Here is a 71,870-nt window from a genome sequence, read left to right on the forward strand (position 1 = left end):
CAGGGGACATCCAGAATCGACAGCAGAGGTATTGGAGTCCAGTAGCCCAGTTCAGTATTCCAGTCTCTAGTCCAGTCCAGCAATGCCTACTGTCTATTCCCCATACGTTTGAACTCGGAAGTGAGTAATGAAGTAGAGGTCGCACCATCTGTGCTCATTAGAGCACTAGGAGCTGCTCCAGCTGAACCATGTTACACCAATTAACTTAAACGGTTCCAGTTGCTGATCCGTTGGTCTTAAAAGATAATTGGATAATAACCATTGCTCTTCCCGTTTGTCTTTGATATGCAAAAGTATTATCCTTCTGTTTTCTTTATAGAAAGGGCTTAGATAATTTTGTAAACAGATGCCATACTTAGCGGTTTCTAACGATACCGAGATCATCGCAAAAGTTATCGCGAAAGTCCAAAAATCAGTGGAGATATTGATGCTTTCAAAGCTCACACGTATGGGGAACAGACATGGATCATTGACTACTTATAGATTGTGAAAACTACTAGAGGAGGTATGTGGAAGTGAACGCTAGGGTAAACAAACACAAGTGGTCTAACTTACCTAATTCAACACCTTATAGCATTCTCATTGTACTGTAGCCTGTCACCTGCCAGATCACTTGCTGAGTTGTTCATGTCTAATAAACCTGGTGGCACCAAGTCAACGCAGAAGTGGCATGCTTTATGTACAGTACCATGAAGTGTGCTCTATTACAAAATGGCTCAGCTATGCATATTCTAAAGTGCACGAAAGGCACCATCCAGCACTGTGTTCCTGCTAGGATTTCAATCGGACAGGCTAGGCCAAAGACTGATTCTAACTAAGAGGGCACTTAGTTGAGAATTAGCCATGCAACCTTTCTTCATGCAGTCTTGAATCTAGTACAGTACGTCATTTCCTTACTGAGCTCATGTCAAAGGCAATTATGGTGTTTGCATTTGTAGTACTGGTGACTTAATTAATACTCAGGCTAGGAATAGTCGTATTACTATTCTCACTATTCTCGTGTGTCACACTGAATGCCTTGGACATCCCTATGCTAACATTAGCGTACAGCATAAAACAGCTATGGAAAGCGATTTGCCAACTCAATTCAGGGGCGTAAGAACTAGGGGAGCTGAATCAATGGTATTATTTCAAACTGCCTTTCAATGGTTAAATTATTTGAGACTACTAGCTGTTAGTGACCTCATGGACTGGCAAATAGTGGGGCTGTATAGAGCTCGTCATACTTTGCACCAGCGTAGGAACAGGGGGCGGGGGGCTGCAGTCCCCTCGCTCAATGTAGGAATTGAAATTTTTGTGCTACTGACTTTTGCAAATCTGTTGACGGACTGTCAAGTGAGACAGTTTAGCTTACTCGTGATGATTTTCACGTTGGATGCTCCCTCCCCCCTCGTGAACATCTTCGTACGCCACTGCTCTAGGATCCTATGCCTATGTCAATGACATATACGCTTGGTTCGTAAACAAAGATTCTTTATACTGCCTCATTGTAATAGCTTTCTGAGGTGCTTTATTGCAGGAAGACCTAAATGTGTGAGGGACAAGACTAGACAAGACTAATGCAACCAGTCCGTTTAAATCACACTAGCTGATGACGTACGAAACTCAAAGCACACATGTACGTTACGTTACTTTCATGGACATCTCCTCTCTTCAGCAAAGTCAGACATGGTCGTTCAGACGTTTAGCCCTTCTGACGAGCCGTCTGTGGAAAGCTGTATAAGTTGAATTTGATGCTTGTTGACGTTGCAGCGGATCGCTGTGGACGCTCACCCTAGCTTTGCTGTGGAAAGGCTTTTGGTCACGTGAAGTGTTGCTTCATCATTTAGGATTTGGTGACTTTGATCTGGTGATTCTTTGGCGTTTCCGCTGTCGTTGGATGAAGGAGTTTCACGCTCCGCTTTAGAACGTGCCCCTTTTGACTGACCAGACATAAACGTGGAGCTTAATGCTGGTTCACAACGAACGCAGCTCCCACTCTTGCCCAGTCTGTACTCTTACCACTTGACCTTGTTGCAGTAGCGGTTTTGGTCCGACTGTTGCTCATAGTACTGAGCCTCCTTCCGTCTTTTGAGCCTCCCCGCCACTCCGGATAGGAAACTTGGTTGAAGCAGCCCGGTTAACTAACGATTGCCATAGGCATCTTGGTCTTCAGCCCCATTAGCAGTTGGGCTACATGGGGACGATTTCAGCTCTGCGTGGCATGGGCGTGCTTTGATAGTTGAGAAGAGCGAGCTACGGATATGTAAAGTCATGTTGACATTTGCGCAATGTAGTTGTGTCATTGCTTGTACGTATCGCTCAGTAAGACCGTTAGACTGAGGGCACTCGGTATTTGATATATTGATGTGAAAGTAACACTCTTGGAGAAATCGGTCATTAGACGGCTAGAGAATGGCATATTGTCCCTAACTATATATGCCTCTTCTGGGACTCTGTATTCCATGCAAAGCACTGATGTAATTGCGACAGTGACTGATTTGGCTGTTTTATCTGGAAGTAGAGAGACCTCGACACACTTGGAGTAGTACTAGTAGTCCACGTCCTTAGTGTCATGATGTCTGTCGCTATCTTTCTTCTATAGTCTCTCTTGGATAGCTCATGTTGTGGGAGTGCATGGCTCCTTGACGTTGGGTCGCTGTATTGGAGGGAAATGGCACATTTGCTTATGTGTTTTCTATATTTCAGCTCATGCACGACCGATGCTTGCCTCTCGAGCTCTCACTTTTGACAATCTGTCCCCTGATGTCTCTCATGAATGATTCGGAGCATCTGGTTACACAAAGAAACCGCCGTATTGATCTTGTTTCCCTTGAACAGAATGCTGTCACACTGGACTATCTCATCTCTGATGGCATAGAACGGTCGTAACCATGCAGAGGCGTAGGAATGGCATCCAAGTTAGGGAGGCCAACCTGAATGCGATTATTGGAGCTCTTTGTTTTATCCCACTTCACGATGACCTATTTCTATTTACTGACAATCTATAGGCTGTTCATTTCAGGGACCATAGCCCCGTGTCCCCTGTGGTTCCTACACCTATGGTAACGCGTGTGGTAATTCCTTGATGCTTGGTCATCCCAATTGTATCATCTGTGGACAGCATTTGGAGCCGTGGCCGGTTGAACTTCGTCCTTGCAACATTCATCGGTAGAGGCGTTTCCAATGGATAAACCATTACGTCTACGTCTGCAGTAAGGCAGGGGCGTAGCATGACTTCTAGAAATGGGCAGCTAAACTTCACAATGCTACGAGACATGCCCACGTTTATGGACATGCCCACTTATATTGACTTCTAAGTGACTCATACCGTAGAATGAGACTGGGAAAGGGCCGCTTTGGTCCCCGCTCGTCTTTACAGTTAAACCTTTTATGACCACGCCTACAAATGATGGGCTATAGCCCAGTCTAGCTCATGCGACGCTACGCGAGCCCCTGAACTGTAAGGTTTTGTGGGTGTCTGCCCTACTGGAAAGTTGTGCTCTGGACAGACGCATTTTGATCTGCATTATTGTATGCGTATACCGGTTTCTAGGTCTAGTGACATGCGGAGGTACGTTTGAAGATGCTCGTTGCGTTTTCCCGTTCATATACAAAGGGAAGACATATATCTCTTGCACAAAAACGGGTTGGAATCAACCCTGGTGTGCCACTAAAGGAGTAAGACCTATTCAGTTTCTTATAAGGTGTTGGTTTACGGTACTTGGGTTTATGGAAAGTGTTTCACACACAAGAAGTGGGGAAACTGCAACTGCAACACAGGATTGTAATCGTTCTAGCTACGTGTTTAGACCACCTAGTGTCAGCATGTCTTAATGTCCGAAAGGTAGTGTCATCATTGCATTCCCATTGCCTCGAAAACTTATTTAGTTGAGGTAAACGGATAATGATTGAAGCAAGTAAGGAACTGTTGGGTGTTTCAATTATGGCTAGTCCCAAGTTCTCTATTTTGTTACGTAACAGGAGTATCTTTAGAACGCCACTAGTTCCGCTAGTCGAACCACGTGAGACCTGCACCAGCTTCTTTGCTTGCTTCGTTGCCATCTAACAATTGGTACTTCAACATGTGTTTTTGTCCTTGTTTAATGCCCACCTGATTTACCTGTATGTATGTGTGTTCGTCTGTCTGTCTGCTAGTCTGCGTAGTTGTATACGTCCTGTGTAGCTTGGTATTACATTACTGACTGCATGTGTCTCTTTTTGGCTAGAGTTGTTCATGCGTGTGCACTAGTATGTATATAATCATGCCACGTGTGGTTTCAGATATTTTGCGTGTTGTAGTTTGTAAGAGTTTTATTCAGCTAATTGTTATTGAATGTAAGAATACTTGACATCTTGTGATCTCACCATTTGTGCGTCTAGAACCTAATAATAAAGTTATCAACTTGGCTTTGAGGAAGCCTGCAAAACAAAGCAGTAATTTCAATTCTGCCGCTGTTGCTAAGAAGGCGGTGGATGGTAACAATGATGGACGTTGGAGATCTGGTTCTGTGACTCACACAAAAAGAGATTATCAAGCTTTCTGGGAAGTTGATTTGATTTTCGAATCGGAAATTTCGAGTATCATCATTTTCAACAGAATCGATTGCTGCAGGGATCGTCTGACACATTTTTACATCAAGTTTTATGACTATACACACAGTCTTGTCAAAACATTGTTTCATGGATCTACAGCACAAAATGTGTATAAATTTGGCTTAGTCCCTTCTATTGTGGCTCGCTATGTTCGAGTACAGATTAAGTCTCGAAACTACTTGTCTTTGGCTGAGGTTCAAGTCTATGGCAAAGCTGTTAAACGTAAGAAAGTTTTATGGTTGCCTATGTTACTTTTCAATTGATAAAATGGTTTTTGTCTTTATATTTTGTGTATTTGTTAATTTACTTTTGTTTATCTAACCAAATTGCGCTCGTTTCTCTGTGAAAGCAAATAGGAAGAATAAACTACAGTATGACAGCAATAACTAGTTTGCTTGCTATTCTATCAGACTATATCTGTCAGTCGATTTGTTTATCTGCTTGCTTGTCTGTTTATTACTGTATACAAGGGGTCGGTTTACAATATGACGCTCGACACCGGCGTGGCGTAGTGCAACGTAAATTAAGTAGCGTAAATGAGCGTTCAGCGTCAACTAGTAGACATGAAACGTTTTGTTCCTTGACGTTCCGTGAGGCTCCGCTCATCGAAGTTCAAATAGACTCGGGTTCTATTTCTAGCGTTGCCCATTCAGCGTCTCGAGTCAGCGTCGACCAATAGGAAGTACTCTGCTTCACCACATGTAAGGCGCGTTTGCAGTGTACCGAACGAAAGCCGGTTGAATTGAAAAGGTGATAGGCGCAGACCAGCAGTGTGGGCGTGTGTTCGAATAAACTGGAATGTGTAGCGTGTGCGTCATCGTGAAATTTTACGCCGGGAACGATCCCTCGAGAAGGGACGCTGTGCAATATTTGAATTTTTAACGCAAGCCTTCCCCTTTGTGTGCGTGCCGATTACGGTTGCGAACGGACAAAATACGTGACCGCGTATTGCAAAATATGGAAACGGATAAGTACAAACGCAAGTGAAAATCGCTGAGGGTCCGGTTTGGATGGAAGTTAGCCAGACTGTCAGAACGTCTGCTTCTGGGTACATCAGACCCATTATGATACGCTTGTCGACGCTCCATACTGGACGCTCAATTGGGAACACCCTAATAGCTAGGCACCGTTCAACTGCATGCGTCCAGTTGACGTTACGTTACTCTACGCTATACGCTTATGTTGACCGTTAGATTGTGAACAGGTCTTTATAATAATATGATACTGCAACAAGCTGTCTAAGGAGCGATACTTTCTTTATTTTTATGACAATGAACTTTGGTCGTGTGTAAACCTATTGATTCTCTAGGACACAGAAACGTCGCCATTGGAAAGCCTGCTAGTCAAAGTTCTACGTACCGTCATTCTGCAAACCCCATTGCCTCCAAAGCTGTCGATGGCAATACAAACGGCGTCTTTATCGCCAGGACTACAACACACACGAATAGAGACAACAAGGCTTGGTGGAAGGTGGATTTGCAACAGCAATATGCAATAACAGCGGTTATTTTGTATAATCGGATCGACTGCTGCAAAGACAGGCTGCAATACTTTGATGTCACATTGTTTGATGGAAAGGGGAACGTGGTCAAGAAAATTTCACACGAAAAAGGAGTGAAAGATGTGTTCCCTTTTAGAATTGTGCCTCCAATTAATGCTCAGTATGTTATGGTCCAACTCAGAAATAGAAACTTCTTGCAGCTTGCTGAAGTACAAGTCTTTTCTGGTAAGATTTTGTGGTGTCTAACAGATGAATCTATTTCAAATAACGTTATCTTAATTGAATAGAATGACTCGGGAATATGGCGCGTAGCTCTCGAGCGGTAGGGGTCTGCGGCAGCTCTTGCGTAGGTCAATTCAATTGTGATAACGCTATTTTATTGAATCCTAAAACATAACCAGTATAGGCAGTTTCCGGAGTTTTAATGAGTTTGAGGGTGGAGACAGGCTAAATCCAATCTGTTTTAAAGACCGCCGAGTGAGGTCATTTCCTTATCAACTTAAGGTTATGTAAAAACATAGAATGCGTTCTTCTTCAGAGCTACGTTCTGGTGGCATTCCACACTACAGACTATACCGCTCTTTACTTTATTGCTATTATGATTCGCAATTTCTGTGACTACACGTACGCAGGCTAGGAATGCAATCGGGTAAGGTGAAACCTAACTAAGTAGTTCTTTTATAAACATAACGTCCGGTCTATTTGCTAATCATTTCTTGGTAAGTCCCACCCCTCGCTTACGAGTCTACTGAAAATTTGTGAGATGACTTTCTAGTTATATGGTGTCTAAGTTTCAGATACTTTGCATGTTATTGTTTATAAGAGTCTAATTCAGCTGGTTGTTATTGAATGTAAGAATACTTGACATCATGTGATCTTACTGTTTTTGCCACTAGAATTTAATAACAAACTTATCAACTTGGCTTTAAGGAAGCCTGCAAAACAAAGCAGTAATTTCAATTCTGCCGCTGTTGCTAAATTGGCTGTGGATGGTAACAAGGATGGACGTTGGAAATCTGGTTCTGTGACTCACACAAGAAACGATTATCAGGCTTTCTGGGAAGTTGATTTGATTTCCGAATCGGAAATTTCGACTATCAACATTTTCAACAGAATCGATTGCTGCGGGAATCGGCTTACAAATTTTTACATCAACTTTTATGACTATACACACAGTCTTGTCAAAACATTGGTTCATGGATCTACAACACAACGTCTGTATTCATTTAGCTTAGTCCCTTCTGTTGTGGCTCAGTATGTTCGAGTACAGCTTAAGTCTCGAAACTACTTGTCTTTGGCTGAGGTTCAAGTCTATGGCAAAGTTGTAAAACGTAAGAAAGTTTAATGGTTGCCTATGTTACTTTCACTTAAGTAAATGGCTGCTTGTCTTTATATTTTGTGTATTTGCTTATTAATTTTTTGTCTAACGACATTGCGCTTGTTGCTCTGTGAAAGCAAACAGGAAGGAGAAACTACAGTATGACAGCAATAACTAGTTTGCTTGCTATTCTATCAGAATATCTGCCGGTCACTCTATTTATCTGCTTGCTTGTCTGTTTATTACTGTATATATGGGGTCGGTGTACAATATGACGCTCGACACCAGCGTGGCGTAGCGCAACGTAAATTAAGTAGCGTAAGTGAGCGTTCAGCGTCAACTAGTAGACATGAAACGTTTTGTTCCTTGACGTTCCGTGAGGCTCCGTTTCTTGAAGTTCAAATAGACTCGAGTTCTATTTCTAGCGTTGCCCATGCAGCGTCTCGAGTCAGCGTTTAACCAATAGGAAGTAAGCTGCTTCACCACATGTAAGGAGCGTTTCCAGTGTGCCGAACGGAAGCCGGTTGATATGGAAAAGAAGGTGGTAGGCGCGGATGAGCAGGTATCCTTTTTTGTGGCAAGTTAATTTCATACGTACATACATACATGCGTGCGTGCGTGCGTGCGTGTGTGTGTGTGTGTGTGTGTGTGTGTGGTGTGTGTGTGTGTGCCTTGTTCAATTGGTTAGAGAATGCATTTCGAGGAGCATAAATTTGTACGTGATCATTGACTTGGGTGCACATGACCACTGGCTTGGCATCATGCAAGTAACATCATGCAGCAGACTGGTACTTGTGGGCCTTGGTATCTACTTCCAGAGCTCCGCCATTGTCAGTGCCCCTGGATGACTTTTGCCAAGCTCAAGGTAGATTGTAGCGCTGGCCCTAAGCCTCCACGTAGCTCATGGAGACCTTGTCTCTAGAGGCAGGGGGCGCTATCTCCGCAACTGACCTTAAGGTTGACGTCATTCACGAATGGCGTGGAGGGCTTGACATTTGTCCATTTTTTGTCCATTTTGTCCGTATGCCTTACTTCTTACAACGCAAATACTAGATAAATACCCCATCCTTCGAACGGGCAAGATACAGTAGTGTTCTGACCGAAGAGACGCAGTCTGAGCGTACAGTACGTCGCGTGCAATGTCTGTTGCGAGTTTCCGGATGTGCTGAATGAATTCGAATCTTCGTTTTCTCTGTTAGAAATCGACGCATTCTCTGTGTAGCGCTTACTGCTGAAAACGTGTAGGTTGGATTCGGTGCAAATGCAATCTAAATTTGAAGAGAAACGAAAGCGCTACAAGTGTAGCTTCAGTCGGCAAGAAATATTCAATTACTCAAAGTTTTGCGAAGGACGACGACACGTACAGCCTACACAGTACTCGTGTAGGCGTGTGTTCGAATAAATTGGGTTGTGTAGCGTTTGCGTCATCGTGAAATTTTACGCGGGGCTCAATCCCTCGAGAGAGGACGCTGTGCAATATTTGAATTTTTTATGCAAGCCTTCCTATTTGTGTGTGTGTGCCGATTACGGTTGCGAACGGACAAAATGCGTAGCCGCATATCGCCAAATATGGGAAAACGGATAATTAAACATCCAAATAAAAGTCGCTGAGGGTCCGCTTTGGACGGAAGCTAGCCTGACTGTCAGAGCGTCTGCTTCTGGGGTACAACAGATCCATTAAGATACGCTTGTCGACGCTCCTTACTGGACGCTCAATTGGGAACACCTCAATAGCTAGACAACGTTCTACTGCATGCGTCCAGTTGACGTTCCGTTACTCTACGCTATACGCTTATGTTGACCGTTAGATTGTGAACAGGTCTTTATAATATATGATACTGCAACAAGCTGTCTAAGAAGCGATACTTTCTTTATTTTTATGACAATGAAGTTTGGTCGTGTGTAAACCAATTGATACTCTAGGACACAGAAACGTCGCCATTGGAAAGCCTGCTAGTCAAAGTTCTACGTACCGTCATTCTGCAAACCCCATTGCCTCCAAAGCTGTCGATGGCAATACAAACGGCGTCTTCACCGCTAGGACTACAACACACACGAATAGAGACAACAAGGCGTGGTGGAAGGTGGATTTGCGGCAGGAATATGCAATCACAGCGGTCGTTTTGTATAATCGGATCGACTGCTGCAAAGACAGGCTGCAATACTTTGATGTCATATTGTCTGATGGAAAGGGGAATGTAGCCAAGAAAATACCACACGAAAAAGGAGTGAAAGATACGTTTCCTTTTAAAATTGAGCCTCCAATTAATGCTCAGTATGTTATGGTCCAACTCAGGAATGCAAACTACTTGCAGCTGGCTGAAGTACAAGTCTTTTCTGGTAAGATTGTGTCGTCTCTAATCGATGAATCTTTTATGCACGTATTTTGGCAAAACGGTTGTGTTATTGTTATCACATTTGCAGTAGAATTTCCTTACTGCGGTGTAAGAATTGTCCTTTATGTGCATCACACAACAGCTGGTAGCAATAAACTTTGTACCGAAGATGGCAGACATCATATAAAGTCTTGTATTATCTGACTGTGACATTCCGTGTACGGGTAATACCTCGACGGCATGCCGTTATTGACGCAAGGCTTTACGACATGCCTTTATACCGATGGGAATTGCGGCGTGCTAGTAGTATAGTGGGAAAGATAGAGTTGTCTCATTTTCATGTCAACAGGACATTGTACTTACAAGACAACCAGTGATGCTTGATGATACTGCAGGGAAGTTACCCTACTGCATAACTGCCAGTATCATTGGAAATATTTAAGAACTAATGTCTCAACTACAAAGAAATCCCACTAACGTATTAACATAGGAAGAAATACTGACTGAACGTTTGTGTGTTGTGCTGTTTGGCAACCCGTATCTTTTCCTTTGGTTTTGTTGCTTTCTGTTTTGTTCGTTTGGTTGGTTGTTGTTTGTCTGTTGATTTGTATGCGATTAGAGCGGTTGTTGTTCGTTGTACGTTTTCCTATAGTACCGTGTATCTTTTTAACTCTTTTCATGTATATCTGTGTGAATACAGCTGCGTAGGCATGGTGTTCAGCCCATGGAAAGGCGAGATCTTGAATTTCAGGGGAAAGACTTAGTCGCTGGTTGACTTTGAGCTTCGCTTTACTGCTTTTTCTGTCTGTTGCTGCTTAGTCAATGATTTGTTTAGTTTGATGCGTTGGAAGTGACAGTTGCAATGAGTATAGTTGCTAGTGGCTGCTTTGAATGGATAAGAAACGTAGAGAAAGCTGAATTAGATTATTGATTTAGAATGTATTGAACATGCAAGTTGAAACGTGCAATTTGTTGTGTCTCTCAGATAGTAAAAGCGAATTCTTTCCCAAGAAACTGTTTACAGTAACATAGTATTGTCTATATGGTTTTTTAAATTGCGCATTTGCGTAGAAATTTTCCTTAATTAAGGCGGTATTTGTAGCTATCTTTCTCACTGACCTAATGCACAAAATGCTGTGTCTTTGTATCCTACTTCAAACGCAACTAACGGAGTTTTTGTATACATGTTTTCACTGCATTATCTTGTAACGCATGTTACAGTCGCAGGGGGTTCGTAGTTACTCAAGCTTCTGTGTGCTGCAGAATTTCAATATTTAAAATCACAATTTATGCATGTAGACTTTGCGGTCGAACGGTATGTTTTGTTTGTCGGTTTGTCTGTCTGTCTGTCTGTTCCTCTGTCTGCCTTCTATTTCTTACATCAAACTATGATACAATTCTGCAAAGAACTACAGTAATTCAACTAGGATGACTGATGTTCATTGAAAGCTAATATTACAGCAAACTAAAACACTTATATATAACTAAGACTAATGAGGAAAAGGTTGGGTGCTAAGAGAGCCAGACTTCCCAGACCCACTGCACAACATGCTAAGTTTCTTTGATTTAACTTGAACGCTACACTTCTGTAATTGTACAGAGAATCTTTTCCTATAAACGTCTAAGACTTCCTCAGCATTAGGTCTTCCTGATTCGTCTGATAAAACGGCTGCCAGTTTTTGCAAAAGAATCTCTCTTCTTCTCCCCATGATCCAAAATGTTCCATAAACAGATGAACGACTTCGACTACTGAGCCTCCAGGCAGTTTGTGTTGTTCGTACTTAGACATCTTTCTGGTTTCTCTTTAATTTGCTGCAACCCCTGTTGCCTCAGAAGAACGTGGGAAAACAACTGAGCTCCAAGGGTGTACCAACGAGATGTCAATATCAAGATTAGAACCCGACTCAGCAACAAACATTATAATGTCAGGTCTACATTCAGAGTTAGTATACCTGTTTCTTGGCTCACGTCAATGATGAATTCGTAGACTTCTAAGGCATTCCGACTACACTCCAGCAATAGACTCATGGGACCAAATAATGCCTTCCCCTGTCTTGCAGGTAAGTAAGGGGAATTCACTGTCGTCTAGTGGTGGGTTGCAATTACAAGACTCTACCCATTTTGAAATGGTGATAGGCAGACCCAATCTCACACGGGTGGCCAAGGGAAATTCGCAAGGGTTGAGTGCGAATCCGTATAAGGTTGGTAGTGCATGCAACCATGCGCCTGCGCTCTTTTCTTGAAGAGAACGAAACCTTACTTCATCTCTTGCAGTTGGAGCTGCATCAACCAAATGCTGGAAATCTTCTTCGTAATTAGAAATGGATAATTATTTATGTTGTAGCGTTTTAATTCCTTTGTAATCTGAGATCTTCTTGTTTGTTGGAAGGTATTATCGATACGCATGTCCAACAGGACTAGATACATTGCAAGTGAACTTGTCCATGATGACTTTCAGATGTGGGAAACGAGATGGAAGCTCAGATATGGTATGGGACCACGAAGCAAAAAAAGCAGAACCAGCGATGGAAGATAGTGGGTTAGTCCATCAGTCAGTCTGTCCGCCTGTCTATCTACAGAAAGTAACTGTTTGTAGTTGTACAGTCTTGTAACTCTCGTGTGATTTTTAAAATGTTGTATAAGTGCAATTTAGATGATTTACTGTATTATAAAGACGTTCAACATTTTGTTCATTGACTGCTATTGTTATGCATAACTAAAGTTAGATTGTTATTGGTAGAGTAAGAGTTCAAATACAACAATCTGTCTATCTGTCTTTTTGTCAGTCAGTCTGTCTGTCTGTCTGTCTGCCCGTCCGTCCGTCCGTCCGCCTGTCTGTCTGTTTGTCTGTCTGTCTGTTTGTCTGTCTGTCTGTGTCTCTGTCTGTCTGTCTGTATGTATGTATGTACGTATGATTGCCTGACTGTCTGTCTAATTGCATGTCCATCTTTTTGTCTCTCTGTCTGTTTGTCTGTCTTTCTATCTGTCTGTCTGTCTGTCTGTCTGTCTCTCTGTTTGTCTCTCTGTTTGTCTGTTTTCGTCTGTTTGTCTCTCAATACTTTTCTATCTGTCTGTTTGTCTCTCAATACTTTTCTATCTGTCTGTCTGTCTGTCCGTCTGTTTGTATGTCTGTCCGTTTGTATGTCTGTCCGTTTGTCTGTCTGTCAGTCAGTCAGTCTGTCCTTTGGTCTCTCATTCAGTCTGTCTGTCTGTCTGTCTGTCTGTCTGTCTGTCTGTCTGTCTGTCTGTCTGTCTGTCTGTCTGTCTGTCTCTTTGCCTGTTTGTCTGTCTGTCTGTCACATATATTATCAAACATGAACCAGGATACAATATCCATAACCCCTATTTACTTGTGTCTAAAAATGTTTTGAATTTGGTTTCCTTTTTAGATTACATGCAGACACCCATTTGCCAAGCCTGACTGCAGTTTGTGCATTAGGGTCACGTACGGAAGCTGCATGGGAAAGACAGGGCGAAGCTTGCATTCAAAAGCTGAATTCGTGTAGATTCATCTCCGCTATGGTTTCTTCTGTAACATGACACTTATTCGCATTTTTTGCAAAATTGGCTGACACATTTTTGCTAAATTACTATTAACGACTTAACTCAGATGGAGTCGTCTCATGTCTTTGTGCACAGTATTAGGGGTTTTGTGGGCTTCGAGTTTACTACCAAAGTCTCCTTTTTGTCGTAATATATCTGCACAAACGATTACAGAGCATTTTTATTGGTAGCTCTTGTGTGTTGTGTGTGTGTGTGTGTGTGTGTGTGTGTGTGTGTGTGTGTGTGTGTGTGTGTGTGTGTGTTACTTACATACTAGAATTGTCTTACAATATATCCTGCAATTCCACAAAGATGTATCCTTGGGTAATTGCATGCTTTATTGAGTTTTGCTAATGGCAGTGGCGCATCCAGAGAGGTTTCCGTGGTTTCCATGGAAACCCCTTTTTGCTGACCCTTCTTTTACACGCTAGTCTACATTGCAGTTATAATATTTTACTCTAAAAAATTCACTTTTATGCGGTCAAGAAACTTCAAAACTTTCCACTGAAATTACAGTACTTTGTGATCGTGTTCAGTATTGTTTACTTTGGTCTGGCATTTCGAGGCAATCTGTAGTATACACCACAGCTACTTGTCAGAGAGATTCAACCAAAGTTCATGAAGTTTAGTATCGGATTCAATGAGTTTTCAAAGAATCGGAAATAGAAAGAGACGGATTGTAGTGGCTTCTGGAAGTCACGAAATGACGTCTTTGTTTGCAAAAAAACAGCAAACATGAACTTGAGAGACCTAGTAAGTCAGATCACCAGTGTGACATTGTGCTAAAATGTACCGATGTACCACGATGGCATTCATCGTTTCCGAAGACTGCATGCAGTTTTTGTAAAGACGCCCGAGCCCGGGAGAAAATATCCGGGAACTGTGGACTGCAATAAGAACGAGCCATCGATCTTGTCTCCACTGACGCTACACCGCAACGAAACTGAAAGGCTCATGTCGAACGGTTTGGATTGAACGCATAGATTCGTATGCTGTATATTTTTTAACTGCATGCTTCCTGCCGTTCTCGCAAGACTCTACGATATGATTGTTTCGACTCAACAATTTCACACCGTCGCAACTGGCAATTGTAAGTGAGACGGAAAAACGCTTACACAAAGCAAGCAAGTTTCTCTACCAACTGCAGTCTTCCTCTTTCTTACTGTGCTTTAAAAAATATTTCTGTGCATCGAGGCTTGAGCACAAGACTACAAACGCGGGCTTCAAGTGATTTTTGTGCACAAGTTTGTGAAGTTATAGCCGATATAAATGTTTTACGTGATAATTCATATCAAGAGTATAAAATTTTTGAAAAGACCACAGAATTAAAAAACACCTCTATGGACAGAACTTTGAATTGTCAAAGCCAAGGATCAATCCTCGACAAGTTTATAGAATCAACATTGAAACGAATGATTCTGAAGGGTACTACCGGATTTATTTATATTATGAGTTTATGTCCCACGCATTGTCTCAATTGAAAGAAAGGCTCCTATATAGCCCGTTACGGTATTGGAATCCTACATAATTCGTACACCTTTTGGCCATTCCACTTTCCAATTATCCTAGAGTCATTGCGTACACGTGCAATATTGCAACATTGAACAAAGGATGTTGCATCTTATTTATGTCTCGTTTCTACTTACTCATATCTTGTTTCCACTTATTTATAGTTGCACTTTTCCAATTTTCCATATTTTAATGTTTCAAAAGGAACCCGCTGGCCCAATATCCATATTTCAATGCGACAAATTAAAATCGAAAATACTTTCTAGAAAAACAAAGGAAAATAACGCACCTTTCGGCTTTCCCACTTTTCAAGGCCACGAGGTCGCCTCGTGTGCGGATATTATTGCAAAGTCGAGCACCGGGTGTCGCATCTTCGCGTCTCAAAGCCAATCGATCTGCTGGCCAATCGTCCATTTTTCAATACGACAAGATCAAAAGGCAACAGCGTTTCTGGTTTCTTCATAATTCTGCCTCAAACGCCCATGCACTGTAGTAAAGACTCGCACTCTTTTCTACCTGCACCTATCATCGTTCCGCTCTCAGTTCCCAAGCCTTCATGCGATGCGGCTCGTGTGCATGCACAAAACAAGCCGTGATCACCGGGACCCCACACACGGTGTCTTGCTCGTGTTACACTCGTTGTCTCCATGCTGCATGTTGGTGCTAGAAATCGTTTCATAACGTGAGACGTTTGCCTTTCGCTACCGTCCAGCTCAGAGTGTCTGATTAGAATAGTTCTGTACACAAGAGGATGTTTACATGTGGACTTCACATGGTTACACAATGCTACTTAGGGTCTAGTTAGCGTAGAGAAACGAGCGCAAGAAGGCACCGCGCATACTTTGTCCTCTCTTGTCGTTGACTAGAAGACGACGCAATACCAATTAGGCTACTGCACGTGTACGCTTTTGTCTTAACTAAACTATCATCACGCTCCCGGAATCGATCGAAAGCCATTGCGACTACGAGTGAAATTTGTAGGTGGCTGATGTCAGCCTGAAGCTACTCCAGAAGCAACCGCTGCACACGACTAACAAAAACAATTTCGCTCGCTGTGAGGTAAGGAGAATATTGGAACTGTTTGCAACCTACAAAAGCGCCCAAACATGTTCTTTCGTCGGCGCAAAGCTGTTGTAGCACACTAAATGACACTTGTGACATGGGTTTACTGATCTCCCCATGTTTCAGAAGAAATAATCAGGAATTAACTTAAATGTGATTTGAAGTCGACCTATCATCATTTGCAAAATAGATCAGGCGGCAATCTAGTTTGTCACGTGACATGAAAACAATATCACGTGATACCGCAACGTTTCTACCCTCGCGTGGAAGGACCACCCAAAGCGAAGGAAGGCCTACTAGTGTCAGAGCTAAGTTGGTATAGTAAACTAGGAAAAGGAATACTTGGCAGTGCGAGAAAATGTTGAATCTCGCTACATATATAAAGCGCAATCAGCTAGTTTTAGCATCATTAAAAACCTAGTGATGACGAGAAGACAATTCTAAAGCTAAAGCTTGTTTCTGATCAGTGTATGCTGTACAACTACACAATAATCAATTGAATATTCCTGTATTGGGCGAAATGTGATTTGCCCTAATGGCCATGCAATTAGAACGACCACCTTTAACGCAACACAGCCTGTAAGTCAATGGTAGCATTCTCATCAATACAAGGATTATCGTCTGCTCCAGAAACAAGAGCTTGTGAAGATGTTTTTCCTTTACGCCATATTTCAATAAGCACACGGTCGACCTGAAAACACTTTTGCTGTGATGTGTAATGTAATATGTACGTGATGCCCCTCCTAAGCTTCTATATCTACATAAATGTCCCACACTGTTATGTCTTGCTTTTTCTACTTCTCTACTGCAATTACTGGATGTGCCACGTCGTTTGGAGTCAATAGACATAAAGAATAAACGTATGTGTTCAATTTTGCAAGGATTTTCTTGGCTAAACGAGGAGAGAATGTTCTGTAAAATTACAATCGTATAAATATTGATTAATTAAAGACATTATTGGCCAAACGTAGTGTATTTCACTACTTTAATTAATAATAAGTTAATTAGGAATTTGTTCGCCGAGAGTAATCACGTGTAACAGTTAGCGTAATTGCATGTTCAAGCCACATATTTACAGAGTTGCGACAACCCGTATCAAGGGCGCCATTTTGTTTCCATGAGTGCTACGTAAAAATCTGTTTAAAATCATACTAAGCTACTACTGTTTCTACATTAAAGTGAGTCTTACATTGCTACTCGTTGCAACTATTGGACTATGATTTACTTCTTCAGAAGCTCGATTTGTGTCGTTTCCTGATCATCGTGGTTTCGTCTGAGTGCGCTACCGAAATACAGAGATTCCAAAATAAACTGTCTGCAAGATTTCAGTTGTTTCTGTCAATTTTTCACTGCAGGAGACACGTTGCATCGTTCAAACAACCGATCTAAACAGTCCTGAGGCTCGTCGAGGAAACCCTCGCGCTTTGGCCTCGGAATTCCAACATTTATTACCGTGTTGTCTGTACTGTACACGTTTCTTTCTGCAATCAAAGGTATAAATAAAACAATGGCTCATCATCAGAAGATCAAGTTAAAAAAGGTATAAATGCGATGCTTAATCATATAATATAATAATAATATATTTTTATCACACCAAATCTGGTGTAGTTCTCTTATAGAGGCAACATAAAACGCACACACACGCGTTCGAATTAAGTAGAATTCATTTCCAATTAATTAGAATTCATTTTCTATTAGGTAGAATTTATATCCACTTAAGTAGAATTAATTTTTTACATAACAAATTCCACTTAAGGAGAATTCAATTTCACTTAAGTAGAATAATTTCTACTTAATTAAGTAGAAATAGCAAATTATGGCACAAGTGGCGCGCCCTAATATAAGACTCTGTCTCTCATCCAATTATAGAGCGACCAAGATGATCAAGAAGTTTAGCTTTCTAACTCCGTTGCTGCGCAACAGTCGCCCGGCGATAGACCTACGACGTCTTTGTCTGTTCTACGCATTCTCCATAAGAGTGTTGTAAAGTCATACAGAAAAAGCGCGAGCAGCTTGGCTTCTGTCCGTTGCAGACGTGGCTGAAGGTGACCGTGAGCTAACGCGTCAAACTCAAGTAATTAACGCACGTTAGAGACTCGAATTGCCTTCCTTCTACGGGCTGAAATACTGGACTGGCACGGGATGGCGCGGCTCGGCTGGCTCGACTCGCTATGCGTGTTCGTGTAAACGGGGTTTAAAACCATCAATCGTCTGTTGCGCAAGAAATCGTGGAGTTGAATCGGCGCTACAAGAGTCTGGGGGCCGAGGCAATACGGCTCTGCTTCTCTGGGTTCAGCATTATTCATTCTTAAAATTCTGTTTGATTTTTTCTGAAGACGTGGGAACTGCGGTTACTAGATAAGGAATTAAAGAGCAGAGATGGGCGTTATTAATTCCAGCTAGACAGATCTCTTGCAGAGCTGCATGCACTAGCAGGGTCAGAGGGTCAGAGTTGCTAGAAACGCGAATTTGTACGGAAACGGAAAGGAAAGTGTGTTTGTTTGCTTCAATTTTCTATTTTCTGCTAGAAAATAGAAATACGTCAACTTTCAGTGTGTGTTCATGTTTGTATTATGACGCATATACATGAATCACGGCATGAGACTGCAGCACAAACGTGATTGAATTTTTTAATAAGGATTAAAAAGTTTAGCTTGCGTTGCAAATTCAAAATAAAAAAGGGAAAATAAGAATAGAACTTAACATTAATACTAAACTATTTTAAGTCAAACGAAGTAGTTTATAGTCTAAAATAATTTTACGTATGTTATTGCCCATTAATTTTAAACTTTGATTCTGTCCATCCAGAAAAATCCGTGTTTGTTAGGTAGAGCAAGCTTGGTTCATGCCGTCACACAATGTTACCTCCTTCTAGGATTACAATGTGAACACACTTTTTCGAGCTTATATGGGATAACCGTATACAATTGAAATTAATGCATTACATCCGTTACAAAAAATACAGAATTTAGGAACCTCTAATACATTGTGAAGATACCAAAGTAAAACCGCATATCGTCACATACGGATACTGTAGCAAGAAACATACGGACAGTTGTTCCTGTTTGACTTTCTCTTCGCTTGCTTGGTCGACTCATCAGTTTGCTCTAAAGCTACTCTAGAGATACTAAGCGTACATATAGGTCCACAGCTAACAATTATCCTACTAGATCAATAAACAGAAAGTTTGACAAGTACATTTTATACATTTTTAAGTGTAAGATTTTGTGTGTTAGATGTGTCATTTCTCTACTTGTGCGTGTGTTTTATGTTGCCCCTATGAGGGAACTACATCAGATCTAGTGTGATAGAATAAATTATTATTATAAAAGCATTAAAATTTACTGTGTGGGCGTGTTTAGTAGCCGTAGGTGCCGTCGGAAGACCGATACCCCCGCGCTGTTCAAGGTAAGGATTGTGAAGACATGTTGACAAAGTTGTGGTTTATTGATGAAACCAAACTGGAACCCCAAACGTTTTACGCAAGTAGTGACTGGCAACAATGGAGCCTCGAAATGAGACCCTTATTGGATTATTTCATGTTTAGCTTTAGTTTGGGTGTGTTACAATCACTTGGCACGGACAAAACTAAAGTATATATTACTTACGAACGAGGACAACGCTTCCGTGGCACAACAGGCAATCGTTTGAACAACTCGCGGTCCTTTCTATGCTTTTGGTACGAGTTTGACCGTAAGCTTCCTGCAAGAAGATATTGGGCATTGTATCTTTCTTTCAGCTACTTTAGTATTTGGTTAGTGGCTATGCAAGGAGCACATGCGCTAGCAGACTCTCGGTTGGTAGCTGGTCAGCTAGTCCAATCCGGTAGTGTCCGTTGTATATAGAATTTCTACCCCCTAGAACGGTAAGGGCTCCAATTGGAACATTTGATACCATGTGCCGTTGTGCAGTACGTGTGGCTAGGAAATAGAAGCCAGGCAATTAACTGGAGGATTAGAGATTTGTCCTTTAGGTACAGCAAAGTGTGGATTGTCACACTTTCTTCGTTTCTAAAAATCTGTAGAGACAAGAGCGTATAGTGGGATCGTATTTTCGTAATAATACTCTCACATGGGGAAAGTCACACTCTTCAGGCTGTTAAGTGTTCTATCGCTAATCTATTAATTAGAAATTTTGGAAATATGTTTCTAAGTTCGGGGGCCAAGGAACATCAAATAATCGACGTTAGCTGTTTGTAATTCTAATCGTTGAAAGTTAGAATTTTTACTTGTGTCTGACTTAGCTAACATGTGGTGCATAAAATCATCTAGTAGCAACTTACTCTAAAGAATGGCTATAAAATACTTCTTAATCTATGGCAAACATACGCCTATGTGCAAAAATCCACATCAAACAAGCTAACAGAAGCGATTTCTAAAATAGTTAGAGCCAGAAACTAATGTTTTCAGTGAACAAGTAGTATACTCATTATGAGTCTTCAGACTCATCATCTGCAAAAGCTGACATTCCGTTGCCATGTTGATCGAATGATTGTGTGCTCACACGCGCTTCGGTGTTAGCCTCTTCGTCGATAATAAAATATATGAGCCACGGTAGCAGCTTGCAACTACCTTCGTTTTCACGAACTGTCTTCGTGGCTTTATAGCCACAAAATACCAAACGCCCTGACAGAGAGAGAAATTGCTCAAAAGGCAAATTGATTAATATAGAACATTTACCTATCAGAAATATAACAAAGAGACCGTTGACGAGCATGACGACAATAGAGAACACATTGCGATCATAAGAATCTTCTACAGCAAGAATGTTAGAGGTCGCATCTTGCAGAGCAATTAGAGTTCCAAGCATGAGACTGAGGGAAATGACCATAAGAGAGAGAAGCTGCAGCAGCTGCTCTGATTTTCGCTTAATTGGTTTGAAGTGTGCGTGTAGCACGAGAAAAATGTTGGCAATCATTGCTGCTATCGCAACGCCGGAAAGACTCTTGCCACCGAAGTACTCGATTCCACATGTAAGCAGGAATTTTCTAGCGATTTCTAATAATTCCCAAAACCAAAACTTTGCTTCGTAGTTCTCATCCAAAAACTGCAGTGAGCTGAGTATGTCGTCTCTAGCACTATTTCGTCTGTTGCGGAGAGGAATAAATTCGTTATCATCATCCGGAGTATCACTTGGAATTTTGTGCCTTTTGTAAAGACCAAACAACAGCAGCAGAGGCAAAAGAAGCACGTAGACAGACATAGACCAGCAAATTAGAAAGAGAACTCTGTGGTCTCCTTGTGATGAGTAATCGCATTGTATACTCATGTCGACCTTTAGGTACCAAGGACATTCCTGCTGACCACGGTAATGACAAATTTGATGGCACGTCCACATTTTGTATGGTAGAGTGGCCATAATCTGAGCCGTCGCAGATGGATAACAGAGAAACATAATCCACCAGCTGTTTCTCATGCACGATCTCCTGGCTAAAGAGCGACTCCGGTCTTCACTTCGCAAGCGTGGACAACAACGTGGTAAGGCACAATAACGAATCCAGTAGTATGCAAAGACCAATAGCAAAAGCAGACATTGACCCGTCAGATTGACGATTGTCTTTTGCAGAGCGTTAAGGCGCAAGCGCGAACTAAGACAAGATGGAGTGGCTATCTCTATAACGTTCATTTCGATGGATTTTAACCAAGCGCCGGCAGTGAGAAGAATCTTAGGCCAAGGTACATAGCGTAGAGCGGAAAGAACGCCAGCCATAACTTGAACAAATCCTACGATTATCTTGACTTTGGAGGCGATCTGATCGACAACGGTTGCCGCTTGTCGTTTACCTCTTATTGCCAGCTTGTCTACCTTGAAGAGAAGAAACAGGAAAAGCACGAAGAGCAACACAATAGACGCTAGTTGTAAACAACTGCGCCAAACGGGTGGACACGTGACGCACTCGCTCGACCAAAAGAAATATCCGTTGTCGCATAGAGAACATAGCGGACCGGAATATCCCTTCCTACACATTTCTTCATCTGTCACTCCACCATTACAACTCTTTGCCAGAGGACAGCGATAGACGATTGGTAAGTCTCCCTTAAAACCAACCGATTCATTGCTATACGAGTCATTTTCTATTCGAATTTCTCTGACAAATTTCACGAATTTTTCTTGATTACTTGATTGTTTCCAAGACCACCAGTATCCACTCATTACTCTAGGAAAGTCATTCTGACAGGCAAGTCCTTGAGATGTGGCATTACATGCAAAGCACGGACCGAATCTGTCAAGTCTGTAGTACCCGTCCAGACAAGGACAGGCTCTGAATCCTGCATGAACTGTGGTGTTTGTGCCAGTTGGACAAACCATGCAATCTAGTGGACTTCGACCTGGTATCTTAAACGGTTGGACATAGGTACCGTTTACACATTTTTTGCATTCTTTTTGTCCAGCTTCATCTTGATACCAGCCTCCTAAACCAAAAAAGTTTTCCTATGTTGTAAGTTTAGTTACTACGTGTACAGGTTGGCGTGTGTGAGTGCGTGAGTGTGTGTGTCTGTTTGTCTGTGTGTGTGTGTGTGTGTGTGTGTGTGTGTGTGTGTGTGTGTGTGTGTGTGTGCTGTGTGTGCGTGTGTGTTTGTGTGTGTGTGTGTGTGTGTGTGTGTGTGTGTATGTTTGTGTGTGTGTGTGTGTGTGTGTGTGTGTGTGTGTGTGTGTCTGTTTTCTGTGTGGCTTTCGTATCCAGGTTGTGACTGTGAATTCACTCTTCAACCTTGCAAATTGAAGTGGTAAACTACGATATTTTTCACAAAAGAGAGAAATGAAAAAGGGGGTTTGTAAGACATCCATTTGATTTTGTGATATATATCAATAGATCGCCATAGAAAATCAATTATTACCCTCTTGGTTATTTTGTCCATGAAAACCACTGTTATCATCTTTGAAGACTGACAGCTCAAGAAAGCAATCAAGCAAGTGTGTGTGTGTGTGTGTGTGTGTGTGTGTGTGTGTGCGTGAGTACATTTTGAATCAATTACCTGCTGGACAAAATTTGCAAATGCCGATTATATCACCTTCGTTATTAACAACGGTAGCATTTGTTCCTGATGGGCATTCGCTGCATGTGTAGGTATATTGTTGCATTCTAGAATAATGGCACGTAAAGCCAGATTGAGAATAAATATCTGCAGACTGTCTGCTAAGATATTCCATAACAACTCCATTTCCTTGCGTTACGCATTGTCTAGTAGGATATATTATCAGCACAAAACTTACTGCTAACTTCTCTTATTGATGTCTTTGTCTTACACATCTATTTTGTCATTAACTCTTGGTATTCGTTTCAACTTGCAGCAATTTAACCATCTATATATACACCAAACAATTGTCAATAAATAATTTTTTGCAACATCGCTTCTTGTCACTGACACTGTGCAGTTGCTCAAAGGCATCAACACGTTAATCGGCAAAGATGTCAAATTGTTGTCAATCAAGTATCTAAACATTAAGATAGCATAAAATGTCAATCAAGTATGTTAGTTCAAATCTTACAATTTTTTGAGTGATTTCAACTCGTGAAACGATCCTGCTTCGATGTGTGACATGTTGTTTCTCATAAGGTATCTGTGACAATGTATAGATTAATTGTGTACTTTAAGAATTACATAAATTTCTTTTAATATTTGGTACTGTACAGTTCGTGAAGAAGAAAGAGATTTTTGAACGAGTAGCTGGTAATCGTTTTCAGACTATTTCCGACCAGGTATCTACAAGAAATTATAAACACTTGTGTCATTTATGTATAGTTATTTATTAAGATTCCAAACTACAATTTATATAACGACAAAATAGGTTATTTAGCTTCTTAATTTTAACAAACGTAGTAAATATGTTGCCAATCAATCAAACAAGAGATACAAATCGTGTTTAATGAGTAATACATTATGTTTTATAACAATATATATATAATATATATATATATATGTAATTAATAATTAATTAACTACTTTTGTATTTAGCATAGTAGCTAGATATCAACTATTTATATTTGTATAAGTGTAACTAATAAAGCGTAATTAAGTTGCCTGTTATCTAATTTTATATAAATTAACATAATTTATTACCTATTTACTAAGCATGTACATGAATGAAAAATGGAAACACTAGATTGAAAGTATCGTGCTCTCTTGTGTCAGGCGCGTAGTCGGCACAGGGCACAAGGGGCAAGTTAACTCCCAAAAATTTGGACCTATGATTTGTCTATACGGCCCGATTCTGCACGTGTACGTGTACTGTTCCCTGAAGTTCCCTGAAGTTCGGAAGTAACCGAGACGTCTGTCTAAACGTCTCCTACAGACCCACCTACCGCCAATACGGGGAGTGTAGACATCTGCTAGCTGGTGCACCACTTGAACAAGGGTCCGGCTACGTTACTGAATATTAGGTATGTCTAACATGCCCTTAATACAAAAACAATCAGAAATGGAATTTATACAATGAAGCCAAATATGGTTGTTTCGATAAGCTTCGAGGAAGTGACGTCAAGTTGTTGAAAGACAAATCACTAGAGACATAAAATATAACAAATATTACAGTATTGTTTCAACAAGACATGATCTCACAGCTTAATAATCATGGTGACTGTTTCAAATAGAGACTCGTCAATTTGTTGCAAATGGTTGTGAAATAGACATCTAGAGACAGATATATTACTAATTTGGGTTAATTTTAAATAGAGTTGATGGTACAATTCTATCAGCTGTTGTTGTTTGTTAAATATTTCGCCGCTGAATGACGTAAGAAGGTTGAAAGAGAAGTCCCTAAAATGAATGTTTTATTTATAATTACGTAGATCTTTGTTGAATGTTCAGACAATTTAGTAAACGCTTTCTCCGAGTGATTGAAGAGTCCAGTTGGTAACTGAGCTATTTGATTATATGAGATTTCCCTTGCAAACCAACAGTTATATAATGCAAATTTTTGTCACATTTTTACTAATTATGTGACATACAAATATTGTAAATTTGGAAGACACCTGAAAGCTCCCGGATGAACCTTCTTTAAGCGACACTCGCGTATGATTCTTGTAATAAAAAAAAGCCATAAGACGTTTTTGCTGATTACCTCAAATGTATACATATATTCACAGTTCAGTGACAGCGGGTAAAATAAGAAAGTCTTCTTGTAGTTCATGTAGAATGATTCCGAAAACATTAACATTGCTAGAAATGATTAGATAATTGAAAGCATATTTGTTAATGACAATAGTACTTACAGCTCTTCACTACGAAATCCGAGTCTTCGTAACGTCTTTAAAGAGTTTGCATCTAGTTGGTTGCCTTGTAGTTCGCTAAGATTAAATTCTAATAGCTATTGATATACATGTATATATAGAACTACGCCAATTTGTACGCTCGCTTACAAAACAAACACACACACACACACACACACACACACACACACACACACACACACACACACACACACACACACACATACACATACACACACACATATACACACAGGCACTCAGCCGTACATGCACAAGAAGATGCAAGCATGTTCGCTAATTCAAACGACACTAACAGAAACGAAAGCATTGGCAAGTTAGTAATAGCTCCAACTTCAATGCGAAGATTTACATCAAACATATGATCCAGACTCCTGCACATAAAAATGTAATATCAAACAACCTACATTCCTATTTATAATTTAGTATGCAACTTACAAACGTCGCAAGTGTAGCAAATTTGACAAATCACCAGCCTTGATAGCATCAATTCGGTTTCGAGTCAGTTGTCTATAAAATTATCATTTAGTCATTTGCATATTAGAACAGAGTAATCTTACAATTCTTGTATGTAGTAATCAGACGAAGCAAATAAATTTCTTTGAAAGAAATTAGTCACTGACGTAATGCGGTTGTTGTTCAGATTGCTGCAAGGATATTGAACATAGAAATGCGTACAATGTTTAGCATAAAAAATCGTTACTGGAAAGTACAGTTTTACTTACACTGTTATGACACCTCGAGGTATAGGAAAAGAACTTGAAATCTGGTTGTGAGATCCTTTTCTGCAAAAACCAACAAACTGTAGACCACATTAGCAATAATCTTTTATATTGTAATCATAGTATATGTTACCAAGTTAAACCTTTATGGAGTCCATATTTTGGTACGCAAAAAATTATAAAAAAATTTGAATTAAAATTAAGAGAATTTCAAAACTTGAGTATTCTTGTACATGAAGCTTACATGATCTATTTAATTATATCCGTATGTAGCATCTCGAGTAAAGGCTAGTTCTAAATGGGTCATTCCATCAAACCACATCAAAGGCGCCGCTCAAGACGTACAACTGGTGGATTGCTTGACAGAGAGTTGACGGATGGATAGAATCGATTCTATTTTATCCGGTTTGTCTGAAGTCGACGGCACTACAACAGGAAATGATTAGGCACTGTACTGCATCATGTTTACCCAATCAGAGAAGCACAAAACCGAAGATGACGTAATCATGCAGTGCCCGGATAATAATTATCGGAACGCAACATACACGCATTGAGAACACTGCCGGACGTGACGGACAGCTAGTGATCCGTCACGGTCCGTCACGTCTCTCTCGCATATCGTGAACCAGCCTTAAATGTTGGTTGTAGCTTGCGCTGTCTCACCCTGTGTGGACTTGGCGCTGTGCAGTCCAACCAACAGCTTAGAGAGATTAGAGGAACTATCAATATCCTTTGCGTTGAGAACCTTTTGCAAAGCAGAAGTCAACTACTCACAGCTCGACGAGGAAACAGCAGCTATAATGTTGGACCTCAAGGGTTTTTATTATACAGTATATACGTGTAAGGGCGCACCTCCACATTGGTTACAAATTATATACAAGCCTCTGCTAGGGAATGGCATCAATAGAGATGAAACTCTGGCCAGTAACATTTTTGGGGTATTACATACGTACCAGTTTACAAACCTGGAGTACAGAACAGGAATACGGATGCTTACAGCAGATTACCATTCCAAGATCCACAGGAAACCATCCTAGACGTGACGTTTTCAGAGAAACTACACACTTTCTGTAGCACTTTTTGAGTTCGTCGGTTTCAACAAAGCAGATATTATTTTATTTTATTTTATTGTATTGTAATTAATGTTTAACATCAACTTGAATGTAACATTTGTCTCCTGATATAACTAAAGTACAGTGTTACATGTGAGCAGCCATTTTGAATCTTTGTTCCATCTGTGCTCGCAAACCGCCGCTTCTTTCTGCTCCTCGTCTAGCAAGTGACCTTCTCTACTTTCGAGGAGCGACTGCTATCCTTTGCGATGGCCGGTACCCTGTACTTCGCTTTGTTCTGGCGTTTGTCGGTATGACGTCACTAAAAAGTGTTTGTTCCCTGGGCACTCGCAAACCGCTGCACTTTTGCGCTCCTCTTTAGGCTAGCGCGATTTTTTTCTTACTGTGCAATAGCAACTGCTGCCGTCCTTACTGCTCTGTACCCTCTACTAGCTATGCGCCGCTTGCGTTCTCTGTAGTTCGTAAATTCAGGACTTCTCGCGTATCTGCACTTGACTAGTAATTTTATGCTGCCCGGATATAGAAGTCTGACTGCAAAGTCGCTGTTCTTAAATTTTCATAACGGGTCTTCAACGGGATACTAACAATCAATAATCTAATCAGCCCGGGCGACGAAATGTGGCTACTCAGCCTGTGCCTAGAGATATATATATATACTGGTCAATAAAATCATACACACACACACACACACACACACACACACACACACACACACACACACACACACACACACGCACACTCATATAAATATTTGTTAGAACACAGATAAAATAGAAACACCGCCCTCGAATAAACGCCGCAGCTGAGACTAAATTATTGGAAGAAATGCTGTATGAAGACTATGTGGACACTGGACAATCATCATGCACATGTGGATACTTCTGCATTCAAAGGTTTTGTTTTGATACATAAATTCTTCTCTCGAAGACGAAAAAGAATTTCTGCAATTCCAGTAATAAAGCTCGCAACTCAAATTACGTCAACATATTGTAAGGATCACGTTGTCAGATTGAAAAATCCAAATCTGTAGCCTCGCGTAGCCAGACCTTTCCCACTTACATACGCGAGATAACAAATCCAAGGAAATCGCAAATGCAAGTGGTTAATAATAGACAGTTGCAGTGTCTGCGTTAATTAATTAAATGTCGGACGTGCAGGATAGGTCCAAATTTCTGCTGAGCAAGTATGCATGTTTGCAGCAATTTTTAAAATTATATATACATACATTACTGTATCTTACATGACTTGGAGCCTAGGAAATGCCAAAAAGTAGTCGCTGTCGACGTGCGGCACACTGCAATGTTCGAATTTGCTGAAAGAATAGGAGACACAAAGGACACGCCTACTATAACCATGTTGCAAACAACCGGATAGTGCTAATTGAGTAAACAACGACTACCGTGTCTTACAATTCAAGGACATCCTGCACAGGAAACTCGTAGCTAGATGGCAGGCCGTTGCTGAAGTCTCTGTTACTGCAATCTACAGTTCTGGCGGGATAATTGCAGTTGCAAACATTGCATCCTCTCTCGGTCCAATTTCGTGGCCAATCTTGCTTTTGCTGCGAAGAGAGAGTGCGCAGTGAATAGTTGCTTGATTTTGTCGTACAGTGAGCTGTCGGTATGTAACAAAAGAGCCATAAGACTGTCAGCGTAATAGCAATAGTTGAAGAACGCATAGCAGACTGTTGAGTCAACCAAGCAGGAAAAGGAACTGGAACAGCTGCCCGTATGTTTCATCCTATATGGATGCACATTCGATGGTATGCGCGGTTTCGATTTGGTATAGTTTCACAATGTGCTGGAGGTTCCTAAATTCTTTATTCTCTATCATGGATGCAATGCATTTCGAGGGCATAATTATAGCGAAAAGGTGTCTTCGCATTGTAATTGTTGTAGCAGCATTGTGTGACGGCAAGAGACAAGCCTGCTCTCTAGAAAGGACCCGTGTTTTCTAATATATATATATATATATATTATTAATTTTTAATTTTTATTTTGAATTTTTATATTTTGAAGTTGCAATGTGAACTATCGGATTTGAAATCTTTAAAAAATTTATTCAAGATTTTGCTTCAGCCGTTTTACGTCGTCATTCATATATGCGTCATAATATAAACATGAACACACGTGCACACTCAAAGTTTATTTTTAGAAAGAAATAGAAAATTCAATGGAACGCACATGCAGTTTCATTTCTGTACAAACTTGCGTAAAAAATTTTCCAACAATTTTGCTCCTCAGCAACTTAAATTTGCACAAGACCTGTTTAGGCGATTTGAGTAGTGCCGCGTCATGATGGAACCGGTTCAAGTCAAGTTGCTTTCATATTTGCAAGTCTTTTATGGGCAATACTATAGGTTGGTCACGCCCTAGAGATTCGGAGGGATCAGATACTTTCTGGGTCTTCATTCGTTCAGCCAAAAATACTATTTATCACTTACTGCAACTGACGCATAAAGATTTCATGTACATTTGTTTCGCGTGCTACTATATCACTGGCGTATAAACGGGGGATGGGAGAGACTGCAGCCTTTCGCTCACAGTAGAAAATGAAATTTTCTGCGATACTCACTATTGCAAATCTGTTTACGGTCTGGCGAGCGAGGTAGGTTTTTGCTTACTCATAACGACATCCAACTGTACAGCTTCCTCCATCTTTCTACGTATACGCCACTGTATATTGTAGCTGAAGTAACAACTAGATCACCTAGGCAAACAAGGTTTCCTTCAAAAACATCAAGTCTAGCTCTACGTTTCGTATTACCCCGCCTAGAAGGACAGGAGCTCTTATTAAAACATTTAGTACTATGAGCCTTTGTACAGTGTAGTTAGGCAACAAAGTTGAAGCCATGGAAATCCCTGGAGGATTGCAGACACAATACGACATCACTAATAGATACATTTCTGATTCGGTTGCTTTTTCAGAAATAAATTTTCTCTGTCAACTGCTATATGCAACAGTTAGAAATGCTGGCAAAATTTTATCAGAACTGTAGATAGCATGTGGTGTTTTCCGTTGTCTGCAATCCTTCCGTGAATTCCATGGCTTCTACCCTCTCCCTAACCACACTGTACAAAAACACATGCTAGTAAATGTTTTAATAAGAGCCCCGGCCTTCCAGACAAGTTAATACAGTATCTACTACCTTCTAGTGAGTGTAGCTATTTTCGATTATTATATATTTCTAAATATTTGGCCTTGAAAAATAACTATACGTTAAAAAGTATTTCTGGCTTTCGAAAGAGCACGTTATCCAGGATCATGTTGATGAGAAAACGCAATTCCTTTACAGGCACAGTCTTCTAGCTAGGCTCGCAGGCCAATCCTTCCTCCGTCATCACTGTGCGACATCACGTGCTGTTGGCATGCTCGAAGTGAGAGGAGGTGTTTGAGCCGAAACTGTTCGTACAGTGGGACAGCATGGTTGCAAATCCGTATGTAAGGTCATGACGTGAGAGGCATGTTCACAACACGAAACTTGAACCTTGAAACTTGAAGCTGGTTGTACTTTCAGCAATCATCGAGTTAGTTTGCAAATTAGATATAGTTAATGGAATTAGAATTTGCGTTGACCTCGAGCTGGGAAGTCACTTTCGATCGAGACACCTGATGATTATTTACTGATAACTCTATAGAAAATCATTGCAAATGACCAATTGGACTCCCACTCGTCATTGATACCCTAATATGAGAAACTGCTAACTGTTTGATTGCAGTAAAGTATTAACGGCGTGTTTGGGCTGGAAGGAAATTTGTAGAGTTGAGTCAGACAACGGATGAGTAGCGAAAGTGGATATTCAACACGAACACCACAAAGTGTGACTGCAAAGAAACCGCAGATACCCAACTCACGAATATGATCGTCGTCAACTGCTTGAGAATAATAAGCAGTAGAACGCCAGATGTGCTGCTAGATAGACACATTGCCTAGCTGATTGAATACATACGCTAGTAGAGCCATCTTACGTAACCCATAGTCTTCGAGTGAGTTCGAATTAATAAATTATTGTAAATTTGCTTGATATGCAGAAACTGTATCTTGGATTCCTGTGGCGCCCTTACAAGGAATACAATAACTTCGACAATTTTGCAATTTCGACTAATAACAAAATCGCTGCCGTGAGAAAAACACTAGAAGTCCATCAATTGTCACTTTATGTAGCATTACTGTCGTTTAGATGCTTAATTAATTTATTGCCGGATAAAATTTCTAGGCAAACACACTTTCAAATGAACTAGTTGTGTGGTATCAGTAAGCGCCTCGCATTCGTGAGTAACACGTCCAACGAAGTTTCATACCGTCTATTGTGTGTGTGTGTGTGTGTGTGTGTGTGTGTGTGTGTGTGTGTGTGTGTGTGTGTGTGTGTGTGTGTGTGTGTGTGTGTGTTGTTTTGTAATTAAGCGTACAAACCGGCGTAGGTCTATATATACATGTATGTCAATAACTATTACAATTTAATCTTAGCGAACTACAAGGCAACCAACTAGATGCAAACTCTTTAAAGACGTTACGACGACTCGGATTTCGTAGTGAAGAGCTGTAAGTCTATTGTCATAAACAAATATGATTTGAATTATCTAATCATTTCTAGTAAGGTTAATGTTTTCAAAATCATTCTACACGAACTTCAAGAAAACTTTAGTTTTGCCAACTGTCACTGAACTGTGAATATTTGTATACATTTAAGGTAATCAGCAAAACACTCTTATGAATTTTTGTTTTATTGCTAGAATCATACGCGAGTGTCGCTTAAAGAAGGTTTATCCGGGAGCTTTCAGGTGTCTTCCAAATTTGCGAAATTTGTGAGTCACATATTTAGTAAAAATGTGACAAATATTTGCATTCTATAACTATTGGTTTGCAAGGGAAATCTCATATAATCAAATAGCTCATTTACCAACTAGACTCTTCAATCACTCGGAGAAAGCGTTTACTAAATTGTCTGAACATTCAACAAATATCTACGTAATAATATATAAAACAGTCATTTTAGGGACTTCTCTTTCAACCTTCTACGTCATTCAGCGGCGCAATATTTAACAAACAACAACAGCTGATGGAATTGTAACATCAAATTTATTTAGAATTAACCCAGATTCGTAATATATCTGTCTCTAGATGTGTATTTCACAATAATTTGTACCAAATTGAAGAATCTCTATTTAAAACTGTCACCATGATTATTAAGCTGTGAGATCATGTCTTGTTGAAACAATACTGTAATATTTGTTATGTTTTATGTCTCTAGTGATTTGTCATTCAACAACTTGACGTCACTTCCTCGGAGCTTATCAAAACAATCAATTTTGGCTTCCTTGTATAAATTCCAGTTTTAATTATTTTGTATTAAGGGCATGTTAGACATACCTAAATATTCAGTAATGTAGCCGGACCCTTGTTCAATGGGTGCACCAGCTAAGCAGATATCTATACTCCCCTTAAGTGCGGTAGGTAAGTCCGTACGTAAGAGGAGTTTAATATAGGTCTCGGTTACCTCCAACGTTCAAAGTTACGTAGCACACGAACACGTGCACAATCGGGCCGTATAGGCAAAAACCCGGTCCAAATTTTTGGGGATGAACTTGCCCCTTGTGCCTTATGCCGGCTACGCTCCTGACACAAGAATACATGCTTAGTAAATAGTAATAAATTATGATAATTTATATAAAATTAGATAACAGGCGCCTTAATTATGCTTTATTAGTTACACTTATACAAATATAAGTAGTTGATATCTAGCTATTATGCTAAATACAAAAGTGATCATATAAGGATCACTAAATACAAAAGAATATATAAAGAGTCTATTATTTATCATCTTGTAAAACATAATGTATTACTCATTAACGCTATTTAAATCTCTTGTTTTGATTGATTGGAAACATCTTCATTAAGCGTCTTTTGGAGCATGGGCCCACATACTAGAGTGATTATATATACAAGGCTCTTCTACATAGGTGGCTTCCTAAAAGATGTAGCCCCGCCCATTTCCCTGCCTTGTACAGTATGCATTACTATTTTTATATGCTCCACCCATTTTCCCGCCTTGTACACGAATTTTTATATCAATTTTTGAAACACTAACAATAAACGTGTAGACGGCATATATATATTTTATTTTCTTAAATATATAAATATATTTTTATATTTTATAGGTCCCACAAGGGACTAGCTGTATCATCTAAACTACATCTAGCTAATATCATTTTAGCATTACACACACACACACACACACACACACACACACACACACACACACACACACACACACACACACACACACACACACACACACACACACACACACACACACACACACACACACACACACACACACACACACACACACACACACACACACACACACACACACACACACACACACACACACACACACACACACACACACACACACACACACACACACACACACACACACACACACACACACACACACACACACACACACACACACACACACACACACACACACACACACACACACACACACACACACACACACACACACACACACACACACAGTTACTGAGTTGTTTCAAAGAGCCTTCATGCACTTATTGCACTCTCACACAGATAGACGGACTGCTTTGCTGTTACAGCTGCTCTATGCATTCAAACTATCTAACGCACAGATCGATTGGGGAGGTGGTTCTTGCTCTAGCGGCCGTGCCCGCGTTAAGATGGCTTGTGAAAGAGGATACATGCATGCAACGCCATTTCAGAAACAGGTTGGGGGCACGAGTCCTGTTTGGGAAAACTTTCTATCAGAGTGAGTCCTTGGTACGAACTTTAATTAAGCTAATAAAACTAGAAGGCTATACGACTTCAATCTGAGCCTGCAGGGTTCTACAACTAAACATCTTGATCTATTACCGTGCGTATAGAATAACTGCAAGTGTGCATGCCCACTTTACAATACACACCCACAAACTCGGTTTCGTGCACCCTCGTCTAGCAAATCCTGCATCCGCTACTGAAAGCGTGTCTGCTCATAACATTCACTTTGTCACCAAACTTTACATACATTTAAAATTGATATCAATACAGTAGAGAAAAACTCATCAACAAAGTTACAATAGATACTAACTATAGATATACAAACTCCATTACAAGTACTCTACAACACTATTAATATAAGAAGAAAAGTACAAGTTAATAATCAACCATCAAAACATCATTAAAGGTAAAACATTTTCTTAAATTTAAAAGTTAAAAAATTGTAAAATATCTATACATACACATGATGTACTGTTGATATGACACTTTTGTATCTAATTGCTCGGACAACTGTCAACACAGCAAACCGTCTTCAGCTCTCGACTCAAATAACGACAGGAATAGTGTCTGCTGACGTCATCGTGAAATGTGACAAACACCCTATAGAAATGGTACACTTCATTGTGAACGAGGTCGACGCTCTTTAGAATGACGTCGTTACTCAGAGCTTTAACAAAGTTTGACGACGCCTGACAAGCCGTTGCTATTTGAAGTTTCTTTGTGCGTATAGAACCGTCAATATAGAGAAGATAACTTTGTCTCTGATTTTCGGACCAAGCGCATAATAATATTGTGTAATCGTTTGGTAAACCTTCAACTCTGTGCTGTAAGATTGTAACCGATTCGCCAACCGATGCCTAAACATTTTTATAAATATTTTTAATTTTTCTAATTTTTTTTATAAAATCGTTGGTTTACCGTTGTTGTGAGATTTCCATTTGTATCGACTGTCAGGTAGTGGCTTGAGTATGTTTGATAGTGATATACATGTTTAGACTTGTGTGACGTATTGCTTTGCTGAAAAAGATTTTCTAAGGAAATTAGAGATTTGGACGCGTTTGCCGTCGCGACTGTCTTTCTCAGACCCGACGAAACGACTTGGACGACTCTAGTGTCGCCACTGCGAGTCGTATCCAGAACTCCAGCACCCGATATGAGCGCAAACTTGTGTCTACAGGGATCAGAGCTTGCACTCTAAAACATTGATTAAAACAAAAATCATTGACTATCTTTGTATATATTTGCGTATTATGGTTACCCTTTTTTCTCGCAGCTGTGCAGACGGTCCGACCGGTTTTCCCACAACGCAACACGTTGAAGTGCATGTGTACACTATCCATGTCAATGAGATCCAATCGAAGAAACTGACCGCTAGTAAATTCATCTCTCGAGCAGTAGATTTCTCTTCGATAGTCAACTCTATCTTTCACTGAATGATGAAAACCAAGCATGGGAGACGTCTTAAATATCCGACATGCAGTCTGCTATGCGACATTTCCATGCACGATGGGGGTTGCAACTGTGACTCATGTCTACCCCTGCTAATAAGCAGCTCTTCCGTTTGACATGCATATTAGCTTCCACGCAGTTGAGCTGTACCCTTGGAATCTGGTAACGTAAATAAATTTCTCAAACGTAATTCAGTACGATGTAGTTCCATTTCCAACGATTTAGTATTTCCAAACACTTCCTTTTTTAGATTTCTAAAGAATGAAGCCATTTTCTACATAAATCGTGGGAAGGCAACTGTGCCTCTACTAGTTTAGTATTACCAAATAATAAAATGAATACCCTAAATATACTTTGTGTGTCTATAGTATATACACAATACATCATAACTATCAACTGTGTGTATATTTTAAAAAAATAGTAAAATCTTAGTTTTATAAATATTTGAAATGTTAACTAGAATTTTATTGCGTGAATACAATAGACATGATGCATTGCAGTTCAAAGCTACTGACGTGTGACTATCAATTAACTATAGAGAAAATTTCGAATAGTGTTCCTACTAAAATGTGGACATCTCTTCTTCATTAAATTAACATTAATCCCGTTTGCATTTTAGTGCTTCTCTCTTTTCCCCGCCAGCTAGTATACAACTTCAAAAAGAATTCGAAGAATAGATTTTCTCTAGTCTCGCCTGAACTGACAAGTGTAAATTTTATAGGAAATGTTTAGTTTATAGTACAATGTTTTTGGCGACCTAGGCAGACGTCAATAGAAACCCTACGTGCATGAGTCAATAGAATATATTGACATCTGTCCGTTCTCATCTATACAGGTTTCTCAACATCTTCCTATTGCATCATAGAGTTAGTTCTGCATGCCGATACATTGGAACTGAGCCCGTTGTCAGTACACATCCACGCAGTTTTGTCTTTGGTTTAGATTTCGTATCCGCACGATAAAGTTTCTCCAGAATTATCGAACATTCCAAGGAGCTCATCGAATATGTACAAAATACTGTAAGTGAATAAAATACCTACTCGTGTCTGGGTTACTACCAGAATCCGGTTACAAGCGCTTAGCTGCGTTCAGTGACTGCAATAGTAGAGTAAACCACAAAGGTTGTCATAAAGAAATATTGTGAAAGAAAGTATCCGGTGGCAACCTATACTAGAAAGATACTGCATCGATCAGTACACGGTAGGTCCCTGAAAGAGTGATGGTTGCGACGCTTGACGACCGACATCAATGTAGTGATGTAAGTGAAACGTATATTGCATGTTGGGTGCATATTGTAGCTTCTAATTCAGCTGTAGCAGGTTAGTAAGGTACTGCAGGTGGGTCACTCACCTATGTGAAGCCATGCACATATATTTATGTGCATGGCTGTGGCATTGAGATGCATTCAGAGCTGATATACAGTCAACGTGAATGTATATGACTCCAGATATTGGCATTTGCAGAATACAACACTAACGCAGGGCGTCGCTATTTAGACGAGCAGGGGGGTTCGCTCTGGCTGAGACATGTTTGTTCGCAACTACAAGGCTCATGAGCTATCATGCCACTAGTATGATTTGCCGTAAACGACAGCAAAAGAACGACCGCGAGCTTACTGGCGGACTAGAAAATCTCAGATGTAGTAAATATATTCTACCAGAGAAATAAAAATCTCGGATGTAGTAAATAGTCGTTGACAACAGGAGGCTTGCATGTCTCATCTCCAGAATTCAATCCAGCACCTTTGTCTTGTCCTGTGTAGAAAGCAAGCAGCCCATTCACACAGGACACGTCCAAACAATAACCACTCACTGACTGTCATTCACGCGCGTCCTATAACCATTTGAGAGAGCAAAGCTGTGAGAGGAAGTTTGCTTGCAACCTCAAGCCTCACAAGGTACACGCCTGACGTCGCTACGGATGGACCTGGGAATACCATGCCCAAGGCCTCGAATATTAGTAGATACAGCCTCCTAGATGATAGGCAGAGTCTCAAAAACGTAAAGCTAGAGCAGCTGGCCTCCCCAATTTCGGAGTTTTCTATGTATAGTACGCCAGAGGTACACCGGCGTCGCTGCCGTTCCGAAGCTATATAGAGAGTGAGTACGTCCTCCGCTAGAGGACACAATGCATGCAGCCCTAGAGTCGGACACACTGCGAGAAGAAACCATGGAGTTGAGAGTGGATCTAACCTAATGGGACACGTTCAATATTTATGAAACTCTAGACGGCCAAATTTAGTCCTATGGTTGAAGCAAGAAATTTACGCTACGTGCCTTGCAACTTGGAAGCGTCGCTATACCAATCTCCTACCAAGATGGGACATCCTCTAGCGGACATTCCCATTATCTGACCAAGAGACAAAGTTTTGACTTATCACTAGATAAACAAGATACACTAACCTCTCTCCTACACAACCACAGCAGACCTATGGCACGCGAAACGTGACTTTATTATGAAAATATATATACACTGAAATTATATATTTATGGTCTGAAACGCGCGCACATATTTAGGCACTGGAAACGAGCGCATATTTAGACACTGGAAACGCGTTCATATTTAGACACTGGAAACTTTGCAGCTAAAGCGACATCCAAATAAATGTATTAGATGAATATATTAATATCAATTATTCAAACTTTACCAAAATCTTGACGTTGTCAGTAGAAGTTTGCATGTGCAGTTTTACTTCATAAACTGCACATCTGGAGAAGTTGTGATTAGATATTCTCATACCTAACGGTCAATTTCAATAATTGGAGCTCTGGTATCACCAGAAGGCATTCCATTCTTGTGAAACTTAATAGTTGTGTTGATCAACTCAGATTATCGACAGAAATACAATTAGAATAAGAAGTACTTCTAGCAAACGTCATCTGTACTAACCATTTGCAGACATTGCAATTCATCAGCACTTTACAGCTAGGTATTTGACATCGACTACTAGGTATGTGTATGTCAAATCACAACTTTTCCAAGTGCGCTATTTATAAAGTCAAACTGCACATGCAAACTTCTACTGACAATTTCAATGTTTTGATAAAGTTTGAATAATTGATATTTATATATTCATCTAATACATATATTTGGATGTCACTTTAGCTGTAATGTGCTGATGAATTGCAATGTCTACAATTATGACATCAATAGTGTGTTTTTGCAGGCAGCGCTGTATCATTATGTTACAACAAGACAGAAGTTCAACACTTTACAGCTCAAACTAGAGTCTTATGTCATTGAACAATTATTGTATTGCATTAGTTAATTATTAGTACAAGTACACTGTAGTATTGTCATAGACTTTTCTGTTAGCATATAGGATCTCAACTTTTTCATTGTGTTGTTATACATATATAACTCGTGAATAAAATTTATTAATTTATTCATATAACTAATATCTGTTACTTAGGAAATGCTGTATTCAAAGAGAATGTGTAGTAGCAGTTACTCTTAACACAATTCATATTCTGTGTATTTGTATGAGTCATGGCGCACAGTAATACATGTAGTACAATTACTGTCTGTCAATTTTGCATTTTTTGATCTATGTTGATTTACGAATACAGACAATATTGATGTGAATACAGACAGTGGTGATTAGTGAATACAGACAATATATATTAATCAATGAATACAGAAGATGTTCACTAATAATCAATAATTTAATTAATGATTCTTCCACAAAGCGTGAATGGAAAGGTCAAGATGTGTAATTCCTTGCGAAATATGTACGTATATTTGTACATATACTGTATGAATACCCATCCATGTATCTACTACATGCCTAATTAAACGTAATATATGCTGAGACTGAATCGAAGCCAGCTAGTGAATCCAAATGAATTCAATTGCGACCAAATATACAACAATTACTTATAATTATGTAGATTTGTAAAAAGAATAGTAATTACAGCATCAAAAACTTTCAGCTTATCCAATAAACGTATTCACTAGCCTTAATGCCTGACAGTACAAATTACATCCATGTTCTCTATCATCAACAGAGAGAGGATCTACCGCATTTGTTGTATATTGCACACAATTTTACTTATTTGACTGGTATAAGCTGTATGATTACAAAATTATATATATATATGTATGTATGTAGTTAGGTAGGTGGGTAGGCGGGTAGGCGGGTAGGTAGGTAGAGCCTCGCCCCAGACACAGTGTGGATTACAGCCCCGGATGCGCTGCCATCACGTATGGGTAGGTAGCTATGGGTACAGTAAGTAGATATAGGTATGGGTAGGTCTAGGTAGGTATTTAGGTATAGGTAGGTAGGTCTAGGTAGGTAGTTAGGTATAGGTAGATAGGTATAGGTAGGTAGGTATAGGTAGGTAGGTAGGTAGGTAGGTAGGTAGGTAGATATGTGTGCATCTATGTACGCAATTGCATGTATGTTTGTATGTATGTATGTATCTATGTATGTATGTATCTATGTATGTATGTATGTATGTATGTATGTATGTATGTATCTGTGTATGTATGTATCTGTGTATGTATGTATGTATGTATGTATGTATGTATGTATGTATCTGTGTATGTATGTATCTGTGTATGTATACATCATACATTGACTGTTGTGTTGAACTACTCAGCAAAAGAAATATTTAATATATTATTAATAATTTTGCATACCTTATAGCACTAAAACTACGGTGTATACTATAGTATACTTCAGCTAAAAGTTTTGGAAGTACCAGCTTGAACATTGTCACTGGATGAGCCTATAACAGTACTAAGAAAATTACATGCAGTAAGACAGGCAGCTAGACTGGCAACCATATATACACTAGCTTAATTGATAATTATGATAAACCAGGACTGACGTACCTAGTAGAATATTTCTAATGTCTCTATTACAGGTGAAGGCGTCTCCGCTTGCCAGCTATCTATTCATGCTATTTTGGTTTTTGTCACTGGTGCAGATTCTATTCCATCACTTGGTTTTGATAGACAACCAAGTATTGTTATCAATCACGATGACGTAGCTGGACTATATCCAACAGCATCTACATGTAAGATGCGTCTAAAAATTCCTGTTGGTCTTCAGGGTCCATATGAACGTTTTCGGGACAACATGGCTTTTGCCATTCTAAACTGCCATGGATTTGGACGAATCTGAGACGTTTGAATTTGGCACTTGTTAGATGCTTTAAGTTCTTGCTTTCTTGTTTTTGTATGCTTTCAAGTGTTCAATTTAGATAATTAAGTTGCTAGTTAAGCAGACATAGCACAATGAGTTTGCATTTTAAATTTTGCTCCAGTGTCTAAACATGCGCGCGTTTCCAGTGTCTAAACATGCACGCGTTTCCAGTGTCTAAATATGCACGCGTTTCCAGTGCCTAAATATGAACGCGTTTCCAGTGTTTAGATATGAACGCGTTTCCAGTGTCTCAATATGCGCTCGTTTCTAGTGCCTAAATATGTACGCGCGTTTCAGACCATAAATATATAATTTCAGTGTATATATATATTTTCATAATAAAGTCACGTTTCGCTTGCCATACAGACCGATCTCCATCCCGTATATACTAAGTGCAGTGTATGCTAATGTTTGGGCGGTCTCCACCCATTCTCACGGACTGCTCCTAACAAAGTTAGTTGGCAAAAGAAACCATTTTCCCTTCCAACCCCCTCGATTATCAAGTGTCCCGTATGTGTCGTGACCTCCGTCACCAGACTTCCGTTTTTCCGTTACACGCGCAAGTTTTGGTAACGGGTAAAGGAGAACCGTTAGAGTATACGCTAGCGATGCATTATGCCAAGTTTCGTCTTTCGAACGTCTGTCTAGAGCATGTTAGGAGCAAAATCAAAGTGCGCTAAGGGTGATGTCACTTGGCGAGTGTACTCGCCAAACCTAAAAATAGATTTAACCCTAGCAGAATCCGTTGTACGGGCTTCAGACTTGGCATTTACATTCAACCAATCATAGAAAAACGTAACCGTTCATTTGCATTTTTTGGTTGCAACGTGTTCGCCTTGGCGTCCCTGACGTCACGGCCATGTCAACCTTCGAAATCTCCATGTCGTTCCTCTTTGTCGATCCCAACGATATTCTCTATTGGAGAAAGATGAAGAAGAAGGCGTAGAGAGTCTGATTGTGCTTGATTGACGAGTTTCCGACCCGTAGTTTGACATTTTCACTTCCGCCGAAATCGGCCGTCCAGCATACCGAGAGGAGGATTGGGAGAAGGTTAGCGAAGCTTCTGAAGAGAAGAGGTATTGTTTCGTAATCCCTAGGTTCGTCTAAACGTGGTTGGGAGTGCTGTTTCGTTACTCAACAGATTATTTTTCTTTCTAGCGTCGTCATACTTCCGGTCGCTTTGTTGGTGGCAACGGAACCGGATATCTGCAAGAATGCACCGTCGCGCTAGTTAGTAGAACGGCTTGGGTGAATACAAGACGTCTCTACGTACAGAAGGTTTGCTGTTGCACACTTTTTGCGGCATTCGGGGGTCATTTCAGGTTATTGCGCACGGTCTGGTCAGAGACGTGGTCAGGGCGTGGTCGCTGTCGAACAGAAGCTCGAAGCTGTGCGCCGTACAAGCAGAGGACGTGCTTTGTTGAGAGTAATAGTTTGTAGATAGTGTAGATAGATGTGTACAGTTGGTTATTTCTACTTTGTAAGTAGTTTTACAATAGTTTGTGTAGCTTACTACTGTTTCTTCCATAGCCTGATTTTGCACTGTCCCGAGGTAAGCCGGGGTAAGCAATGTTTATAGTCGTGTAGAGTTGAGTCTGTTGCATCTCCGAATTCGTTTTTGTGCCTGTATGGGTTCATTCTAGGTTCTGCGCTAGACCCACAATGTTGAAGGGGCGTTTCCTAGTGGATACCGCATTAGGCATTGATATCAAACTTTTTGTGCTGGCCGACGGTCAGGTGACGTCGACGACAACCATCGTACGAAGTGGCAGGTCTGTAGCTGTCGAGGTAGATTTATAGTGATTTTTAGAAGATCTACATACGGGAGAGATGCGCCATTGTCAAAATACGTGCTCTTAATAGCTAATTAGTAATGGGCATTTGTAGGCATATTGATCCATTCTAGAATAATGGCACGTAAAGTCAGATTGAGAATAGATATGTGCAAATTGTTTGCTATGATACTCCATAACTACAACCCTATTTTCTTGAGTTACACATTGTCTAGTAAAAAATATTATGAGTACAAAACGTATTGCTAACTTCTCTTATTGATGTCTTTGTCTTACATATCTACTTTGTCATTAACTCTTAGCGGTCGTTTCAACTTGCAGCAATTTAACCATCCATATATACACCAAACAATTGTCAATAAATTAAATATTGGCAACATCGCTTCTTGTCACTAACACTGCACAGTTGCTCAAAGGCACAAACACGTTAATCGGCAATAATGTCAAATTGTTGTCAATCAAGTATCTAAGCACTAAGATAGTATAAACTGTCAATCAATTATTTTAGTTCTGCAGTGGCGTAGTAAGCGTAGCGGCTGGGCTGCCCCACTTTTCAAAAAGTGACTTTACGCCAGCTGCTCACTGCCGGTAACTTTCGTTGTTAGTTGTGCCGATTAAATAAGTAATATATTTCAGAATAAAAGCGAGCAAATTTAACGTGCGCTAGATTGCGCGCTGTACGTACAGCTCACAAGCGCGTGCGTTATATGCACGTGATCACCGTTATATCCACGTGGACAACCCGGACACGAGTATGTATATGTCGAGAGGCAACGCATGCACAATCACTCCAGTTTTAGTAGGCGCGGTTTCTTTGGACTACAGTGGAAGGGTCAACTGGATAAGCGATAAGTAGGGCTGTTAAGCGATAAGTAGGGCTGTAGGGCCCTAGGAGCTGCGAGTCGGTGCGAACAACTATGACCACACCTCCGTATGGTAGCGCACGCTAAATGAACACGCCTTCTAACGCGCGTCAAGTCGCACCACTTTTTAATTGCTTTCTACGCCACTGTTCTTAAATTTTTTGAGTGATTTCAACTCGTGGAACGATGCTGCATCGATGTGTGACATGTTGTTTCTCATAAGGTATCTGTGACAATGTATAGATTAATTGTGTACTTTAAAAAATTACACGAATTTTTTAAATATTTGGTACTGTACAGTTCGTGTAGAAGGAAGAGATTTTTGAACGAGTAGCTGGTAATTGTTTTCAGACTATTTCCTACCAGGTATCTACAAGTAATTAGAAACACTTGAGTCCATATAGAGTATAGTTATTTATTAAGATTCTGGAACTACAATTTAAATAACGACAAAATAAGTTATTTAGCTTGTTAATTTTAACAAATGTAATAAAGATGTTGCCAATCAATCAAAACAAGAGATTTACATATGGTTTAATGAGTAATAGATTATGTTTTAGGATATGATAAATAATAGACTTTTATATAAATATGTAATTAACAATTAATTAATTACTTTTATGTTTAGTATAACAGCTAGATATCATCTACTTATATTTGTATAAGTGTAACTAATAACGCGTAATTAAGTTGTCTGTTATTTAATTTTATATAAATTAACATAATTTATTATCTATTTACTAAGCATGTATATGAATGAAAAAAGGAAACACTAGAGAGAAAGTATCAAGCTCTCTTGTGTCAGGCGCGTAGTCGGCATAGGTCACAAGGGGCACGTGCATCCCCAAAAATTTGAACCTAGGTTTTTGCCTATACGGCCCGATTGTGCACGTGTACGTGTGCTACGTACCCTGAACTTTGAAAGTAACCGAGACGTATGTTTAGACGTCTCCTACGGACCCACCTACCGCAAATACGGGGAGTGTAGACATTTGCCTAGCGGGTGCACCACTTGAACAAGGGTCCGGCTACGTTACTGAATATTGATGTATGTCTAACATGCCCTTAATACAAAAACAATCAAAAATGGAATTTATACAATGAAGCCAAAAATGATTGTTTCGATAAGCTTCGAGGAAGTGACGTCAAGTTGTTGAAAGACAAATCACTAGAGACATAAAATATAACAAATATTACAGTATTGTTTCAACAAGACATGATCTCACAGCTTAATAATCATGGTGACAGTTTCAAATAGAGATTCTTCAATTTGGTACAAATTATTGTGAAATAGACATCTAGAGACAGATATATTACGAATTTGGATTAATTCTAAATATAATTGATGTTACAATTCTATCAGCTGTTGTTGTTTGTTCAATATTGCGCCGCTGAATGACGTAAGAAGGTTGAAAGAGAAGTCCCTAAAATGAATGTTTTATATATTATTACGTAGGTCTTTGTTGAATGTCCAGACAATTTAGTAAACGCTTTCTCCGAGTGATTAAAGAGTCCAGTTGGTAACTGAGCTATTTGATTATATGAGATATTCCTTGCAAACCAACAGTTATATAATGCTATTTTTTGTCACATTTTGACTAATTATAGGACTCACAAATATCGTAAATTTGGAAAACACCTGAAAGCTCCTGGATGAAAATTCTTTAAGCGACACTCGCATATGATTCTTGTAATAAAACAAAAATTCATATGACGTTTCTGCTCATTACCTTAAATGTATACAATATTCACAGTTTAGTGACAGTGGGCAAATTAAAGTCTTCTTGAAGTTTGTGTAGAATGATTTCGTAAACATTAACCTTGCTAGAAATGATTAAATAATTCAAATCATATTTGTTTATGACAATAGACGTACAGCTCTTCACTACGAAATGTCAGTCGTCGTAACGTCTTTAAAGAGTTTGCATCTAGTTGGCTGCCTTGTAGTTCGCTAAGATTAAATTCTAATAGTTATTGACATACATGTATATATAGACCTACGCCGGTTTGTACGCTCACTTACAAAACAACACACACACACACACACACACACACACACACACACACACACACACACACACACACACACACACACACACACACACACACACACACACACACACACACACACACACACACACACACACACACACACACACACACACACACACACACACACACACACACACACACACACACACACACACACACACACACACACACACACACACACACACACACACACACACACACACACACACACACACACACACACACACACACACACACACACACACACACACACACACACACACACACACACACACACACACACACACACACACACACACACACACACACACACACACACACACACACACACACACACACACACACACACACACACACACACACACACACACACACACACACACACTAGACGGTCTGAAACTTTGTTGGACGTGTTACTCACGAATGCGAGGCGCTTATGGATACCGTACAACTAGTTAATTTGAAACTGTGTTTGCCTAGAAATTTTATCTGGCAATAAATTAATTAAGCATCTAAACGACAGTAATCTACTATATAAAGCTCAAATTGTCTGTCTGTGTGTGTGTGTGTGTGTGTGTGTGTGTGTGTGTGTGTGTGTGTGTGTGTGTGTGTGTGTCTGTTCGCGTTTGGCGGCCACGTCTTTTGTCCGTTCGCAACCGAAATCGGCGCGCACACTCGGCACGCACAGAGGAATGTTTGCGTAAAAGAATTGAAAAAATTATGCACCGGGTCCCCTCTCGATGGGTCGACTCCCGCGTAAAATTTCTCGATGACGCAAACGCTACACATTCCAGTTCGTTCGAACACACGCCCACATCAGTTCTGTGTAGACTGTATGCATCGTCGTCCTTCGCAAAGCTTCGAGCAATCGAATATCTCTTGCCGACGAAACTTACTCTTCTATCGCTTTCGTTTCTCTCCAAATTCAGATTGCATTTGCACCGAATCCAACCTACACGTTCTCTTCAGCAAGCGCTACACGGGGAGTGTGTCGATTTCTATCGAAACAAGCGCGAAGAGCAAGATTCGAATTCTTTCAGCATATCCGGGACCCCGCAACAAAGATTGCACGTGACGTGTCTACAGACATATCTTTACACTACAGTATCTTGCCCGTACGAAGGACGGGCCATGGATCTTAGTGCTACATAAAGTGACAATTGATAAACTTCTAGTGTTGTCCTCACGGCAGCAATTTTGTTATTAGTCGAAATTGCAAAGTTGTCGAAGTAATGTATTCCGTGTCAGGGCGCCACAGGAATCCAAGATACGGTTTCTGCATATCAAGCAAATTTACAATAATTTATTGATTCAAACTCACTCGAAGACTATGGGTTACGTAAGATGGCTCTACTAGCGTATGTATTCAATCAGCTAGGCAATGTGTCTATCTAGCAGCACATCTGGCGTCCTACTGCTTAGTATTCTCAAGCAGTTGACGACGATCATATTCGTGAGTTGGGTATCTGCGGTTTCTTTACAGTCACATTTTGTGGTGTTCGTGTTGAATATCCACTTTCGTTACTCATCCGTTGTCTGACTCAACTCTACAAATTTCCTTCCAGACCAAACACGCCGTTAATACTTTACTGCAATCAAACAGTTAGCAGTTTCTCATATTTCATGCAGGGTCAGGGGTATCAATCACGAATGGGAGTTCAATTGGTCATTTGCAATGATTTTCTAAAGAGTTATCAGTAAATAATCATCAGGTGTCTCGATCGAAAGTGACTTCCCAGCTCGAGGTCAACGCAAATTCTAATTCCATTAACTATATCTAATTTGCAAACTAACTCGATGATTGCTGAAAGTACAATCAGCTTCAAGTTTCAAGGTTCAAGTTTAGTGTTGTGAATATGCCTCTCACGTCATGACCTTACATACGGATTTGCAACCATGCTGTCCCACTGTACGAACAGTTTCGGCTCAAACACCTCCTCTCATTTTCGAGCATGCCAACAGCACGTGATGTCGCACATTGATGACGGAGGAAAGGTTGGCCTGCGAGCCTAGCTAGAAGACTGTGCCTGTTTAGGTATCTCATTAACATGATCCTGGATAACGTGCTCTTTCGAAAGCCAGAAATACTTTTTACCGTATAGTTATTTTTCAAGGCCAAAGATTTAGAAATATATAATAATCGAAAATAACTACACTCACTAGAAGGTAGTATATACTGTACTAACTTGTCTAGAAGGCCGGGGCTCTTATTAAAACATTTGCTAGCATGTGTTTTTGTACAATGTGGTTAGGGAGAGGGTAGAAGCCATGGAATTCACGGAAGGATTGCAGACAACGGAAAACACCACATGCTATCTACAGTTCTGATAAAATTTTGCCAGCATTTCTAACTGATGCATATAGCAGTTGACAGAGAAAATTTATTTCTGAAAAAGCAATCAAACCAGAAATGTAGCTATTACTGGCAGCCCCGGCGGAACGGCTATGGCGCTACGGCCATGGCCGTAGCACTTTTTGAAGGTTTATTTCTATTTTTGGTTGCAAGAACAATTATATTTCTTTGCCCTTCGAGCTGTCGTCTTGGCATGTTAGGCGGTCTGGGTTCCGAAACCTAGTCTGGGACTTTGTAGGAAAGGCACGTGTACCTCACGCGGACGATTTTATGTCTGTTGCCTTCCCATTGTGCCCCGACGTGGGTGAAAGGCCTAATCTGCCCCAGAAGATTTTATTTCTTGCAGTTGAGTTTGGAAAGGAAAAAATAGTTCGCAGATCCTTTAACAAGAAATGGTTTGATTGCTGGACTTGGATTCATTGGGACGCAGAGACCGAACGAGTGTTCTGTCACGTATGTATTACAGCAATTAAACAACTGAAACTCCAGCCGACGGGGACAGAACCTTCGTTTATTTCCAAAGGATGTCAAAATTGGAAAGATGCCTGTGTGGTGTTTGCGAGGGACGAAAGATCTTCGTTTCACAAACGTGTAGTTGAAGCAGCTATCACTCTTCCAGCTACAACAAGACTTAGAGATGTTGCAGATAGTCTGTCATCTCAAGCAGCCCAGACTAAGAAAGAACATCGCTTATGTCTTTTGAAGGTGATGGCATCGCTGTGGTTTCTCGCTAGGCAAGGACTTGCAATTATAGGTGACGGTTCTGGTGAAAGAGATAGAAATTTCAGTCAGTTAATGGTTCTGTTGCAAAGCTCTGATGATACACTGAAAGGTTTTTTGGCAAAGAAAAGGGATAAATATACTTGTCACGCCGTTCAAAATGAACTACTTCAGATTATGGCCAATCGGATTGTACGAAACATCGTAAATAGGATCAAATCGTCAGGTTCATATTTCTCTATTATGGTTGATGAAACAATTGATGTCAGTACAACGGAGCAAATCGTCTTTGTTTTGCGTTGGGTAGACGATGACCTGGAACCCCACGACGAATTTCTAGGTATCCATCAAACTGACTCAATTGATGCAAATACTTTAGTTGCGATAGTGAAGGACATCTTGATAAGGTTCAATCTTGACATGAAGAACTGCCGAGGTCAGTGCTACGACGGTGCTGCTAACATGGCCGGCGTTCGCACTGAGTCGCAACACAGTTATTAGCAGTCGAGCGAAGGCCATTATACACGCACTGTTATGGACACTCCCTCAATCCAGCATGTCAAGATACCATTCGCGAAATAAAAGTCATTAGAAATGCCCTCGATATGACTTTCGAGTTATCAAAGCTGCTGAAGTATTCATCGAAAAGAAATGCTACCTACAAGAGAATGAAAGATGAGTTATCACCTGGTCAGCCTGGATTTCGTACCTTGTGTCCAACAAGATGGACGGTGAGAGCAGACTTTTTGGCAAGTGTCGAGGCTAGCTATTCCGTGCTACAGAATAGCCTCGAAGAGTTTTCGCAGATGGCTCGAAGAGACTTGGAAGCGTCTGCCAAAGTAAACGAAGTGGCAACCGAGATGACGAAATTTGATTTTCTTTTGATGTAATGCTTGGAAGGAGGATACCTAGGTTAGTTGACAACCTAAGCTGTACATTGCAAAAGAAGGAACTGTCAGCTGCAGAGGGCCAGGTTGCAGCAAATGTAACAATCAAAGTGATATCTGCATTGACAGTGCGTAACTAGGCATGAGGTGGCCGATGCAGTTGCCTCGGTAAATGAAATGGGTGTGTCGTTGCAAAACTTTTTGCTAGATATATCGGTTAGTAGATAACAGAAAAGATCGGTCATTCTGCACGCGGTTACCGAGCAGAAGAAATCCTCTTTCACCACTGTTCTCGCACTTAGCTAGTGCACGTTCACGGCACGTGAAGCACTTGCCACACACGTGACTGAGAAACTTAGAGGTTGTCAGCAGTACATACTGGCTGAGTCGAAAATGAAGCCGCCATCGAAGAAAATGAAGAAGAACTCGAAGCAGCCATCTTTTTTGCAGTGCCTTGGGTAAGAGAAATTTACTGCAGAAGTGTGAAGTTTCTTTGGGATATATGACGATTGATTCTTTTCATCAGCACATCTTCCAGCGATTGTAGTGATGTCGTTCAAACGGTACGTTCTGTGTCCCCGTCGGAGACTGTAGCAAATCATGCTGAAGGAGGTACCAATGCCTAATTATAATGTGGTCTTATACTCGCGAATCACTGGTGTATGATCTGTATTACATGTAGAGAGATTATGACAGCCCAGTCTACTGAAAAGGGTTGTATTACTGCTTGAAAAGCACTTTGTTTATAGATACTACTCAAGACAAAGAAGTGTCAGTGAATAATCCAATCTACTACTTGCACAGAGTAGTTTCTGACGTTGACAAGATACGCCTACTGCAAATTAAATGGTGTCCACCCACCTGATGGAAGTTTCCGAGCGCGGACGGTCGTCGTTACAATCCAGAGTGGGAGAGTCAACACAGGTGGCTGAGATATTCTCCTAGTACTGATGCCTGCTTTTGTTGCTACTGTGTGCTTTTTGGTGATGAGTCAAAGTCTGGGATTGGTTACTCTTTATGAATTCAAATCTTATGCAAGAGGTGATTATACTTACTATTGACCACCACAAACGAGAGCATACAGTACGTGCACGGTGAATGCGTTTGCTATGACACTCAAACGCTTTCTGTCGATCTACATATCTTTTTTTTGTTCAAGCCAGTGAGCTGTGGGAAAGTCTCTTTCCATCTTTGTGGATGCTCTTCCATCCACAAGAGGACGGTCACCTTCTGATGGTCAAGAGTTTTATGACTTGTACGTGGAAATCGCAAGAACAAAAACTGTCCGACTGGGACAACAGTGATCTGAGCTACGGAGGCGTAACCAACTTCGACATCAACAACATCTATTTGCAAGAACGAGGCTATGATTTGGTTGTTCCGTTTGTGAAGTCATACCTCAGATTTCCTTGCTGTTTGTCAACAACAGTCCATAGCTATGGAAACACTTCTTACGTTTTATCATACATATCTAATGTTGGCGCATATGCTACAGACGACAAAATTATTTTTAGGCGACGGACAAGCAAAGAATACTACGAATAGTCAAGGACCCATACATATACATCTTACGACGTCAAATTCAGCGTGTATTGCATTGCAGCCATGCCTTCTAATCGATCACCATCTGAATACATGTCGGACACTGGCGCAACGGAGTCGCTTCCATTCGCCTAGTTCTTTGTGGATCCAGTTTCAGACGCCTCCTCGCCTTTGGGTATGAGTTTCGTGATTTGTGCGTGGTGGAACGCCTCAACGACTTCTCTTGTCGCATGTGAAGATATGCTATTTACTTACGGAGGATCGGTGAATATGGAGCCATCTCGTGCAGAGGTGATCTATGAAAGTGATTATGAAATGCTATACGTACCTTTTACCACTCCATACTCAAAACCTCTTGTTTGCATGTATTCGAATTACAACACTTACCGAACTGTTATCACACCGTCCAGGGCTGGAGTGTCTCTAACAAGATATTCTGATGATTCTAAACCCTGGCCTTGGGTGCCCACGGGACACTATCCAATCTTTTATAGCCAACTAGTGGCAATGTTTTGCATCGAAGAAATCCCCTCTCAAAACTCTTTGAAAATGCCAGACCAATTTTTCCGATGTTTCGTCAAACATTGGTCTTCCATCATTTTGGACGGTATTCAATGCGGACTTTGACAACAACCTAGCAATGGGTGCGTCTCTGATGGTGTGCACGTGGAACGCGACAGATCACGCATTGGTCGGATGAGACAACTCGGAGCAGAGCTACGGGAAGTGGCTAACATGGACATACGGAACGCAGAGCTGGAGGTCTTCGGAACGGTTCCTACAGTGTCCTTTATCAAGACCTACGCTAAAGTGCCTCACTGCTTCCTCTCACTTAACCAACTGAAAGACTACCCGACGATGTTGAGCGTGTACAGCAATGTGACAAGAGATTCGGTTTCTTTCCGTCGTTATTTCGACGACGCAATCATCCAGTGGAACGGAACTGAGCACGCTATCCATTTCAGGTTTACTTTCTGTGTATTGGCGCGATAGCATGGGCTGCTTGAAATGGGAAGTGGAACTTTAAGTAACATGACCAGTTGCAAAGATACCATAAGCTGAGACACGCACTGGACTCATTCGCAATAGAATAATTCTGTAGTGCGCAGAGACACAGATTGATGTATGGAATAGTAAGAATTCTTGCACTGTTGCCAGCAGCATGCATTGACTATATACTAGAATACGTGGATATTACACTGCTCTTGCATAGAAGTAAATTTGCATTGTGTAATGCTAGCACGTTTTTAACAACAATAAAAGCAGATTTTTTTTGCACTCTATGGCATCTGTCAATCTTGTCTAAAAGTTTTCAGCATAGGCTTATTACATTGTCCCACGATGCGTGCAAATTTTTATATATAATTAATACAGAGGTTATCGCCTCTTGTTTGTAGGAGTTGTGTGTGTGTGTGTGTGTGTGTGTGTGTGTGTGTGTGTGTGTGTGTGTGTGTGTACGTTCGCGTGTGCGTGTGTGTATGTGTGTCTGTGTGTATTTGTACATAGATATCGACAGCTATATTTGTTATTGTAACAATACACAGAGGAGTTTTCCTATAGACATTACAGATTATGTTAAGTAATTGTGTTCTGCTTTTTTGTAAAGTGATAAAATATTTGACATTAAGTTAACATGTACAAAACAAGAAGGATGACATCTGTCTGTTTTAATGATTTATTTCAACTACCCATTACTGATTACAACAACATGATGTGTACTTGTCATTTTGTTCTTTGTTTCTTCGTTTGTTGTAATATGTATCTACATACAGACTAGTCTCTTGTAGCCAGACCTTAAAGCTGCCCTCAATATTCCGGCAGAAACGGTTAGTTTGAGTACCCAGACCTTAACTCCGCCCTCAAAGATGCATGAGCAGGCAGACAGACAGACAGACAGAGAAACAGATGGACGGACAGGCAAACAAACAAACAGACAGACAGACAGACAGATAGACAGACAGACAGGCGAATAAACAGACAGACAAACAAACAGACAAACAAACAGACAGACAGACAAACAAACAGGCAGACAAACAAACATACAGACAGACAAACAAACAGACAGACAAACAGACAGACGGAAAGAAAAACCAACAGACAGACAAACAGACAGACAGACAAACAAACAGGCAACAAAGAAACAGGCAGATAAACTAACATGCAGACAGACAAACATACAGACAGACAAACATAAAGACAGACAAACATACAAACAAAGATACAAACAGACAGACAGACAGAAGAACAAACAAACAAGTCTAGTACCAAACAGATATTAACAGACTGCACAGCTATGATTTCCAACTCACTTTTAGTGACCTAATTTTTACAGTCTTGTCAAGAGAACTTGTTATGATGTCTGTTCCACTGGTCGTGACGCTAACAACACGATCTGAATGTCCCACCAGTGAGTTCGAATTCCATTCATGTGCCTTTAAATAAAAACCATAAACATAAACAACCACATAAACATACATGCGAAACAAATGGAGACTATGACAGCCAGACAAACAGGAAAACTAAAACGTGAACAGAAAGTCATGAAAACCAACAGCTAATAATAAAAAACAAAGAATTAATAAAATAAATAATAAAATAAATAATAAAATAAATAATAACAAGAAATAAAAATAATAATAAAATAAATAATAAAATAAATAAATAATAAAAGAAAAAATAATAAAATAAATAATAAAATAGATAAAAAATAAATAATAAAATAAATAATAAAATAAATAATAAAGTGAATAAATTAATGAATAATTAAATAAATAGCAAAATAAATAAGTAATAAATAATAAATAAATAATAAATGAAATATAAAAATATGAACATAAATAATAAAATATATAATAAAATAAGTAATAAAATAAGTAATAAAATAAATAATTAAATAAATAATAAAATAAATAATAAAAAGGATAATAAATTAAATAATAAAATATAAAAAGAATAATAAATTAAATAATAAAATAAATAATAAAATAATAAAAAAATAAATAATAAAGTAAATAATAAAATAAATAATAAACAAATTTATATATATACAGATACCCTAGTTTTAATACATCATCTTGGAGGCAAAGAAACAGCTGACTCTAGAGCCGTGAACTTAGTAATTGCAATTCGTCATTCTGTACTGACATCCTAGTACTACGCTGTGTGAACTTACCGAGTTCATAGTTTAAAGTTGTAGTTAGTAGTTGAGATCACAACACATCCAGTGTACGTCATCTTTGTTGCTAAATATTGACGGAGAAGGACACTTGCTGACGTATTTCCTTTCGGATGTAGTCGACACACCCACGCAGAATATCGCTACGACGGTTTTCTCAACAGATATGGAAGCGTACGAAGGGTTAGTGGCTTTGGTCAGATTTCTACTGTCTAAAACCTTGCCTAGGACAACACTGTCGAACCACTAAGTGTGAGACTTGTTCGCGGCAGTCTGCGCAGTCTGCTTGTGAATCCTAAGAAGGTGTTGCTCTAGAGTTTGCAGGTTAGAGTTGCTTTAATGTATCTCTGAATCTTATGTTGTTTTACGTACGTGTTCTATTGCGCTACTGAGATTGCCTATTTGTATTATTTCTCTATAGCGGCCCCGATTTGAAAAACAAACAAGTCGTATTGAAACTTTACTGTCAAGTACTTTAATTAAGGTTAGAAATTTGCCAGGCGAGGGGTGCAACGTGACTTCATAAAGAAGCACCTTTTGGGGCATGGGCCTACGTACTAAAGTGATTGAAAGCTACGAGTCAAAGGAACGGGACTTGAAGAAGTCACGTGACTTGCGAGGAGCAGTATACTAACGGGGTTCTATTTGCCCCAAATCTCTGTGGCTGGCTGGCTAGGTTATCTAGGTTATCTAATCATCTAGGTTAGATGGTGTCTGGTATTAGAATGACATCACCATGAGGTCGTGGACTCTGTTGCACTGGCACATGACCGTCTATCGTCGCCTCGCTATGATTCATTGGAAGTCCACAGGTAGTTCGTCAGCCGACTGATCGTTTAGCTACATGATGCATTACGACCCAACGCATATATATATATATACACCCATGCTTAGCCCTGGACGGCTAATCAATTGTAGCTCTGAACACACGATGTTATGTTCAACAGCAGAGAGGAGGCGTTGACTGGGGTGTGTTTGCTATTGCATTTGCTGTACATTTAGCTCTAGGAGATGATGTAGCAAGCCTGAAATTCGACCAAACACGAATGAGGGAGCATCTGTACAAATGCTTGCATCAGAAGAAAATGAAGAAGCACTTGAAGTGCAAACTCTCGGCCGGTATGCACCTTGAAGGTAAATTAGTCGCGCTATGACAAAATCGTATGACAGAATGGTATGATGTGGGTAATAAATAAGAAGCATTATTGAAATTGTCACAGGTCGAGCTTGAGGTAAGTCACGTGACTGGCTGCTACCGTGTACAACGGGTAGCTACGCAGTCCGTCAGCCAACGTCCCGTAGGACCTCGCTTCTATTTTTTACAACCTTCGCTCGCCGGTTCTTTGTGCTGGTGATTGTTTGTGCAGCTTTTGAGGTCGTAACTATGGCCGGTTTTAGGCGTGGCATAGGTACCAGAGCCAAAACAAAATTAGATGTGGGAACGTTATAAATGCAGCTAGATTAGCTAACTAGGCGTTGTTTCTAAATGCATGTTACAAATGTAGTTGTTTACAAATGATGGAACAAGCCAAATGTTACAAGTCGGAGAGCCTCGACGCTAGGCCGGCTGGCAATCTTCGCCTTACGTGATGAAGTAACGGGCGTGGTCATTGTTCTGTTTGTTGGTGGGAAACCTAGGTTACAAATGGAGACCAAACAAGCAGCTCACCACCGATTTTTCAGCTCACAAGAATGTAAAAGTCTCGTTCTTTGTGCAGCTTCTCTAGGCGTCTTGTTGTTTGTGCGGCTTCTCTAGCTAGACGTCGCCTACTGTTGTAATGAGGTGACCCCAGAGCCAAAACAAAACATCAATGCGGAAAAATATGCACGTGCACATGTAGATTAGCTAGGCGTCTGTTCGCTCTGACTTTGGATACCGTAAAACAGAAATGAATAGAGACGCACTAGCGTACTTACAGATCGGCCGAGCCGCTTTGTTCCACAAACAGACGCTGTCATGTTATCCTTCGCAAATTCCCGTCAACGCCAAATTTCTGTTGAAGACGACACAGTGATCGTTGCAACAACACCACGGCCGCTCAGCCACGCACACCCAAAATTCAAGCTGGCAGACTGCAGAACCATTATGCAGAAACACTGTGGAACAAGCAAAATGTTACAAGTCAGGTACAGCTACACACCTCGCCCTGGTTGTTGTTGGGGGAAACATACACGTACAAATGTACGTGCTAAACCCTTAAAGCAAAGGACTAAACACCATGTACAGGACGGACGCCCGATGGCCGAATTCTCGTTAGCAGCTACCAAACAAAGCGAGGTGAAGCCTCATGATGACATCACGTTCGTCTATTGGTCAGTAATGACACCACTTCTCGTCTATTGGTCGGAATAGCTTCATTTGCATCTCCGCTAACCAACTATATATACAGTCGTTGGGTCGTACGTACGATCATGGAACGACTACTATCCCTCCACCCGGAAATCCGGGCCTCGGGTAATGACAGGTTTTCCGCAATGCGCCCAAACAACTTCTAGACGCACTCCTAGACTTCGCCGTACCTACATAGAAATTTGCCGCAACTGTTTGATGCCAGAAGAATACGATGATACCGTGCGGTGTCAAAATTGTGAGGACTGGTTTCACGTTGGTTGTCTTCAACATGATATACCACAACAAAGTAACAAATGGCGCTGTGACAACTGTTTGTAAGAACGCTGTAACTACAGTAGACGATAAAGAGTCAATTGCTTTAACGAAGTTAACTAAAATAGATGTTTTCAGTCGCAAATTTAATTAGACAACAAACACGCAATTTGTAACATGTCAATTTTTTAGAAATTTAGCACAAAAACGCAGACTATAAAATTGAGTCTAGAATGTCACATTTTTAAATGTGCGAAATTCTCATAATAAGTACGGCGCAGGAACGTCAAATTCTCTAAAAAAATACGGCTCGAGAGATGCCAAATTCCCTAGGAAATACTGCTTGGGGGATGCCAAATTCCCTGGGAAATATGGCTCGGAGATGCCAAATTCTCTAGAAAATACTGCTTGTGATGTCAAATCCTCTAGAAAATACTGCTCGGACATGCCAAATTCCCTAGGAAATGCGACTCGGGGGATGCCAAATTTCCTGGGATTCCAAATTCCCTAGGATATACGGTTCGGGGGTGCAAAATGTTCCGAAGGGATACCAAATTCCCTAGTGAATATGGCTCGGGGATACCAAATTCCCGGGGATGCCAAATTCCCTATGCCACCGGGCCAACCCATGCTGGCACGGCAAGTTGTTGTGGGCCAGGCCAGCACGGCTCGGCCCGGCTCGGCCCGCATTCACACTACGATTTCATTCAGCGCTTACCAGTGCCAGCCAGCGCTGGCCGGTTAGGAGAGCTCGTGTGAATGCGGTATTAGACGCACTGCTTTGCTGTCACAGCTGCCGTATAAATCCAATCAAACGTCCAGGCCGATTGAGGTAGTGGTTCCTGCTCTAGACGCCCTGCCCGCGTTATGAGGGCTTGTGAAAGAGGCTATACACGCATGCAACACCATAGCAGAAACAGGCTGGGGCACCAGTTCCCGTTTGGCAAAACTTTCTATCAGAGTGAGTCCTGATACAAACTTTAATTAATAAAATCAGAAGACTATACGACTTCAATCTGAACTTGCAGGGTCCTACAACTAAACATCTTGACCTACTACCGTGCATCCAGAATAACAGCAAGTGTGCATGCCACTTTACAACACACTCACACAAACTATACAAACTCCATTGCAATTACTCTACAGCACTATAAATATAAGAAAAACATGCAAGTTAACAATCCACTATCAAAACATCCTTAAAAAGTAAAACAAATATTTCAAAAAATTTAAAATTTGGAAAGACTGTATACCATCTATGTATACACATGATGTCCTGTTGATATGACTCTTTGTATCTAATCGCTCGGACAACTGTCAACACAACATACCGTCTTCAGCTCTTGACTCAAATAACGACAGGAATAGTCGCTACTGACGTTATCGTGAAACGTGACGAAAACCCTATAGAAATGGTAGATTTCGTTTTGAACGAGGTCGACGCTCTTTAGAATGTCGTCGTTACTCAGAGCTTTCACAAAGTTTGACGACGTCTGACAAGCCGTTGCTATATGAAGTTTCTTTGTGCGTATGGAACCGTCAATATAGAGAAGATAACTTTGTGTCTGATTTTCGGACCAAGCGCATAATAATATTGTGTAATCGTTTGGTAAACCTTCAACTCTGTGCTGTAAGATTGTGGCCGAGTCGCCAACCGATGCCTAAATTTTTATAAATATATTTATATTAATTTTAAATTTTTTATAAAATCGTTGGTTTACCGTTGTTGTGAGATTTCCATCTGTATCGACTGTTAGGTAGTGGCCCGAGTATGTTTGATAGTGATATACATGTTTAGACTTGTTTGGCGTATTGCTTTGTCGAAAAAGATTTTCTAAGGAAATTAGAGACCTCGACGCGTTTGCCGTCACCACTTCCTTTCTCAGACCAGACGAAACGACTTTGACGACTGTAGTGTCGCCACTGCGATTCGTATCCAGAACACCAGCACCCGATATGAGCGCAAACTTGTGTCTACAGGGATCAATGCTTGCACCCTAAAACATTGATTAAAACAAAATGATTAACTATTTGAGTACATCCTTGCATGTCGTGGTTACCCTTTTTTCTCGCGGCTGAGCAGACGGTCCGACCGGTTTTCCCACAACGCAACACTTTGAAATGCACGTGTACACTATCCATGTTAATGAGATCCAATGGAAGAGACTGAAGGTTAGTAAATTCATTTCTCGAGCAGTAGATTCCTCCTCGATAGTCAACTCTATCTCTCACTGAATGATGAAAATTTATCATCGGAGACGTCTTATATATCCGACTGGCATGATACTATGCCAACATTCCATGCATGATGGTGGTTGTAACCGATGAGTCACGGTGGTCAAACCACTGAACCTCTTCTGTCTGACATCCATATTAACTCCCACGCAGGTTGAACAGGATACTTGGAACTTTTCAATGTAAAAGAATTTCTCAAACGTGATTCAATAGAATGTAGTTTTATTCCAACGCTTTTGTAGTTCCCAAAACTTGCATTTTTAGATTTGTAGACTTGAAGCCATTCTCTATATAAAACCGTGGGATGGCAACTATACATCTACTAGTATAGCATTCTCAAATAGTAAAATTAAATACCTTAAATACACTTTGCGTGTCTATAGTTTATACACCATAACAATCAACTGTGTGTAAAATTACAGAAATAGTAAACTCTTAGGTTTATAAATATTTGAAATGTTAACTAGAATTTTATTGCGTGAATCCAATAGTTATGATGCATTGCATTTCAAAGCTACTGACGTGTACCTATCAATTAGCTATAGGGAGAATTGCGAATAGAATTCCTAATAAAATATGAAAATCTCCTTTTTATTGGATTAGCATTAATCGCGTTTGCATTTTAATGCCTCTCTGTTTTCCCGCCAGCTGGTACACGACTTTAAAAAAAATTGAAGAAGTGATTGTCTCTAGTCTTGCCTGAACTGACAAGAAGTATACATTTGATAGGAAGTGTTTGGTTTATAGTACAATGTTTGTGGCGACCTAAGCAGACGTCATTAGAAACCCTACGTGCATGAGTCAATAGAATATATTGTCATCTGTTCGTTCTCATCTATACAGGTTTCTCAACATCTTCCTATTGCATCATAGAGTTGGTCCTGCATGCTAATACATTGAAACAGAGCCTGTTTAGACACGCAGTTTTGTCATTGGTTTGGATTTCGTATCCTCACGATGCCGTTTCTCTAGAATTATGGAATAGTCCCAGGAGCTCATCGAATATGCACAAAATCCTGTAAGTGACTAAAATACCTACTAGTCTCGGCGTCACTTCCAGAATCCGTTTACAAGCGTTTATTTGCGTTCAGTGACTGCAATAGGAGAGTAATACACCACAAAGATTGCCATGAAGAAATATTGTGGCAACTTATAATAGAAAGATGCTGCATCGATCAGTACACGGTTTGTGTCTGAAAGAAAGCTTGTTGCAACGGTTGATGACCGACATCAAACTAGTGATGTAAGTAAAACATGTATTACATGTCGGGTGCATATTGTAGCTGCTAATTTAGCTGTAGCAGGTTAGCAAAGCACTGCAGGTGGGTCTCCCATTCATGTGAAGTCATACACATATATGTAAATGCATGGCTGTGGCATTGAGATGCATTCAGAGCTTATATACAATCAACGTGAATGTGTATGACTCCAGGTATTGTCATTTGCAGAATACAACCCTAAGGCAGGGCGTCGGTGGCTAGACGAGAAAGGGGATTGTTCTGGCTGAGACACGTTTGTCCGGAACTACAAGGGTCATGAGATATCACGCTACTAGTTGATTGGCTTTAAACGACAGCAAAAGAACGACAGCGAGCTTACTGGAGAAATAGAAATCTCGGATGTGGTAATATTTTCTACTGGAGAAATAGAAATCTCGGATGTAGTAAATAATCTCTGGCAACAGAAGGTTTGCTTGCCTCGTTTCCAGAATTCAATGCCGCACATTTGTCTTGTCCTGTGTAGAAATGCAAAGTTTAGAACGAGCAGCCCAATTCACACAGAACACGTTCAAATAATAACCACTCACTGACTGTCATTCACGCGCGTCCAATAATCATATGAGAGAGCAGAGCTGTGAGAGGAGGTTTGCTTGCAACCTCAAACCTCATCGGGTACAAGTCTGACGTCGCTACGCATGGACCTGGGAAAACCACGTCCCAAGCTTCGAATATTAGTAGATGTAGCCTCTTCGATGATAGACAGAGTCTCAAAAAGAAAACCCTAAAGAAGCTGGCCTCTCCGATTTCGGAGGATTCTATGTTGAGTACGCCAGAAGTACCGGTGTCTAGCGGTTCCGAAGCTATCTAGAGAGTGAGTACGTCCTCTGTTGCTGGACACCATGCATGTAGCCATATAATCGGAGAAACTGCGAAAAGAAACCACAGAGTCGAGAATGGATCTAATCTAATGGAACATGTTCACGATGTATAATACTTTTGACGGCCAACTTTAGTCCTATAATTGAAGCAAGTACCTTTACGGTACGTGCCTTACAACTTGGAAGCGTCGCTATACACGCCCCCTACCAGGATGGGATATCCTCTAGCGGACATCTAGTTCGTCGGCCAACCCCCAAAGACGCTTCTATAAGAAGTTGTGTAGCCCCCCAAGCCCGGGGAAGTTTTGATAACTCTAAAACATAAAGCAGTATGACAGAACTTCAACTGCACTTGTTTGCCTCTCCATACCGGGGCCGTTAGGTAGCCGCACGTCAACAAAATTTAGGGGCGTGGCACAGACGTCAGTACAGCGAGCTTGCTAACTCTGTAGTCGGCAGAGATCTCAAAACGGGTAAAAACGCATTATGCAAACTACTGAGGCATAAAGCATCCATTGTGAATATGTTAGCTCGCAGCATTAGCCCAATAGCTTATGATATCACTCGTGATCACATGACACGCGATGACGAAACCTTTGAGTTGTGCGTCTGTCAACTTTCCTTGAGAAAACTAAACCAGATTGCTCATTAGCAGTTCAACTTCTATTACAGCGGCAGTAGAACAAACTGTAAGCAAACAGAAAGCACTACCAATGCGAATTAGTTAGGCTGCCAACAAAAAGCCTAGATGTCCAGGCAAGCAGACATTACGTAGAATGAAAGCGCTGCACAGCTACCTTGTTGTGGACTATGAAACGGTGTCTGCTGTTCTCCTACAAACGGAAATCAACTGTCTTTCTGTAGTACTCTTGCCCAACCTCGGGTCTCAACACTTGGCCTCCTAACCTCGTCGGTTTTGTCATTTGGCTGGCTTCAAAAGACTCCAAATTATTTTCTGAACGTGTGAGAAAGAAGTAACACGCCAGACAGACGATGATCTGCGTTTATTTACGTAACCTCGTGTAAAGAATTGTGATACGGGGGCGTAATGACTACTTCCGGTACCGTGATCGAAGTCTATGGTGCAGTACAATGTTTCTCGAGACGATGTTATGTGGAGTGTATGAAGTAAGGAAAAGGTTGCTACACGTAGAGAGACGTAATCTTAACTGGACAATAAAGATTTAAGTGCTCAAAGTTCAGTGCAAGGGCACTACATGTAAGATTCACTTCCAAGATTGTGGTTTTAGTTAGATGATTGACGTCATCGTAACTGGACGATGACGACTTAATTAGATGCTAGAAGTTCAAAGTAATACAAGAGCACTAAATAAAGATTCACTTCCAGACTAAATGAAAGTCGTCATCGCAACTGGACGATGAAGACTTACGTGCTAAAAGTTCAAAGGAAATACAAGCAATCACTTCCAGATTGTGGTCTAGATGAACTTCCAGTTAGCAATATATAAGTAAGAGCTTTCGCCTACCTACATTAGTTTAGGTGTGAGCAAACTACTTGTTGTCTCCTTTCGACCAAGTGTCCTTACTCAGTTCTAATTAACTCAGCCTTCAACGGTATCAGAGGTAAAGTTGTCACTGAACAGTTATCTAGCATTCCGAACGTCAGAGATTTATTGTTGCATTATTGTTGACCTTGACAGATCTCAAATTCAAAGTCATTTCGCCGTTTGGTTTTGAATGTCATCAGATGTCTGTGCAGAGAGCAAAGATAGCAAAAATTGACTCTGAGCACTGCCTGTGCCATATTCGTCATGATGTTACCGGTCCTCTCACGGCTTTTACACAAACCAGTTGGAGAACGTTGCAACATGCAGCAAGCACTCGCTAAGACGACGTCTTTACGGTTCTACAGAATTCTTGCACAGATGAATCGAAACCAGTAGGAGCTTATCACAGACAATGCTACCAAGCATACACAAACAAAAAGACTTTAGACAAACTTCAGCCCAGTCGAGATGTTAGCGTCTATGCAAGTAGTTCAATAGCAGAGTCAGAGGACCCAGAGGCATCTCAAGCAATGGGCAGCACTGCAACCGTTCGTGGGACCAGAAGACTTGTCTCTCCAACCAACATCAAACTATGTTTGTTTTGTCAACAGAGCACAAAAAATTTCAAGGGAAACGACAGTCTTTAAGCAGATTTACTATCTTTTCTGCATGTTGGGCTATTTCAAACGTAGCGAAAATCAGAAAAGACAGAAGAATTTTATTAGAAGTGCAGCAACGACCGGGTCAGCCTGATGGCATCGCCAAGGAGCTGTCCTAATTTCTGTCCTAAACTGCGTTCATAATTGATGCTATGGCGCTGTTGCAAACGTTAGTTCACCCTGCTTCTACTTTTGCTGGCATCGCAGAGCAACTGTTTTCTATGATGAAGACCTACCTGACAGCTTCTGGAGCACGACTTGATTTTGTTGTCGACCAGTATCGTAGTCCTTCTATTAAAGCTGGTGAGCGCCAAGTGAGAGCCAAGACTCGACGGTCAGTTCGTCTTCGAATACTGTCATCTGCTCAAAAAAGCACCCATCCAATGGAAAACGTTTCTAGCCAACTCTGAAAACAAGACAGATTTACTTCACTTTCTTGCAGTAGAATTGTCTTCGAAAGACTACGTTCGTTACACACGCTTTGAGTGACCGTGGTAATTGCTTCTACTGGACAGATGGTCCAGATTGCTTTCGATTACAATGTGGATCCGAAAGTCAGCTTATCAAGGAATGTGTGTCGGCGTTGAATTGCAATCATGAACAAGCGGACATTTGCTTGATTTTGCACGCGTCTCATGCCAGTATGACCGGCCACAATGCAGTATGCATATGCTTTCCTGACACGGATGTAGCGGTTATTGCCACTGCTCACAGTTTCGATATACCGCCAACTATCGTGTTTCTCACGGGTACAAAAAATCGTCGCCGCTTCATCAATTTGACGCAAGTAGGAAGAAGTCCCGGGAGAGAGCTTTGCCTAGCCTTGCCAGGATACCATGCGTTCGCAGTCTGTGATACAACCAGCGCCTTCGCAGGTAAAAGCAAAGTTGCACTGCTAGAACTTCTAAACAAGAATGAGTCCTTTTGCACTGCTACGCAGCTAATTGGAAAAAGCTTCGACAGTAACATAGATGTATTGTCTAAGAAATGTCAACCTTCCGTTTGTAAGATGCACAGTTTCCATGACGTCGCCACAGACATTAATACTGTGAGGTATTCTTTATTTGTGCACGAGCTACAGAATCAGCACAGCTTCCTCCTGCCCAAGACGCTCTGAAGATGTAGCCTCGACACTAGGCTTCCTTTTGCTTTTGGTGGTCCGACCGCAAGAGGATAGCAACGGGACTGTATCACGTGATGTTCTCTCCGAAAAGCAAAGGGAGGCCTAGTAACTCATTATTTCACGTGACAACTTGACTAATTATGTTATTAGGAAAACCCACCCTTTGTCGGTTTGTTTCATATTGCTAAAGACTTGTAAAGGAGATCAGGTGTGTTTTCATTTACAGCAGGTATACCGCCATACCAACGGTGTTGGAACGGAAAGGCGCGAAATACAGTCAGTAACTATGCATGCTGGCCTTTGCGATGCTGCTTACTGTTTAGTTTGCGTAAAGAAACGAGCGCAAAGACTATACGGCCATGTCGCGTGCAAAAGACAACGCGCAGACTCTGTCCTCTCTTGTCGTTGACTAGAAGACTACGCAATACCGATTAGACTACTGTACTGTACGATTTGTCTTAATTAAACTATCATAGCGCTGTCGGAATCGATCGAAAGCCTTGTGACTACGCGTGAAATTTCTACGTGGCTGATGTCAGCTTGAAGCTACTCCAGAAGCAATCGCTGCACGCGACTAAAGTGATACCTTTACTCGCTGCGATGTAGGGAAAATACTGGAACTGTTTGCAATCTACAAACGCGCCCAAACGATATTCTTGGGTCGGTACACAAGCTGTTGTAGCACACTAAATGACTAGACTCGAGCCAGTCTCTCCCCGCCTTCGTCATTCCCCGGATAGTCAATCCTCGCCGTGGAGAGACTGGTTTCAGACCGCCCTCAGGAATTTTACGTCATGTAGATACGGTTTCATGGTCACATAATAACATGCAGATTATGTAGGTAGTTGTCGCTAATTGCCTATTTTGTTTCTTGAGGTCTCGAGCCGGATGCCTCAGTCGTTGAGAAATCGTGAAAGAGCAGGTATGTTTCATAGCCCTGACAGCCTGTACATGTAGGAAGTTTATAGAAATAATCTAGACGTCTCTAACTATAGGTTATTAATTATAGCTAATTCACGAAGTTGTCTCTCCAGGGTCAGTCGCTGTTGCCTCTCACTTTCCAGCTCGTCCGTTTGCTGCTGTATTTTCTCCAAGAGGTCGACTACATTTGTGTTTGTGCTAGGAAGGCCAGAAGAACACGGTCTCCTAGAAGAGTCGTGTGCTATGTCGTCGTTGACACGCTTTCTTTTCAGGCCGAAATATTTGTAGACACCGTTTCCTTGGTGCTTTGTCTTCTTTCTTTGTACTCTCCGCCCAAAGACATCTCTGACCACCTTTCCGACGTCAGCTTCGAGTAGAGGAGGCTTCTGGTGTGATTGCAATAGTATACTTACTTCTGCTTAGACATCGTTTGTCAACGAACCTTCAGACTGCGTGCCGATCTCATAATGATTTTCAAACCTGCGTAAGTTGTACGTTTGAGATCTCGATGCCTAGTGACGGATTCCATCAGTGAGTCTAGAATGCTAATTACCATTCGTGAAGTAAAGCTGTACTGACACCAACGGACTGCTCTTTGGTCTGCATGGTCAATCGCACCCTACACTGGGAATGATCACCGACTGCATGAGCACTGTACATTAGAGTGGAGAGATCTCTAGGCTGCTCGATTGAACTAACAACTAGCATGCATGATCGTTAGCTACCTCGTAAAAAACGGAATGTTTTGACGCCCCGTTTCCTTGAAAACCTGTTGTTTTGCAGTAGACTAGACACTGTCTGGCCTAGCAACAGGCACGGCATACGTATTTACACTGTAGAAGAATTGGATACCACTTACTAACAAATCACGATACTATGATGCGACCACTAAACGGATCCCGGGATCCGTTTATGTAACTCTGTCTGTTAGAAGGTATGACCTCTTCAAAGTTAATTGCACCGGAAGAAGGCGGTCTGAAACCAGTCTCTCCACGATGAGGATTGACTATCCGGGGAATGACGAAGGCGGGGAGAGACTGGCTCGAGTCTACTAAATGACACCTGTGAGGTGGGCGATTGTTTACTGATCTTCGCATGTCTCAGAGGAAATAATCAGGAAGTAACTCAAATGTGATTTACAGTCGACCAATCATCATTTGCAAAATAGATCAGGTGACAAGCTAGCTTGTCACGTGACATAATGAGTTACTAGGCCTCCCTTTGCTTTGCGGAGAGAACATCACGTGATACAGTTCCGTTGCTATCCTCGCGCGGTCGGACCACCGAAAGCAAAGGCAGGCCTAGTGTCGAGGATACTGAAGATGCATATCGAACGAGCAAATTATCAGGCTGGTATATGACGACGTGCAATGGAAGCTAATCCTGATATACCATCTTTCCACAATCAAGGTTGGCAGATTGGTGATGACAATGAGGTAACTATTGAATGGATGACGAAGCCACCGGCACCTGTTGACGTTTTGAAACTGATCAGTTGCAGCTGTAAAACTGGGTGCAGCTCTAAGCGCTTCTCTTGCCAGCGAAGCTGCTTACCATGTACAGATGTTTGCCAATGCGACAATTGCGAAAACCCAATTCCACGTGAAGTTTTGTAGCCGGCTTCCACTATAGCATCTGCAAATGAGTTTGAAGCCGATAATTTTGATGCAAACTCTAGTGATGAACATGATGAGTAGGTGGCTCTGTACATTTCATTCATTATTAATTAATTAAGTGTAGTTCCTATATGAAATCATTAGTCCACTAGATAATGACTAAAATGACTCTGAGAGATTTAGTACAGCCGTAAATTTAGGCACTTTATGTCAGTAACGCTTAGGACCTGCTTTCGATGGTTTTATGTTAATTATAGTAGACTTGTACTAACGTCTAGATAGTTATTATTACAAGGTACGTGCCATACATCCGGGAGTTTGTCACGACTTGCGTGGTATTTACTGTCTTTCCGAACGCTCAAGGTCTCGTTACTGTTGCAGGGCAGTCAAACGCAGCAGCACAAGTGTAACAACCATGTAGGAGTTTTCTTTCATCAACAGAACTACTGGCAATGTGAGAAATACTATCTAGAGACCGCACTTCATTACCTCCAGCTCTACAAGAGACAGCTGCACTAGTTTAAGCCTTCGCGTGATATAGCAAGTGCCTATAGACCTTATGCATGGGACCAAGTTCGTATCTTACTCTCGGTTTGCTGTTGCTGAGAATTTGCGTGGGCGTGGCCTCAGTCAATCTAATCCTTCTTCTTCCTCAGAAACGACCCCGTTCCAAGACGGCAAACAATTGCAAATGCACTCGCGTGGCTTCTCTTCGAAGATTGCAACTACGGAAACTTCCCCGGGTTCGGGGGGCTACGCAACTTGTCGCTTTCTGGTGTTGACCGACGGACTAATCCCCATTATTTAACAACAGACAATGTTTTGACTTATCACTAGCTAAACAAGATACACTAACCTCTCCTCTACACAAAGACAACAGACCGATATCCATCCCATACGTAATAGGTGTGGTGCATGCTAATGCATTAGGCGGTCTCCACACATTCTAACGGACTGCGCCTAGCAATGTTAGTTGGCGAAAGAAACCTGTTTCCCTACCGTTGTAAGCTGAAAACCGCCAAGGCTATCACCACTAAAGATTCTATTTAATCTTGCCGTCCCTAGAAGACTGTATGTGACCATGGCAATCAGAGACTTTGTCTGTCGCGAGTGTTACAAGACAACTGTAAGAGTCGATGATTGTTACTTCATTTACTCTAGTTTCGCCTCTGTTTGATGTAATCTCACGTATAGCCCAACTATTTCCTGCCGCGTCATATACATACATACATACATATATATATATATATATATATATATATATATATATATATATATATATATATATATATATATATATATATATATATATATATATATATATATATATATATATATATCGGTTGGCGAATCGGTCACAGTCTTACAGCACAGAGTTGAAGGTTTACCAAACGATTACATAATATTATTATGCGCTTGGTCCGAAAATCAGAGACAAAGTTATCTTCTCTATATTGACGGTTCCATACGCAGAAAGAAACTTCAAATAGCAACGGCTTGTCAGGCGTCGTCAAACTTTGTGAAAGCTCTGAGTAACGACGACATTCTAAAGAGCGTCGACCTCGTTCACAATGAAGTCTACCATTTCTATAGGGTTTTTGTCACATTTCACGATGATGTCAGTAGACACTATTCCTGTCGTTATTTGAGTCAAGAGCTGAAGACGGTCTGCTGTGTTGACAGTTGTCCGAGCGATTAGATACAAAAGAGTCATATTGACAGGACATCGTGTGTATGCATAGATAGTTTACAATTTTTCCAACTTTTAAATTTAAAAAATTTTGTTTTACGTTTAATGATATTTTGATGGTGGATTTAACTTGTATGTTTCTTCTTATGTTAATAGTGCTGTAAAGTATTTGTAATGGAGTTTGTATATCTATAGTTTGTATCTATTGCAACGTTGTTGGTGAGTTTGTCTCTACTGTATTCATATCAAATTTTTAAATATATGTAAAGTTTCGTTACAAAGTGAATATTATGAGCACACGCGCTCTCAGTAGCAAATTCAGGATTTGGTAGACGGGGTGCACGAAACGAGTCTGTGGGTGTGTCATGCAAAGTGGGCATGCACACTTGCAGTTATTCTGGATTCACGGTAATAGATCAAGATGTTTAGTTGTAGAGCCCTGCAGGCTCAGATTAAATTCGTATATCCTTCTGGTTTTAGTAACTTAATTAAAATTTGTACCAAGGACCTGTTCATCTTTTTCTGGTAATTTCTGCAAAACAGGAATTTCTCACGTTTCGACTGTATGTAGTCACTTCTGCTGGTAAAGTACAATGTTTAGACATTACCTTCTCGAGCGACGTTCAGTTTTATCATATTTGCGAACGACTGTCATTTTGCGCAAACTGTTAGTGCACGTGACCACGTGACACTGGCTTTCTGCATAGTAGGAATATCGCTAGAACTTTTCCTCTAGAATACCGACCGTTCCTATCCGCTGCTTCCCACTTTTACGCAATAATTCAAACATTTATGCACTCGTTCAATGTCTTTCCAGGCTACCGTTGATGAGAATCAGCATTGCAAAGTACACGTGGTCAAGCACGACAGACGCCATTTTCTGCAAAACTAGTAATGTCTCGCCAAATCGCTATAATTCAACTTGACAAATCAAAATTTTACATCAAATGCTTTCCACAATGCATATAATCATATCACAAAGTTTCTGATTATTCTGACGTCATCTTCTCCAAATTTAAAATTTGAGCAAACGATCGATTTCTGACGTTTTGATTACGTACAGTCTCTTCTGCTGACAAAAATTAACGTCTAGACATTAGCTTCTTGTGCAACGTTTGGTTGCATCATATTTGCGAACGACTGTCATCTTGTGTAGGCCGCGCAGAACTGGACTACGTGGTTAGTGCACGTAACCACGTGACATTACCTTTCTGCATAGTAGGAATATCGCTAGAACTTTTCTTCTAGTACACCGACCGTTTCTATCCGCTGCTTCCCACTTTTACACAATAAGTCAAACATTTCTGCACTCGTTCAATGATTGTCCAGGCTAGCGTTGACGAGAATCAGCAGCGCAAAGTACACTTTTTCAAGCACGACAGACGCCATTTTTGCATACTAGTAATGTCTCGCCAAATCGCTATAATTCAACTTGAAAAATCAAAATTTTACTTTGAATGCTTTCTACAATGCATAGAATCATATCACAAAGTTTCTGATTATTCTGACGTCATCTTCTCTAAATTTAAAATTCGACCAAACGATCGATTTCTGACGTTTTGATTACATGCTGTCACTTCTGCTGATAAAAATTGACAAATCAAAATTTACATCAAATGCTTTTCACAATGCATACAATCGTATCACAAAGTTTCTGATTAATGTGACTTCATTTCTTAGAATTTCAAAATTCGACCAAATTATTGTGTGTGTGTGTGTGTGTGTGTGTGTGTGTGTGTGTGTGTGTGTGTGTGTGTATGTGTGTGTGTGTGTAAATTATAGACATACTGTCAGTAATGACCATGTACTTTTTGATGTTTAGCTTTAGTTTTAGTGTACACCCACAGTGGTGGGTACACGTGTGTGTGTGTGTGTGTGTGTGTGTGTGTGTGTGTGTGTGTGTGTGTGTGTGTGTGTGTGTGTGTGTGTGTGTGTGTGTGTGTGTGTGTGTGTCTATATATATATATATATATATATATATATATATATATATATATATATATATATATATATATATATATATATATATATATATATATATATATATAATATTGTATTTTATAACAAACTACAAACATATATATATATATATATATATATATATATATATATATATATATATATATAGGTATATATGCATTTATCTACATGTAATTGTATGTATAATGTGTGCAGACGATGTTTGCGACTTGGTATGTTTGCACAGACGACTGGAGCGAAACAAAGCACTCAGAACGGTTGGTAATAAGTTGTGTGTGTTTGATCTTTATTTATTTATCTGTTTTATTACAATAACTCTTGTCTAATGCATGCATGCGTACTTATACACATGTACAGAATACGGTCTTGTTTCCTGTATGTGGCCTACCCTACCTGTCTTGCTTAGGGTTCGGTAACTTAAGCATATAACAGTTTGACATGCTTTTGCAGATAAAGAATGCGTTGAGCGAGGGTCCACAGGCTCAATTGTGGAAGGAATTTCGATGCAAACATAGCTTACAAAAAATTTGCATTGCCTCTATAATTTCGTGGATGTCTGCCTAATCAATTCAACACTTTATCAGCTCTATTTAGCAAGGACAAACATCTTTTTAGTGTACCTATTCTAGCTGAAATGTGGTAAATTAATTCTGGTCATGCTCAATAGTTGAATATTGCTGTTATGATTTTGTTTGTGATCAAGGTTTATAAAGTTTCGATCAAAGAAACAAAGTCGAAAGAGCAATCACGACAAAATGTGGCTATCATTAGACAAAATGTTATACGAAATTGCAACATTTGGAAACTAAATGAAAGAATGTGGTTCAATGACGTGGTAAGTGTATACACTGGATTTCTAGAAATTTCTAGAAAGTTTTTGATACGTTTTTTTTGTTAGCTGATCAATTCGTTTCATCAGCGGTTTCAAACCGATGTAAATAGCACGGTACACATCTAGTCTGCATTTCATTTCATTTTGATACTAGTGACATCGCTTATTTAGAGACCAATACGATTCTTTGTTTCTCGACTTTCTTTTTTGAACAATACTCTCGAAAAGGTTACCACGAGGTAAAGAAGTGGACTGCAAAGGTATAAGCAACCAAAAGATGGCAACATCTTTTGGTAACTATTGTAGTTAATGTTTTTCATGTGTCATCTAGGGAGATGCGTTTCAGTTTGAAATTATTGCAGTTCCAGTTCATCTTAGAAATTATTGGATTGAAGTGGTAAGTATAACAATAACTTATATCGTCTCATGCTATTGTGTAGTGTGCACCTGAAGGTACTTTGACGTTGGCGTAAAATGTATTCGTGTTTATAATTTGCTTGAAAAATTTGGGCATGATATTGCAAATAAGTTGAGGCAAGAATGTTCAGACATGAACTTTTATATGTTTTCGCTATTGTATTAATAATTGATACTATGTTGTAGTAAATGGTTGGAAGAAGAGCATTGCTCACGTTTCAGATCTTCTCTAGGAAGTTTGTCTTGGCCTGTTTTTCACACTTTCAGTCCTGTATAAAATTTGATTGCCGAAGTTAAATGTACACTATGAAAGGATCATATATTTTCTTAGTAACACAAGCAACAAGGTGATTTGTACAATTGTGGAATACACACGTGTGTGGTATGCTTGGTTACATGTGATATTTGCATATCAATTGACTGCATATCTTTACTCCTTAGAACATGATGGCGGCGGCTGTTAGAAATCCTTTCTTGTCAATCATAGTATAAATAATTATCAATTTTTTAACTGACATTAGTCGATTAAATGC

General features: G+C 40.4%; 3 protein-coding genes and 1 long non-coding RNA gene across 4 annotated transcripts in view; 3 read left to right on the forward strand and 1 right to left on the reverse strand.

Moving 5' to 3' along the window:
- LOC134187627 (fucolectin-like) overlaps positions 1-6,230 on the forward strand; it is a 7,558-nt gene extending 1,328 nt beyond the window's left edge. Inside the window, exons 4-6 of the mRNA XM_062655778.1 lie at positions 4,363-4,797; positions 5,885-6,162; positions 6,213-6,230. Coding sequence (XP_062511762.1) covers positions 4,363-4,797; positions 5,885-6,162; positions 6,213-6,230 — 731 coding nt within the window. The remainder of the gene's footprint in view (positions 1-4,362; positions 4,798-5,884; positions 6,163-6,212) is intronic.
- Positions 6,196-10,691, forward strand: LOC134187985 (uncharacterized). Its single transcript, XM_062656170.1, has 4 exons — positions 6,196-6,301; positions 6,973-7,407; positions 9,318-9,734; positions 10,431-10,691. The coding sequence occupies exons 1-4, from the start codon at positions 6,244-6,246 to the stop codon at positions 10,436-10,438; spliced, it is 918 nt and encodes a 305-aa protein (XP_062512154.1). The 5' UTR covers positions 6,196-6,243; the 3' UTR covers positions 10,439-10,691.
- Positions 10,692-41,103: 30,412 nt separating this feature from the next.
- On the forward strand, positions 41,104-41,854 carry LOC134188223 (uncharacterized). Its single transcript, XR_009971302.1, has 3 exons — positions 41,104-41,344; positions 41,427-41,546; positions 41,591-41,854. It is a non-coding gene; the product is annotated as an uncharacterized LOC134188223 (long non-coding RNA).
- A 15,469-nt stretch (positions 41,855-57,323) lies between these two features.
- Positions 57,324-58,444, reverse strand: LOC134187628 (uncharacterized). The gene is made up of 3 exons (XM_062655779.1): positions 58,319-58,444; positions 57,980-58,255; positions 57,324-57,919 (listed from the first exon to the last, which is right to left on the reverse strand). Exons 1-3 carry the CDS (start codon positions 58,442-58,444, stop codon positions 57,557-57,559), a joined length of 765 nt encoding a protein of 254 aa, XP_062511763.1. The 3' UTR covers positions 57,324-57,556.
- Between the last annotated feature and the right edge of the window lie 13,426 nt (positions 58,445-71,870).

This window comes from Corticium candelabrum, chromosome 12 (assembly GCF_963422355.1).
Source record: "Corticium candelabrum chromosome 12, ooCorCand1.1, whole genome shotgun sequence".
NCBI classification, from domain to species: Eukaryota; Metazoa; Porifera; class Homoscleromorpha; order Homosclerophorida; family Plakinidae; genus Corticium; species Corticium candelabrum.

Bases quoted from the DNA above. Each gene is read 5' to 3' on its own strand.
- LOC134187985 (XM_062656170.1), top strand. From the start codon at position 6,244: ATGGTCCAACTCAGAAATAGAAACTTCTTGCAGCTTGCTGAAGTACAA. The intron at 6,302-6,972 runs GTAAGATTTTGT...TTTTGCCACTAG, and splicing joins TGAAGTACAAGTCTTTTCTG to AATTTAATAACAAACTTATC. The intron at 7,408-9,317 runs GTAAGAAAGTTT...TTGATACTCTAG, and splicing joins CTATGGCAAAGTTGTAAAAC to GACACAGAAACGTCGCCATT.
- LOC134187628 (XM_062655779.1), bottom strand. From the start codon at position 58,444: ATGAATTTACTAACCTTCAGTCTCTTCCATTGGATCTCATTAACATGG. The intron at 58,256-58,318 runs GTAACCACGACA...TCAATGTTTTAG, and splicing joins CTCAGCCGCGAGAAAAAAGG to GGTGCAAGCATTGATCCCTG. The intron at 57,920-57,979 runs GTAAACCAACGA...ATAAAAATTTAG, and splicing joins ATGGAAATCTCACAACAACG to GCATCGGTTGGCGACTCGGC.